The sequence below is a fragment of the Cherax quadricarinatus genome, chromosome 45 (assembly GCF_038502225.1).
Source record: "Cherax quadricarinatus isolate ZL_2023a chromosome 45, ASM3850222v1, whole genome shotgun sequence".
Classification (NCBI taxonomy): domain Eukaryota; kingdom Metazoa; phylum Arthropoda; class Malacostraca; order Decapoda; family Parastacidae; genus Cherax; species Cherax quadricarinatus.
In genome coordinates, this window is record NC_091336.1 from 11071600 (window position 1) to 11143688 (window position 72089).

Here is a 72089-nt window from a genome sequence, read left to right on the forward strand (position 1 = left end):
GACTACATTGTAGGTACAATTCAGTCCGGAGAACATAAAGTAGTCATTGGAGTGATGTATAACCCACCACAGAACTGCAGGAGGCCAAGAGAGGAGTACGAAGAAAACAACAGGGTGATGGTGGACACACTGGCTGAGGTGGCAAGAAGAGCTCACTCGAGCAGAGCAAAGTTACTGGTAATGGGCGATTTCAACCACAGGGAGATCGACTGGGAAAACCTGGAGCCACATGGGGGTCCCGAAACATGGAGAGCCAAGATGATGGATGTGGTACTTGAAAACCTCATGCATCAACATGTCAGGGACACAACCAGAGAGAGAGGGGAGGATGAGCCAGCAAGACTGGATCTTGTGTTCACCCTGAGCAGTTCGGACATTGAGGACATCACTTACGAGAGGCCCCTTGGAGCTAGCGATCATGTGGTGCTGAGTTTTGACTATATAGTAGAGTTACAAGTGGAGAAGGTAACAGGAACTGAAGGGGACAGGCCAAACTATAAAAGGGGGGACTACACAGGTATGAGAAACTTCCTGCAGGAGGTTCAGTGGGACAGAGAAATGGTAGGAAAATCAGTAAACGAGATGATGGAATATGTGGCAACAAAGTGCAAGGAGGCAGAGGAAAGCTTTGTTCCCAAGGGAAACAGAAATAATAGGAAGACCAAAACGAGTCCTTGGTTTACCCGAAGGTGTAGGGAGGCAAAAACTAAGTGCAACAGAGAATGGAAAAGGTACAGGAGGCATAGGACCCAGGAAAACAAGGAGATTAGTAGAAGAGCCAGAAACGAGTATGCACAGATAAGGAGGGAGGCCCAGCGACAGTATGAAAACGACATAGCATCGAAAGTCAAATCTGACCCGAAACTGTTGTATAGCCACATTAGGAGGAAGACAACAGTCAAGGACCAGGTGATAAGGCTGAGGAAAGAAGGTGGAGAACTCACAAGAAACGATCAAGAGGTATGTGAGGAGCTCAACACGAGATTTAAGGAAGTATTTACAGTAGAGACAGGAAGGACTCTGGGGGGACAGACCAGATGGGGACACCAGCAAGGAATACACCAACAAGTGTTGGACGACATACATACAGATGAGGAGGAGGTGAAGAAACTGCTAAGGGACATCGATACCTCAAAGGCAATGGGACCGGACAACATCTCCCCGTGGCTCCTTAGAGAGGGAGCAGATATGTTGTGCGTGCCACTTGCCACAATCTTCAACACATCCCTGGAAACTGGGCAACTACCTGAGGTATGGAAGACGGCAAATGTAGTTCCCATTTTTAAAAAAGGAGACAGAAAAGAGGCACTAAACTATAGACCTGTGTCATTGACGTGTATAGTATGCAAAATTATGGAGAAGATTGTCAGGAGGAGAGTGGTGGAGCACCTGGAACGGAACAGGAGTATAAATGCCAACCAGCACGGATTCACGGAAGGCAAATCCTGTGTCACAAACCTTCTGCAGTTTTATGATAAAATAACAGAAGTAAGACAAGAGAGAGAGGGGTGGGTTGATTGCATCTTCTTGGACTGCAAGAAGGCCTTTGACACAGTTCCTCACAAGAGATTAGTGCAGAAGCTAGAGCATCAGGCGCATATAACAGGAAGGGCACTGCAATGGATCAGAGAATACCTGACAGGGAGGCAACAACGAGTCATGGTATGTAATGATGTATCACAGTGGGCACCTGTGACGAGCGGGGTCCCACAGGGGTCGGTCCTAGGACCAGTGCTATTTTTGGTATATGTGAACGACATGACGGAAGGGTTGGATTCAGAAGTGTCCCTGTTTGCAGATGATGTGAAGTTAATGAGGAGAATTAAATCTGATGAAGACCAGGCAGGACTTCAAAGAGACCTGGACAGACTGGACACCTGGTCCAGCAAATGGCTTCTCGAATTTAATCCTGCCAATGCAAAGTCATGAAGATAGGGGAAGGGCACAGAAGACCACAGACAGAGTATAGGCTAGGTGGCCAAAGACTGCAAACCTCACTCAAGGAGAAAGATCTTGGGGTGAGTATAACACCGAGCATGTCTCCGGAAGCACACATCAATCAGATAACTGCTGCAGCATATGGGCGCCTGGCAAACCTGAGAACAGCATTCCGATACGTTAGTAAGGAATCATTCAAGACACTGTACACCGTGTATGTCAGGCCCATACTGGAGTATGCAGCACCTGTTTGGAACCCGCACTTGATAAAGCACGTCAAGAAACTAGAGAAAGTACAAAGGTTTGCGACAAGGTTAGTTCCAGAGCTAAGGGGAATGTCCTATGAAGAAAGATTAAGGGAAATCGGCCTGACGACACTGGAGGACAGGAGGGTCAGGGGAGACATGATAACGACATATAAAATACTGCGTGGAATAGACAAGGTGGACAAAGACAGGATGTTCCAGGGAGGGGACACAGAAACAAGAGGCCACAATTGGAAGTTGAAGACACAAATGAGTCAGAGAGATAGTAGGAAGTATTTCTTCAGTCATAGAGTTGTAAGGCAGTGGAATAGCCTAGAAAATGACGTAGTGGAGGCAGGAACCATACACAGTTTTAAGACGAGGTTTGATAAAGCTCATGGAGCGGGGAGAGGGAGGGCCCAGTAGCAACCGGTGAAGAGGCGGGGCCAGGAGCTAGGACTCGACCCCTGCAACCACAAATAGGTGAGTACAAATAGGTGAGTACATGTGGTAATGCTTTATTTACAGCTAGCAAAGTCAGGGTATTTCTCCAGAATGGTCTGTAATATACCACTGTGGATAAAATACTTAGCCATTTCTTGAACACTTCTGAGTGAGTTGTTTCTAAATTCATTAATTTTATCGCACTCCAGTACATAATGACGCAGGGTGTGACAATAATCCATCTGGCAAAGTTTACATTTCGTTTGGTCTACATCTGGTTGTGGTGATTTAACCTGCCAAAGATACTTGTAACCCAGCCGGAGCCGGGCGGTAGTGACATCCAAGAGTCTGCTTATTTTGTTGGATGCACCATAGACATGTGGCTCCTCCTGCATGATAGAATGATGATAGATGGACTCACTGGTGTCAATCTCCCTGAGCCTTAAGTCCATAAAATTCAGTTGAAGTTCTTTTCGTATTATTGTTCTCAAGCTACTACCTGACAAGCCAAGATTGTAATCTACTCCCTCTTTGAAAGCATACAGCTTAGCCAATTTATCAGTTCTATCATGCATCTGAAGACCAATGTGAGATGGAATCCACAGCATGTGCACTCTGACTCCACTGTCCACAATCCTACCATACCTGTGTCTGGCTTCTGACACAAGCATGCCACAATTTATGCTTAATGAATTGAGAGCATTTATGGATGACAGAGAATCAGTTACAATTAAACTGTCAATCTTTGATACATAGATGCATTTCAGTGCAAGGAGTATGGCAAACAGTTCTGTCTGAAGGGTAGAGGCCCAATTATTGATGCGTGCTCCAATTTCTTTAAGAGAGCCATCACTCTGTACGACAACAGCAGCACTACCAGCTCCACCAGTGGATTGGTGAACATTATTATTATTATTATAATCAAGGGGGAAGCGCTAAACCCGGAGGATTATACAGCGCCTGGGGGGGGATGTGGAAGGCATTCAGGCTTAATTCGGGGAACTGGAGCACAGATCCAATTCCCTAAATCAAGAGCCCCTCACCAACATCAAGGAACCTTCCTTGAGGGGGGATTGGTGGATTGAGGTTTCTAAACCTGTATTCCCTGGAACGCAGGAGGGAGAGATACATGATTATATACACCTGGAAAATCCTAGAGGGACTAGTACCGAACTTGCACACGAAAATCACTCATCCCCCCAATGAAAAGCAGGGGTACTAGCACGTTAAGAGACCATACAATAAGTGTCAGGGGACCGAGACTGTTCAACTGCCTCCCAGCACACATAAGGGGGATTACCAACAGACCCCTGGCAGTCTTCAAGCTGGCACTGGACAAGCACCTAAAGTCAGTTCCTGATCAGCCGGGCTGTGGCGCGTACGTTGGTTTGCACAGCCAGCAGCAACAGCCTGGTTGATCAGGCGCTGATCCACCAGGAGGCCTGGTCACAGACCGGGCCGCGGGGGCGTTGACCCCCGAAACTCTCTCCAGGTAAACTCCAGGTAAACTCTCCAGAACCATCAGCGTAAATAATTTGCGAGTGTGCTGTGTGACTAAGTTATCAGTACAGCTTAAGGCCTCATGTTTGGCTTCAAGGCGAAGTTTTGGTTGTGATTTAAGAAGTAGTTTGGGGGAAAATAGAGGAATGGTAGTTTGGAATGGGGTAATATTCCATGGAGCGGAGAAGTGCTGCTGTTGCCTTACTTGACATAGATCATGTATCTGATTCGTGCGGAGGTCGGTTCCAGTTTTTTCGATCCATCTAGAGGAGTGTTCACCAGTGCTGAGGAAAGTTTGGAGGGCTTCTGTGCAGGGGTTTGAATGAGCTTGCCTGAGCATATTAACCCCAATTAGGATATTTCATTCAGTAACACGATCTCTGATGCTTAGAATATCAAGTTCTTTTTGCATATTTAAAATTTTGGCAGTACGAGGGCATCCTAAAATGATCCTCATTGCTTCGTTCTGCAGTTTTTCCAGCCCTCCAAGCTTCCAGTCAGACACAAGAGCAAGTAGTGGCGCAGCATAATCAACCAATGATCTAATATAAGCAAGATACATCATTTTCACAATTTTAACATTAGCACCATACCTGGAGTTTACCTGGAGGTGAAGCCCTGCCACAACTCTAAGTGCTCTTAGTCTTTCTTTGTATTGGCGACAAAGTCTTGTTACAACAGGTCCAAGTAGTGGAACCTCAAAGCCTAGATACCTGTATCTGCTTACATATTCTAGAAGAGACCCATCATGCAATTGGATCTGACGAACTGTGCCTCTCTGTCGAGGAGGACGCCTATTGAGTATCTTTGTTTTATCAGTAGAGATTATCAACCCCAGGTCCTGACACGAGGCTAGTACATGATTAAGAATGTTTTGGGTGTTGGAGAATCCGGTGGTGTGAATCATTATATCATCAGCAAAACTAATCACATAATGATGGGGCTGACTAGGCATAGCATTAAGTAATGTATTAATTAGAATATTGAACAGTGTGGGACTAAGCACACCTCCCTGTGGGGTTCCTAATTCAAAGTCTTTAGTTACACTTCTGTCCCTGGAACAACACAGACGATTTTCTGTTGGACAGGTAGCCTTTAATCCAGCGGAGAAGCCGTCCTCCAATATCCATTCTGGCAAGTTCACTAATGATTACATGTCGGTTGGCTACATCGAAAGCGGATTTAAGGTCAAGGAAGGTAGTGTATGAGCTGTCAGTGTGCAGGGTGAGAAAGGTGGCTATGCAATGATGCACGCTCCTTCCATGCATGAAACCATGTAACCGGGGAGACAAAAATTGTTTGATTCTGTACATGAGACGATTAAGAATCATTCTCTCAAATGTTTTACACAGGCAGCTAGTAAGAGATATTGGGCGAAATGCATTTTGTTGATTGGGCTTAGGAATTGGAATGATGAGGCTGTTGCTCCAAGATTGAGGGAGCTCTCCAGTTACATAGCTCATGTTACATAATTCAAGTAATGGATTACCTGGTACTCGACACAGCAATCTGAGTATGTTGTAAGTAATACCATCCTCACCAGGCGACGTGGAGTTGCCCTTAGTTAGTGCTGCATCAAGTTCATAATTAGTGAAAGGAATGTTGCAATCATCTGCCTTGCTGAGCATAAAGCAAACAAGTCTCTCCCTTGCATCATATTTGTCATTTAATTTCGCCTGTGTGGTACTGGGAAGATTGTCATAGCTAGATATAGCAGCCCAAGCACTGACTAACTCATTCGCCCTATGCAAGGGATGAGGGTGCGCGATCTGCCCAGTTCTGTTACCCTTAATTCTATTTATGTCCCTCCGTGCCCGGCTAAGTGGGGTGTGAGCATTAAGACCGTTGACAAATTTTTCCCAGTCTGTTTGCCGCAGCTCTGTCATACGCTCTCTGGCAGCAGAAAGGGCAGTTTGGAAGAGGCTCAGCATTCCAGGGGTACGATGTTTTCTATAGGCTAGGCCTAGTCTGCGAGCAGTACGTTTCAGTGTACGAAGTTTAGAATCATTGTAATAAGTATAGTTTTTGAAGGAGGTATGATTATTATGGAAGTTTGTTGGGTTTAGAGTACCAAGAGGTTTCAGTGGCGGCTCTAAGTAGTTCTGAATACTGCTCACAAGATCGTTGTTAAAGGTCTCTACAGAGGAACACTCATAGGAATTATACCAGTCAGTCACATGTGCAACAAAGTCATCATGCTGATCAGTGGGAACATTAAAACGTTTCCGTTTGAATATCCCACCAGGAAGGATAGTATTACCAATATCTAGTGAGGTTAGCCTTGGGAAATGATCAGACGCTATATCTGTTACAATGGAAGACTCACAGCTGGCAGAAGTAATGTTGAAGCCAAGACACAGATCAAGGATGCCTCCATAGATGTGTGGGTTCAAGGTCACCTACAATTTGGACATTATCATGACTGTTTAAGAGTGACAACAGTTGATTGCCATTACGATTACCAAACTGTGAGTTTCCAATGCTTTTGTGTCTCGCATTGTAATCGCCAATAATAAGAGTAGGCTCAGAATGAGCACAAGTTGGGAGCTCCAAGTAATTAAACTTATCAGCAGGAGCATACAAGTTAAATATGTTGAGAGCAGAGTTCCCTATATAAATCCTAACACCGTGATATTGTAGCCCCTCTGTTTTCTTATGTACAAGAAGTTGGTGGGAAAGTGATTTTTTAATATATAGAACACAAGAATTAGTAGATTTGAGGTTATGTGCAACAAATGATGGTAATTTAGGGGGTTGGGATTTTTCAGGGACTCTGCAGTCTTGTAGACACACAACATCAATGGGTTCAGTGGTTACTTTTTGATGAAGGTCAGGAAATCTTTTTCTATGTGATGCAATATTCCAGCTTAATATAGAAAGTTTATTTATATTTATCTCCTGCAACTTATTTCTTATATAATTAGCTAATTTGACACCTACATAAATGGCTGTTAATTCCAACTGAGGTAAGGTACGTGATTTAATTGGAGACACTTTAGCCTTAGACATAACAAGAGAAATAACACTATTACACTGAAGATAAGCAACTGCTTCATATGCCAATTTTGAAGCATCGCAAAAAATGTGGAGTACATTTTTCCCATTTGGATTGGCCACCTGGCGTGGGAACTCCAACATTGGAATTTTTTCATAATCACCAATTAATTCATCCCACCTGTTAATGAATTCCTCAGGTAGAATTTCATCCCAAGCACATTTAAGTTTCCATGCTTCCTGTATTAATAATTTCCCTCTTATGGTAAGGGGTGACACAAAACCTAGTGGATCAAAACATTTGGAAACTTCAGCAAGCAAAACTCTCTTAGTTAATTTATTGGGCATACTGTAATTATTAGGTTTTAACATTAACAAATCTCTCCCAGTATCCCAAGTTAATCCCAATACATTACTACATTTTGGCACTTCATCTCCAGGGTAATCTTTACTTATTTTGTCCTTTAATTTGGACAAATTACTATTCCATTCCCTCAGAGGCATATTTGCACTTTGCATTATTTTATTAGCCTCTCCATAAGTCATTAACAGTTCCTCTTCAGTTGACGTCGCACCCAGGAAATTGTCCACATAAAATTGTTTGCTCATTACTTTACTCAATGGACTTTCCATACATTTAAGGTGTGCATTTATCGTCGCTTGAAGTAGGAACGGACTGGATGTAGCACCAAATAATATGCTCCTAAAGCGAAAGGTTTTCAGAGGGCTAAGTGGGTCAGTAGGATTCTCAGGTCATAAGAAGCGGGTACAATCCCGGTCAGCCTCTTGTAAACCCACTCTTAGGAAAGCTTTACTTATGTCAGCCATAAAGGCATGATGCTTCACTCTGAAATTTAATAAGATATCTCCTAATTTTTCCGTCAACGACGGACCTGTCATCAAACAGTCATTTAAACTAGGTACATTTTTGTTACTCCTGGCACTACAATTAAACACAATCCTCAAAGGAGTGGTCTTAGAATCCTTCTTCACTCCGTGATGGGGCAAATAGTGACCATAAATTTTGGCTTGCTCAGGAGGTACCTCTTCTATAAATTTATTAATTAATTGTTCAGCAATTATATTATAGGCAGTTAACAATTCTGGTGTCTTACTCAGTTCGCGGAGCTGAGCCTTTAATTGTCCATATGCCATTCTGTAATTAGTGGGCAATTCTGGATGGTTCAGTCTCCACGGAAGTCGTACCCAGTATTGTCCAGATTCAAATTTTACATCTCTAAGGTATTGCTCCTGAGTAAAAGAATCGTCTGGACTTTCTTCATTTACATTTATTCCAATGCTGTCTAATTCCCACAATTTATGCACTGGCTCAACACCATCCTCTATGGAAGAATTATACTGGGGTACGATTTCATGAGTAAGACACACAGTTATGGTATTTGTAGTTTCCTCTAGTCATGAATTATTATTACGAGGAATCCTACCATACATTACATGGATTCCAGCAGTCTTCAAAAGGGTGACACCACATTTCTTTACCATACCCTTTACAAAGGAGGCATAATAGTCACTACCTATCAAAATATTTATTGGGCCTACAGAATCATCACTTACCAGAAGGTGCTAAATTTACATTATGTGAAAGTCTTTCTGTAGCTTTACTAAGCCCTACTGTAGATATTTTCTCTGGAAGTCTATCTACAATTACTGCATTAACTCATTTTATCTCATTGCCCAACCTGAGAGTAACATAAACAGTGTCCCGGTGGCCTGGTGGCTAAAGCTCCCGCTTCACACACGGAGGGCCCGGGTTCGATTCCCGGCGGGTGGAAACATTCGACACGTTTCCTTACACCTGTTCACCTAGCAGCAAATAGGTACCTGGGTGTTAGTCGACTGGTGTGGGTCGCATCCTGGGGGACAAGATTAAGGACCCCAATGGAAATAAGTTAGACAGTCCTCGATGACGCACTGACTTTCTTGGGTTATCCTGGGTGGCTAACCCTCCGGGGTTAAAAATCCGAACGAAATCTTATCTTACAATTGAGCTCTTTTATCTGAGAGAAAACCAGATAATTTTAGAGTTGTAGGATCTCCCATCTGTACTTTCATACCATCAAGACATTTACGTTTAATGAAAGTACGCTGGGATCCCTGGTCCAATAATGCAGTTACATTTTTTGATTTATGCCTTTTATCATCAATTTTTACCTGTAACACAGGTAAGGCTACTTCAGCAAAACCATCATTATTAACATTAGCAGCAATTTTTACATTAGCCACTGTTGTGTCAGGATTGCCAACATTATTATTATTATCAACATTATCATATAGACCTTTACACATGACTATATGGTGTCTTCCTTTGTGACATTGATAACAGAAGTTTAATTTGGCATAACAATCCTTTACATTGTGATTACCCAAACACCTGATGCATCTGTCAAGTTCCTCCAATCTTTCAACTTTATCATTCCATGAATTGTATGCAATGCAATTCTTAGAAAAATGAGTACCCTTGCAGAAGAGACAATCTTTTCTTTGACTGGTTTCTTATTAACTGGACTACTCTTAGGAGGGTACTTATTCTTCTTACTTTGTGGGAATCATTATTTCTGATTCCTGCTACTTGATATGCACCTATCCAACTCTTTTTAGGAAATGAAATTTGATTATTACCATTGGGATAATTTTTCCCTTTGTGAAACTTGACAGATACCTCAGAGTTATTGTGTGTTGCATCTTTAAAATGAGTTAGTTGGCTGGTCTGCAACTGCACAATTAATTCTTGTAGACCTAGTCTTATTTCCTCCAAACCAAAATAACCCTTGTGATATTTGTTCGAGAGTCATTCAAGTGTTTTATAGTTTAATTTATTCTGTACCATGGCGCTCAATAACCAGTCTGATTCCTTCAGAGTATATTTATTACTTAAAGTTTTGAGAGTGCTCTCCAGTTTAACTCTAAACTGCTGTAAACCTTTGTAAGTGTGAGCTGGAGATTTTAAATTAACAATGATATTCATTAGATCCAACCTACTTTGTTCTATATTACAATAAGTGACCTTCAACAAGTCAACTGCTTCCTTGTAAGAGTCATCTACCTGTCCTTTTAGGTAAAATAATTTAGTTACACAGGCTAGATCACTCCTATCATGCACAGCTGCTTTAAAAATTGACCAAAATTCCTCCCAATTTTCTCCAGGATTAAACACAGGCAAACACAATTCTGGGAGTTTTGGCAAAGACATATTATTTGTTGGAGCAGACTGACCAACTGCCTGGTTTACACATTTTAATTTATTCAAGGCCTGACTTTTACAAGAAAGAATCTTTTCCTCTAATTCATAATACTGATTAATCATGAGATCTACTTCAGTCTCATCTACACAGTTTACTAACAAATCTCCTTCATATTTGTTGTAATATAATTTGTATGAATCATATCTATTACCTAAAGCATCTAAATACAATTTTAAATCATCAGTATTCACAGTTTCTTGATTCATTAATTCCAAGAACTTATTATATGCCTTGGTTACATGACCTTTTCTAGCCTGTATTGATGCTTTCTTTACTCTATATTCCATATGTTTGTCTTCTATATTAATTTCCTCATTTTCAGCCATGATTCAATGTATTAAATTCAACTTTATTAATAACACTGATTACAACTTACAACACTGATACAACTTACCTTTGATTAAATCCTAGCTACTTGAGCTTAGCAATTACATGTAAGAAATAATATAAACTTCAAATGTACATTAATACAAACCTTTAGCCAGACTTGGCTTATCAAAATTAATATTATACAAATTAATAAATCCTTGCCAGAATTTGGCAAAGCAAAATTATTATACACAATATAATCTTTAGACACTTGTCTTATCAATTACACATACACTGATATAAATCTTGGCCAGAATTGTCTTATAAAATTAATATTATACAAATTAATATAAACTTAGCCAGACTTGACTTATCAAAATTAATATTGTAATAATTATAATCCACTACACATTAAGTAAATTTGTGAACTTAACATCCACCTCCTGTCATTTCACATATAATTATTAAGTAATTAACTAATTAATGACCTCACTAATTACCTCCGGTTCAAGAAGGACCAATGGGCAAATTAATTGTGGAAAATTGCATTTATCTGAATGTAACTCATTATATACATAACAGAAAATGATAACAAAGATAATTATTATTTATCAGAGTTACATAGACAAGTAGGAATTTGGGACACCTAGGTCGCAAAAATGTCCCCCTTCGATACCTACCACTGTCATATCCACAAGTTGCTCTGGACCTGGAGTTTACCTGGAGTTTACCTGGAGAGAGTTCCGGGGGTCAACGCCCCCGCGGCCCGGTCTGAGACCAGGCCTCCTGGTGGATCAGAGCCTGATCAACCAGGCTGTTGCTGCTGGCTGCACGCAAACCAACATACGAGCCACAGCCCGGCTGATCCAGAACTGACTTTAGGTGCTTGTCCAGTGCCAGCTTGAAGACTGCCAGGGGTCTGTTGGTAATCCCCCTTATGTGTGCTGGGAGGCAGTTGAACAGTCTCGGGCCCCTGACACTTATTGTATGGTCTCTTAACGTGCTAGTGACACCCCTGCTTTTCATTGGGGGGATGGTGCATCGTCTGCCAAGTCTTTTGCTTTCGTAATGAGTGATTTTCGTGTGCAAGTTCGGTACTAGTCCCTCTAGGATTTTCCAGGTGTATATAATCATGTATCTCTCCCTCCTGCGTTCCAGGGAATACAGGTTTAGGAACCTCAAGCGCTCCCAATAATTGAGGTGTTTTATCTCCGTTATGCGCGCCGTGAAAGTTCTCTGTACATTTTCTAGGTCGGCCTATTAATTAAATGAAATATACATCACCAGGAATGCTGATAAATATATAAATTTGTGGACTGTATATTAAAATTTAAAAAGGATTATAGTATATAAACACATTTACATAACAGAAGGAGAATTAATATCACTCACCAATTTGACTGGAAATCAAGGTGTATCATACTCAGAAAACCTCTGTCTATACATGAAAATAACAACTGGCCAGAGTTGTGGAAAATTGCATTTATCTGTATGTATAATTATGTACATAACAATAAATGAACATAGATAATTATTATTTATCAGTTAGACAAGTAGGAATTTGGGACACGTAGGTCGCAAAAATGTCCCCCTTCGATACCTGCCACTGTCATATCCACAAGTTGCTCTGGACCTATTAATTAAATGAATTATACATCACCAGGAATTCTGGTAAATATATAAATTTGTGGACTGCATATTAAATTAAAAAATGATTATATATAAATACACATATACATAGCAGAAGGAAAATATATCTTAATATCACTCACCAATTTGACTGGATATTAAGTTGTATCATACTCAGAAAAACCTCACTACCTAAATTTATGAAAACACTGGCCAGAATTATACACAAATCTAGAGAGCTTATCTGAGGTTCCTGGAGCTGTCTTGTCCAGTCGTCTGATATCTCAAGTTATGCAGGAATGCACATCCACCAATTTCGCCTCCTATTTGAGAGGTGTCAACACAATTTTAACCTCTAGAGCACGAAAAATTCTTCCCATTACACCAACGTTGTATCCAAATTCAAAACCAAGATGGCGAGTCTCCTTCTGCTCAGACGCAGACTCTCCGTTTTCTATGACATAAATATTATTAAATACAGTATGGCCATCTATTTACATATAAATACTGAATTTCTGGAAAATATATACAGTATTTTCCACAACACCAACAACAGTAATAGCAACACCAACAACAATAACACCAACAACAATATCAGCAGCAGTAGCAACAACAATAACACCAACAACAGTAATAACAACACCAACAACAATAACACCAACAACAATATCAGCAGCAGTAGCAACAACAATAACACCAACAACAGTAATAGCAACACCAACAACAATAACACCAACAACAGTAATAGCAACACCAACAACAATAACACCAACAACAATATCAGCAGCAGTAGCAACAACAATAACACCAACAACAGTAATAGCAACAACAACAACAGTAATAGCAACACCAACAACAATAATACCAACAACAGTAATAGCAACACCAACAACAATATCAGCAGCAGTAGCAACAACAATAACACCAACAACAGTAATAGCAACACCAACAACAATATCAGCAGCAGTAGCAACAACAATAACACCAACAACAGTAATAGCAACACCAACAACAATATCAGCAGCAGTAGCAACAACAATAACACCAACAACAGTAATAGCAACAACAACAGTAATAGCAACACCAACAACAATAATACCAACAACAGTAATAGCAACACCAACAACAATAACACCAACAACAATATCAGCAGCAGTAGCAACAACAATAACACCAACAACAGTAATAACAACACCAACAACAATAACACCAACAACAATATCAGCAGCAGTAGCAACAACAATAACACCAACAACAGTAATAGCAACACCAACAACAGTAATAGCAACATCAACAACAGTAATAGCAACACCAACAACAATATCAGCAGCAGTAGCAACAACAATAACACCAACAACAGTAATAGCAACAACAACAACAGTAATAGCAACACCAACAACAATATCAGCAGCAGTAGCAACAACACCAACAACAGTAATAGCAACACCAACAACAGTAATAGCAACAACAACAACAGTAATAGCAACACCAACAACAATATCAGCAGCAGTAGCAACAACACCAACAACAGTAATAGCAACACCAACAACAGTAACACCAACAACAATAACACCAACAACAATAACACCAACAACAATAACACCAACAACAATATCAGCAGCAGTAGCAACAACAATAACACCAACAACAGTAATAGCAACAACAACAACAGTAATAGCAACACCAACAACAATATCAGCAGCAGTAGCAACAACACCAACAACAGTAATAGCAACACCAACAACAGTAATAGCAACAACAACAACAGTAATAGCAACACCAACAACAATATCAGCAGCAGTAGCAACAACACCAACAACAGTAATAGCAACACCAACAACAGTAACACCAACAACAATAACACCAACAACAATAACACCAACAACAATAACACCAACAACAATATCAGCAGCAGTAGCAACAACAATAACACCAACAACAATATCAGCAGCAGTAGCAACAACAATAACACCAACAACAATATCAGCAGCAGTAGCAACAACAATAACACCAACAACAGTAATAGCAACACCTGGAGTTTACCTGGAGAGAGTTCCGGGGGTCAACGCCCCCGCGGCCCGGTCTGTGACCAGGCCTCCTGGTGGATCAGAGCCTGATCAACCAGGCTGTTGCTGCTGGCTGCACACAAACCAACGTACGAGCCACAGCCCTGCTGATCCAGAACTGACTTTAGGTGCTTGTCCAGTGCCAGCTTGAAGACTGCCAGGGGTCTGTTGGTAATCCCCCTTATGTGTGCTGGGAGGCAGTTGAACAGTCTCGGGCCCCTGACACTTATTGTATGGTCTCTTAACGTGCTAGTGACACCCCTGCTTTTCATTGGGGGGATGGTGCATCGTCTGCCAAGTCTTTTGCTTTCGTAGTGAGTGATTTTCGTGTGCAAGTTCGGTACTAGTCCCTCTAGGATTTTCCAGGTGTATATAATCATGTATCTCTCCCACCTGCATTCCAGGGAATACAGGTTTAGGAACCTCAAGCCCTCCCAGTAATTGAGGTGTTTTATCTCCGTTATGCACCCCGTGAAGGTTCTCTGTACATTTTCTAGGTCAGCAATTTCACCTGCCTTGAAAGGTGCTGTTAGTGTGCAGCAATATTCCAGCCTAGATAGAACAAGTGACCTGAAGAGTGTCATCATGGGCTTGGCCTCCCTAGTTTTGAAGGTTCTCATTATCCATCCTGTCATTTTTCTAGCAGATGCGATTGATACAATGTTATGGTCCTTGAAGGTGAGATCCTCCGACATGATCACTCCCAGGTCTTTGACGTTGGTGTTTCGCTCTATTTTGTGGCCAGAATTTGTTTTGTACTCTGATGAAGATTTAATTTCCTCATGTTTACCATATCTGAGTAATTGAAATTTCTCATCGTTGAACTTCATATTGTTTTCTGCAGCCCACTGAAAGATTTGGTTGATGTCCGCCTTGAGCTTTGCACCAACAACAATAACACCAACAACAGTAATAGCAACAACAATAACACCAACAACAGTAATAGCAACACCAACAACAATAACACCTACAACAGTAATAGCAACACCAACAACAATATCAGCAGCAGTAGCAACAACAATAACACCAACAACAGTAATAGCAACAACAATAACACCAACAACAGTAATAACACCAACAACAGTAATAACACCAACAACAGTAAGCGACCAATAGGTGTTCCTGCAGCTCCTGCTGTTATATATGCGTCAATTAGATGAACATTTACCCCACAAGTGACAACAACGTTCCATTAATAATAATCATGGAGGAAAGGAACAGAAAATAACACTACACGAGAGGAATTTGCTGGAGGATCCCACAGTGAGTTAAATAATTGAGAAGTAACCACAGCAGCAGCTAATGTAATCAAAATAACTACAGATCATTAACTACATGTACACGAGTACATTACATTGTAAGTACCACCAGTTTTAATTCTTTAAAACTGTTGTTTGTTGGAATGTTATGTGAGAGTTGAGGTTCACAAGTGGTGGTATATCAGCCAGTCATGGTCAACTTGCTCCTTTCATTTACCGTGGCAGGCCAGGAGCTAGAGAACCTTAGTGTGTATTAAAATACTAGTGTCTTGACATCTATTAGGGTGGTGGGGACTCCAAACAGGGCTTCTTGGATGCTGCTTAGGGGGAAAATGGGGCTCTTGATCCAAGGACATTGGCCTGACTGCTTCCCATTCTCGAGGCACTGAATGACCCATGTGTTTATAAGTTTATTTAGGCACAGGTACACATAAGTACAATTATCATTCATAGTGTAAATTACCTAGGATAATTCCCAGAAAGTCGGTGACTTATTTCCTCTGGAGTCCTAGTATTTCTTTGTATTTCCATTATTTCTCCATACATAATAATAATCATAATACGGTAATGCTAATAATAACAAGATTGGTCATATGAGAAATTATATCGCCACCAGTGTCCTGCATGGCTGAGTTGACTGGACCAGAGATTTGAATTAATTTGGTTGACTGTGTTAAGTGTTGAGTCTTCACATTGGATAGATTACAGAACAAGATATTTTGGTCATTGTTAGTAAGTTTATTTAGGCACAGGTGCATATAAGTACAATTATCATACATAGTGTAAATTACCTAGGATAACTCCCCAGAAGTCACAGTGACTTATTTCCATTGGAGTCCTTGATTATTTTTTTTCTTGGACAGAAATGTACTGTTCTGTTGTTTCAAATAATATCCACATAGTCCATTCCACAAGAACAAAAATGTTTGTTCAAATTGTTTTTTTTAGATGGTAATAGTCAAAGAATATCATTTATGTAAATTCTTGTTTATTAACCAGGTTTTGCAATGAAAAGTTAAATTTAGACACAGGAAACAAGCTTTATTTTGATAAGTAAATTTAATAACCTAATCCAGCCAAACCTAACTTAACCTAGACCAGCCTGATGCTGGTTAGGTTAAGTTGGGTAACATTAGGTTAGGTTATGTGAAAAAAAAATCTTTTCCCATAGGCACTACAGAACATAGACATCTCTCAGTTGCACATTGCACAGGATGGGTATGACATGCATAATACAGCTATTAAACTATGTCATATGTGGTCCAATCAATGGGACTGATGCATTAGTATTTGTCCTAGTTTTAGACTGCCCTAAATACTATGAAAAAGAACATAAGAAAGAAGGAACACTGCAGCAGGCTTACTGGCCCATGCGAGGCAGGTCCAAGTCTCCCACTGTCTTAAGACAATGACCCAACCTAGTCAGGTCAGGTCACATCCACTTAAGGAAGGAGCACAGCATCAGACCTATTAGCACAAGATAGTCAGGTCCAATTCACACCCACTCACACCCACTCATGTATTTATCAACCTATTTTTAAAACTACACAACGTTTTAGTTTCTATGATGGTACTCGGGAGTTTGTTCCACTCATCCACAACTCTATTACCAAACCAGTGCTTTCCTATATCCTTCCTGAATCTGAATTTTTTCAACTTAAAACCATTCCTGCGAGTCCTGCTTTGGGTAGATAATTTAGTACACAGTTTACATTCCCTTTATTTATTCCTGTTTTCCTTAATCATATCCCCCCTAATTCTGTGTCTTTCTAGAGAGTGCAGATTCAGGCCTTCAGTTTATCCTCATAGGGAAGATTTCTGATTCACAGGATCAGCTTTGGGTGCTTCTTTAGCGTGCGGTCTACCAGCTCATTTACACTTTAGCGTGTGGTCTGATCTAACCTAACCAGGTTAGGTTAGGTTAATTATAACAGAAAAGGTTGACCGCACATTAAAAGTCAGTTTGCAGCATAGACTACGAATACTGCGGTACACTGCACGCTAAAGTAGCACCCAACTTTATCATCCTCCTTTGTATGTTTTCCAGTGCTTTTCCTTGTATGATTTCATTTCCATTTGTTAAACATATCTCTGAACTTTTGTGTTTTTTTCAGGTTTTAGTTTATAATACTGTATGCATTAATATATTGCATAAACCTGTTTTGTAATTTGGCTGTTACATTTCCCACCTCATAATAACTTTTTTTTGCATTTAGTATATTTTTTGTTCAGTTTATATAAATAAACCTTGCCTTAATTATTTACCCAAGTACTTTTATCTTTCTGAACATTTTCATTGAAACTGATATTACTGAGCTACAGGTCTTTAGAAGGTTCTCTTGGTTTTGAATAACAATATCAAAATGAATGCGGACTGTGAGTGTTCTAGTGTTCGGTTTTAAGATACATATTTGTTATAAGAGGGCACTCCCTCAACTACCTAAAGTCATACCTCAGCAACGGAAGCCAATATGTGTACACAAATGGGGCAAACTCTTCCGCACAGCCAATTACAGTTGGTGTCCCACAGGGAAGTGTCCTAGGCCCTCTTCTCTTTCTCATATACATAAATGACCTACCAAATGCATCGCAACTACTCAAACTCACACTATTTGCAGATGACACTACATACGTCTACTCCCACCCGAGCCCAGTCATGCTAGCCATTACTGTAAATACCAAATTACAGAAAATATCAACCTGGATGAAGACCAACAAACTTACTCTAAACATTGACAAAACCTACTACATTCAGTTTGGTAACAGAGCTGCAGATGTGTCTCTTAACATAATGATAAATGGATCACCTATCACAAAACTCAGAGGGAAAATTCCTAGGAATCCACCTTGATAATAGACTCAAATTTCAAACACATATACAACAAATTTCCAAAAAAAATTCCAAGACCGTAGGCATACTGTCGAAGATACGGTACTATGTTCCACAGTCAGCCCTCCTGGCCCTATATCACTCACTTATTTACCCCTATCTCACCTATGGAATTTGTGCATGGGGCTCAACAACAATAAACCATCTCAGACCACTAATCACCCAACAAAAGGCTGCAGTCAGAATGATAACAAATTCCCACTACAGACAGCACACTCCACCAATATTCAAAACTCTAAACCTACTCACAATACAAAACATCCATACTTATTACTGCACCTACTACATACATAGAACACTTAACTCTGACATAAACCCTCCCCTCAAACATCTCCTTACCAACCTCAACAGAACACATGACCATAACACAAGACACAGATCACTCTTAGATGTTCCTCGTGTCCATCGCACGCTATGCAAAAACTCAATGCACATAAAAGGCCCTAAAATCTGGAATACATTACCTGTGAATATAAAAGAAACACTGTCTGTTTATAAGTTCAAGTCTCTTCTCAAAAATCACTTACTCACCCACAACTAAATAAATACTGAATAATAGTATCTCATAAATTGTATCTCATATATGTATCTCATTATTGTATCTCATAAATGTTAACCTGTGACCCAATCAAACTTTGTTACTATTTAACTTCATTACCTAACAGAATACTCCATTCTACTGATTACACAGCAACACAGTAATTGACCATATAACCTGTCTTTGTAATACTCATTTGTACTAAATTGTTATCTGTTTTACAATAATTTTTGTACCACTAAATATATCATTGCTTTGTTAATCTTAAGTTAATTTTAAGCCTGCCCGTAATGCTATGCATTCAAGTGGCTTTGGCATGCTGCATTTAACTGTATTCTTTTGTACTTCACTGTATCATGTTCAAATAAATAAATAAATAAATAAATAAGGCATTTTTAATAACTAGTTAATTTCTGGGCAGTATTTTTTAAATTTTGTATTAAAGATTCATTTTCATTCAGCAGAATGCATAGTGGAGTTTTAAAATGGCAAACTTTGCAAAACAACCTAGATTACAAGTCCACCTGGATTACCTGCAACATCTTGGATTAGATTGCTGCTGATCTCTTATAAAGGTAATTATTTTCAGAAACAGTTCAATTAACATGTTTAGAAATTGGTATGCATCTTTATTTTATACTGTTTCCCACAATATACAGTATAGTGGAACCCTGGATATCAGCCAAATTGGATTTCGGCCACCTTTTTTGGCCAAAATTCTTCCCTAGATTTCAGCCAGCAACTCAGAAATCGGCCGTATTGGACGTGTCTGCCCGCCACTCTGCTGCGTTTGTGAGTCAGTCTACCTGTGTCTCTGGGTGAGTGAGCAACATTCTGCACATTCATCCAAACATCTCATTATAATCCATTGTTTTTTGTGGTTGTTTATTGAGTGTGACTGCAAAATAAGCCACCATGGGCCCAAAGAAAGTTCCTAGTGCCAGCCCTTTGGTAAAGAAAGTGATAAATGTGATAGAATTCAGTGACAAGACCCTGTCCCATTTCAGGCAAATCTTAAAGAGATGCCAGAAACAGACCTCTCTGGCCATTTTTTATTTTTGTGCAACAGGGGTGCAGTGACTCTCAAGATGGTCCTAGTGCCACTAAAAAACAAAGAAGGAAAGTAACCCCAGAGAGGGCTTTGATACCTGAAGTCCTTATGGAGGGGGATTCCCCTTCCAAACAATAACCCCAACTCCCTCTCCCCTCCTCGCCTTCTTCAATACGCCAACAAGTGTCTTCAATAAAGGTATATAATGTTCATTTATCATTAAAATTTGTGTTTTATATCTATTTCTCATTGTTTTCTGTATGTGAAACTATAGTTAATCTTTAAAAAATGTATTTTTTGCTAATATTTTTGGGTGTCTGGAACAGATTAATTGTATTTACGTTAATTCTTTTGGGAAATATTACTTCGGTTTTTGGATTTAGGGCGACCTTCTGGAATGGATTATAGTCGAAATCCAGGGTTCCATTGTACAGTGGACCCCCGGTTAACGATTTTAATCCGTGCAAGAGGGCTCATCGTTATGCGAAATAATCGTTATGCGAATTAATTTTCCCCATAAGAAATAATGGAAATAAAATTAATCCGTGCAAGACGCCCAAAAGTATGAAAAAAAATTTTTTTTACCACATGAAATGTTAATTTTAATACACACAAACTGAAAAAGGCATGCACAATTACATGACACTTACTTTTATTGAAGATCTGGTGATGATTGATGGGATGGGAGGAGGGGAGAGCATTATCTTCTTACTGTTTAGAAGGGGAATCCCCTTCCATTAGGACTTGAGGTAGCAAGTCCTTTTCTGGGGTTACTTCCCTTCTTCTTTTAATGCCACTAGGACCAGCTTCAGAGTCACTGGACCTCTGTCGCACAACAAATCTGTCCATAGAGCTCTGTACCTCCCGTTTCTTCAAGACTTTCCTAAAATGGGCCATAACATTGTCATTGAAATAGTCACAAGCACGGCTTGCAACAGCTGTGTCAGGGTGATTTTCATCTATAAAGGTTTGCAGTTCAAACCACTCTGCACACATTTCCTTAATCTTTGAAGTAGGCACAATGGATTCCACAACTGGCATAGGCTTCTCAGGGTTAGCCCCAAACCCTTCAAAATCTTTCTTAATTTCCATACTAATTCTCACCCTTTTTACCACAGGGTTGGCACTAGAAGCTTTCTTGGGGCCCATGGTCACTTATTTTCCAGAAACACCACCGAAAACACTGTAATAATACGAAATATTCCGAGTGTATGCTTGGATGTTACCGCGGAGGCTGGCTGGTAAACAATGGGACGGCCGGCACATGTGAGGGCACATTGGACGCGTCTCGGACGAAAATCGGTATGCGGGTTTTTAATCGGTATGCGGGGCAAAAATTTTGCGATAAAAGTAATCGTTATGCGGAAAAATCGCTATGCGATGCCATCGTTATGCGGGGGTCCACTGTATATGCTTTCTACCAGAATCCCACAGATAGTAAATTTTCAACTACTAAGCTTGTACAGTGTTTACATAAAAATGGGGAATGTGCATTCTGAGCCTCCGTGACTTTTTATACCTAAGTACAGCATAGTATTTAACCCTTAAACGGTCCAAACAGATCGACGTTCAAATTCGTAGTGCTACAAAAGTAGATCTACTTTTTTTTGCATATTTTCAAATATAACAAAAAAAAAATGTAGATAAAAGTTTTTTTTATACGTTTTCAAATGTAAAACAAAAAAGAAGATCTACATTTTTTTACATACTTTCAGATGTTGAAAAAACGTATATATACGTTTGGACCATTTAAGGGTTAAAGCAGAGCTAGAATAATTAGATTGTTTAACATAAATGCTGTATATGAAATATTCTTATGGCATATACTATACACTTAAAATAATTTAAACAAATAAATATAAAGTGAAAATGAGGAAAATATGAAAGTTGAAGGTCTAAGAGCATTTCTGTCAGACATTTCATAATGCTAATAGTGACAGAAGGTTCAGCCAGTATACGGCAAGGTTAGTTGGACTTCATATATAAATACTACTACCTCTTTATAGGAGTTTGTTGCACTTTAGTCAAGGCAGTGACATAGTGTACTATGCACAAGTTACAGATTCTTAAACCTGGCTTGAAGCCCACAGGGCAATAAGATAAAAATCAAAACTTGCATATTGGTAAATTTGCAGGCTTGGAATTTGTTGAGTATTTGGGGATTAGAGTACAGTACATTGTACTGTAATTAAGTTTTAAACATTAATATACAGTGGAACCTCTACTTACGAGTGCACCCACGTGTGAGTTTTTCCAGATACGAGCAGTCACTCGGTCGATTTTTTGCTTCCAGATGCAAGTGAAATTTCCAGATGCAAGCAGGACTCAAGGGAGGTTCCTTGACGCTGGTGAGGGGTTCTTGTTCTTGATCTAGGGAATTGGATCTCATTTGTTTGTTGGACTATCTTATTGAAACTTGGGCAATGTATGACGGAAAGATGCTTCTTAACGTACACCAAAATTGAAAGAAATCAGACCATAAATAATAGAGCTCACTCTTCAGCCATTAGCTGCCTCTTAGCAGTATATTTTTGTATGGTTTTTATGGTTGTATTCTCATTTTTTGGTCTCATTTGATAGAATGGAAGATATATTACAGAAATAGATATGATTTTGATTGATTTCTTAACAAAAAGTACATACCTTGAAATTGAGCTCTAAGTTGCAGAAATGTTCGATTTTTGCCGGTGTTCAAGAGTAAATAATACTTGTCTGAATGGCCATTCCAAATACGCAGTCATGAGTGGGTTGACATTATTAATACAATTATTACAATAATGCAGTAGTCTGCATAACAGTAAATCTTCTATTTTTTGTGTGAATAAAAATTCCAAATGGTAAGCAAGAGTATTGTAATAATAATAATAATAATAATAATACGTATAATATAATTACAGTGGACCCCCGGTTAACGAACTTTTTTCATTCCAGTAGTATGTTCAGGTGCCAGTACTGACCGAATTTTTTCCCATAAGGAATATTGTGAAGTAGATTAGTCAGTTTCAGACCCCCAAACATACACGTACAAACGCACTTACATAAATACACTTACATAATTGGTCGCATTTGGAGGTGATCGTTATGCGGGGGTCCACTGTATATAATAATATACATAATGTAATAAATTATAATAATAATAATATGTATAATATAATAATTATACAGTATAATAATATACATAATATAATATAAATTACAGTGGTCCCTCATTTATCGTTGTTAATCCGTTTCTGGAAGTGCGACGATTATCGAAATAGACGATTTTCGAATCAATTTTCCCCATAAGAAATAATGTAAATACAATTAATCCGTTCCTGACACCCAGAAGTATTAAAACAAAAAAATTTTTTTTACATGAAATGTAGATGTAGTACATAAACAATATAATGGGACATGATGAATGAAACATTAACAGCATAACACTTACCTTTATTGGCAATTCTTCTTAGTGTATGGAAGACTGGAGGAGGAGAGGGATTGGATTATTTACTGTTTGGAAGGGGAATCCCCTTCCATCAGCACCTCAGGTACCAAGTCCTTTTCTGGGCTACTTTTCTTCTCTGTTTCTTAATGCCACTAGGATCAGCTTGAGAGTCACTGGAGTCCTGTCTTGCAAAAAAAGTGTCCAGAGAGCTCTGTTTCTGGCGTCTCTTTAAAACTTCCTTAAAATGGGCCAAGACTCTGTCACTGTACAAGTTGCCGATATGGCTTGCAACATCCTTCTCAGGGTGATGTTTCTCCATAAATCTTTCCATCCTACCCCACATTTCAAAAATATCCTTAAATTCTGAAGAAAGCACCTTCTTCCACCTCTCTTCCTCCTCCTCTGCAGCAAGATATTGAGCTGCGATCTGTTGCTGTTCCTGCTGAAGCTCTTGCAGCTCCTCAGTAGTTAGCTCTTCGTTGTGGTCCTCCACCAACTTTTCCACATCCTCCAAACTCACATCCAACCCCATAGATGTGAACTCTATTGTGGCATTGGAACTCCCCAATGCCACAATAGAGTTCACAACTGACATAGGCTCATCAGGGTCAGCCACAAACCCTTCAAAATCCCTCTTGTGGACACAATCTGGCCACAATTTTCTCCAAGCAGAGTTCAAAGTCCTGGTAGTCACTCCCTCCCAAGCCTTACCTATAAGGCTTATGCAATGGAGGATACTGAAGTGTTCTTTCCAAAAATCTCTTAGGGTCAAGTGAGTGTCTGAGGTCACATTAAAGCACCTTTGAAACATTGCTTTGGTGTAGAGTTTTTTAAAGTTTGAAATAACCTGCTGGTCCATGGACTGGAGGAGAGGAGTGGTATTCGGGGGCAAGAACTTTACTGCGATGAATCCAAACTCCTGCAGAATTAGGTCATCCAAGTTTGGAGGATGAGCAGGTGCATTGAGATCCAATTTCTTTTCCAGGAGGTAATTCTTCATACTAGGGCCAAACACTTCATTGAACCACTCGACGAAAATGTCCCTCGTGACCCACGCCTTATTATTAGATCTCCAAAACACACACAATTTACTTTTCATAACATTGTTTTTCCTGAACACTCTGGGATTTTCAGAATGGTACACTAGTAACGGCTTCACTTTGAAATCCCCACTAACATTAGCACAGAACATGAGTGTCAGCCTGTCTTTCATAGGCTTGTGTCCTGGCAGTCCCTTTTCCTCCTGAGTAATGTTGGTCCTCTTTGGCATTTTCTTCCAAAAGAGGCCTGTTTCGTCACAATTGAACACTTGTTCAGGTTTCAGTCCTTCAGCCTCTATGTACTCCTTGAATTCACTTAGGAATTTTGTAGCTGTAATTTTGTCTGAACTGGCAGCCTCGCCATGCCTTATCACACTGTGTATGCCACTACGGTTCTTAAATCTCTCAAACCAACCTTTGCTGGCCTTAAATTCACAAATATCAGTACTCATTGCAGGCAATTTCTTTACCAGTTTCACAAATAATGGACGTCATAAGACTATCTCCTGCTAATTGTTTCTCGTTTATCCACGCCAATAATAACTTCTCAACATTTTCGAGTACTGGTGATCTCATTTTTGTCAGCATAGTATTTACCCCCCTTTGCAACAACAGCTTCCTTGATTTCCTTTTTCTTGGCCACAATGGAAGATATGGTTGTACGGGATTTGTTATACATCCTGGCCAGTTCGGCCACATGTACGCCACTTTCATATTGTTCAATGATGTTTTTCTTAAATTCAATCGTATTTCTCACCTTCTTTACCAAAGGCTTGGCACTAGGAGCTTTCTTTGGAGTCATGATAGCTTATTTAGCACTTGCAAGCACTAAAATGAATGGAATACGTATTATGAAATATTTCGTATGAACAAGTGGGGGGATCATCGCTCACTGGTAAACAATGGCACACTGGCTGGGAAGGGAGGCCGAGACGGCTCAGAGCCGCCGTGAGTACGCGTCCAGGACGAACGACGATTAGCGAGTCAACCAACCATTTGTGAGCCAATGTTTGGATGAAAATAACGCGACGATTTCCAAAAAGGAGAACTATCGAGCCCGACGATTATTGAGGACCACTGTATAATAATACGTATAATATAATAATTATATAATAATATACATAATATAAATTATAATAATACGTACGTACTACTAATAATAAATAATACTATAATAATTATAATAGTACTACGTATAAGTGAGTTTGAGAACACCACCACAAGGTGGCATTACGTGTATGAAAACAACACTAAGTCTGCTTGTGCTTCAACGGGTGGTGGAGATAATTCTCGTGATTTGCTTATGTTTCGTGCAGTTATTTTGCAGAATTTCTTGTTTCTAACCATGGCTCCTAAGAAAACAAGTGCAAAGACAGTGCTGAGAAGAAAAAGAGGATGATTTCCATGGAATTAAACCAGGAAATCATTGATAAACACAAACTAAGAGTGTAGCAATTAAGCGATAGAAAAAGGACGAAACGAAATAAACTCTTGACGGCATACGCCGCTGTGCCCAGCATCTCTTCTCCCTCATCAACCTTTGCCAGCATCTCTTCTCCAAGGTAAATGCTATAGTGTTATTATTACGTATTATCATCATTATTATTTTTATTATTATTATTATTATTACAGTACATATTATTATTATTATTGTTTTCCTTATGAAACTACATAGTGATCTAATGGAGTTTGCCTTACAAACACTCCATTTTCTGTTATAAAAGCATGGGAAGGTACATACCTTCCCATGCTTTTATAACAGTCAGGAGCAGGAACAATTGCTGCTGTGCCTCAGCCTCCACTACGACTACTCTAATATGTAATGACATATTTCATTCATTCTATTGTATATTTCATGTTTCTATGTTATTAATATTGTTTATGTCATATTAGATGAATTGTGATAGATAAATAAGCTATAGAGTTGATATTAGGGAAATATTCAAGTAATTTTGTTGTGTTTGGAATTCCACTGGGACGGATTAATTCCATTTCAGTTAATTTAAATGAGGAAAATTGACTCTACAAACGAGCAAATCCAGATGCAAGCAAGGTCACGGAATGGATTAAACTCGTAAGTAGAGGCTCCACTGTATATGTGAAATGTTCATTCAATACGTAAAATATTTGCTATAAAATGTATTCTGTTGCATTATTTCTAGTGTCATGTTGAATATTTAGATTTTACTAATACAGTATGCCAGAATTAATGCAAATTTTCTCATTATTTAGTATCACTATATAAGATAAAATTTTTCAAAAGAAGATAGTTATAATAGTAGGTGAACAATGTATATTTTTTACAAGGCAAAGCCCATAGTTTTGTGTAATATTTCACATGGTCTTAAGTTAGGACTAATACAGTACTAACAATAGAACAATTTACCAGATAGTCTGTGTATATAAATCTAGTATACACTAAAATTTTGCTCAGTAGTATTGTACCTGTTAATACAAATTGTAGTGAAAGACATTAAATTAAAATTTAATGCTAAATTGAAACTTAATTGCAAAAGTATTACAAAGTTAAGGAAGTAATGATATAATAATGGTTGGAGACTTGATTAAATTAGAAAAATAATGAACATAGGATAACGTTTGAAAATGTGGAGTGAATAATAGTAAGTTTGAATGACATTACTATAGTTAATATAATGATTTGAATAAGGGTATAGAATGTGGCTTAAATTTTTGGTTTGTGATGGTTTTAATAACTTCCTTTTTTGTGGTTGTGATAATTTGGTTTGAGGTAGACAGCTTAGATAGAACCCCAAAGTACAAATTCCGTAGGTGACATATGTATAATTGAGAGAAGCAGTGGTATTTATTTATTATTAATTTATTTATTTTATGTCTTTGCAAACAGTACATTGAGATTTTGTATTTACAATAGTGGGTTGCAATGCAAAGAGAACCTCTATTATGCCTAGGCATTATGGGCCAACTTAACATTATTGGCTTACAGACTACTTAACACTAAGGATTATATCATAGTTGTACAGTAGGATAGTAATTATTTCATAGTTGCACAATAGATTATTAATTATAAATGAATCAGAATTTGTATAAGACAAAAGATATATTCATATATTCGAAAATGCTTTTTGTGAAAACAATGATTCAATTATATTCCTGTCAACAATGGATAAAAGGTTCAAAGTGATTGTTGAAGTTATGATGTGGAAGTACATAAGTGAGTATGTGTGTACTGAGTATTAGTGTTTAGTTTATGGTGATTAAGTGGCTTTTGAGAAGAGTCTTAAATTGATTGGTTGAATTCCCCCAAAATTCTCTCAGCTCCCCTTTATCCCATATAAAACTATTGGAGCCACCACTGGAGAAAAGTAGTGTGTGTGTGTGTAGTATAGATTAGGGAACATAATAATAAATGTTGGAGAATATACTTTGTTTTTTGATACTTTTTTAAATGAGGTAAATCTGAGCATTAAATTTTAATTTATTATCTGAGCAGGCCTAGAAACTTAACTCTCATCGTCTTTTTCTCCACTTAAGATTCATTACAATGTGATTTTTCCCTTGTAGTTGACAAAGACCCATGTGTAGTAATTGGAAACTTTATTTAGGCAAAATTTTTTCCAGTACAGCAGACTTTATCAAGCCTGATGGATCATACCTGGTGTTATATCTGGAGTATACCACCAGATCAGGGTAAAACATTATGCAAGATCAAAGTCACTACTAACATCATTCTTAGATGGATAGATTGAGACACTTTGATCACTTATGCCTATCAGAGCATCTTCTAATTATATCTGCTCTTGTGGATTCTAATATTGTCCCCACTATTGATGTCAGGCTGATTGGGTAGTAATTGATGGTAGAGACTTATCTCTCATTTTGAAGAAAGGAGTCACATTAACTCCTTGACTGTCACAACCCCAAATCCTGAGGTGTCTTCTGGTGTCGCAACCCTCCCCCCCATCCCCCCCCAAAAAATTATTATGAAATTATAGAGAATCTTTTCCTGATTGTAATGACACCAAAAGAATGAAATTTGATGGAAAACTGACAGAATTACGCTCTCATGAAGTTAGCGACTTCAGCGATATTTACGAATTGGCGATTTTGCCCACTTTGAGCCCTATTTTCGGCTAATTCCATTGTTCCAGTTGACCAAACTCATAGCTATTTCTTTAGAGCTCCATTTTTTTTATTGATTGAGTACAAGAAACTACCCATTTACCAATTTCAATTACCCAATAACATGGTAAAGAAATTTGCAATTTGGCTAATTTCACAAAAATTAAAAAATATGACAATTTCAAAATAGTCCAGAATGAACAATGCAGACATTCCTGGCTCTAAAATAACTTTTTCTTTGTTCATCAGTCACGTCTCCAGGCCCTGGAGAACAGTTACTGTTATGCAGACTACTGCAATATTGTAATAATTGTATAAATAATGTCAACCCATTCATGACTGCATATTAGAATGGCTACTTGGACATTTATTGGAAAAATGACATCATTTGTTTACTTTTGAACATCGGCAAAAATCAAACATTTTCCCTACTTTGAGCTCCATTTCAAGGTTCTTTTCATAGTAAAACCAGTCAAAATCACCTCTATTTCTATAATATGTTTTCCATTCTATCAAATGAGACCAAGAAAATGAGAATACAACCATAAATACTATACGCAAAATTGACCACAAAGTCGGCATTTTAATTAAAAAAAGCGGTCGGAGTTTTTTTTTTTTCTCATTATGCACTGTGTGCTGCAGGATTTTTTTTATATGGTGCACACTGGCCACACAGACCCATTCTCTCACATGTGGGCCTACCAGCTTTCTCCTGCTTGATTTGAAGCTGCTAGAATTTATGAGTATATATACGTCAAACACGGTGGCTCATAAAACATATATATACGACCGAAACAGTCAAAGGGTTAATGATCATTCACGTATATAGTACAATACCCTACTTCAATAGAGATATTAAACCATATATACTACCGAGCAGTACCAACTGGTATCAGCACTACTCAACATGCCAACATGTTTCATGATCTACCTAATTCAGGCCAGCAGGCCTACTGCAGTGGTTCATTTATATTTTCTTGTTGTCTTGTGTTAACACCTGATTGTGTTCCTCTCTCCTGCCTTGAAATTGTTCTACCACCTGGTATGATCTCTGATTTGATAAAGCCTGCTGTGCAAGTGAAATGTTGTCTAAACAGTTTTCAATTGCTGATTGTGTGTCTTTCTATAATATGTTATTATACTCTGGTTTTGCTTTGTTGATTTTTGTGTCAGGGTGTTATTTTGAGAATCTTCTTTAAGAAACAGCTAAGAAAAACATTCTGTATAAATCCCCACTAGATGACAGGAAGGATCATGCACTAACTTCCTATGATTCAGAACCTCTCCCATTAAATCAAGAGATGCTAGATAGTTTTGGAAATACTAAATATTTTTTTACCCTGGATGCAAAGTTGGCATACTGGGCCATTCCTGTAGAGAAACAGGATCATCCCAGAATAGTTCTTTTTTTCTTTTTTGTGGGGTGTACTTATTTCGGTTTAAACATGCTATTCAGGCTCAGTGCACCAAATAAATTTCAATCTCAGTCCTGTGTTGGGTAGATTTTGGCTTATCTGAAAGATGTAGTCATATACAGTATTCAGTCAATTGTGCAAAAAATGTACTCTGGCATACAGAAATTCAAGATATCAAATACAACATATTTATTTAATTTGATCACTATTTTTTCAGATTTGATGGAGCAGCTTACGTCCAATAGACAAGTTAAAAATCTTCCATTTGTAATACAAAGAAACATTTCCTGAACAGTGGTAACTTTGAAATGTTTTTGTTAATAGATGAGTGATCAAGGACTCTTTGGGATAGAGGTGAAATGAGAACTGATGTAAACTCTTTACATTTTGGGATAAGTTTAAAAGAGCAAAGGCTTAGTCAGGCAGATACACCATACTGTATTAGCAAACACCTTGCAATGCTGTAGTGCAGAAACATTATTAGTTTGTGTAAAAATACTGTAAAAGAAATCTTTAATTACTTGATCAGTTGCCCCAAATGAATCTTGAACTATAGCCAAATTTTACCCCTCAGAACACATGGTGAGCCATACAGAGGACAAACCATCCCAAAAAAATATGGCTAAGAGAGCAAAAAAAAAACTGAACTGTAGTGACTGCAATGAAGTTTTCAGCAAAAAGAGAGATCTTCTACAACATAGAAGAGAGGAACATATTAAACCCAAAAAAAATGTTTGTACTCTATGTAAAAAAATATTTGAATCAGAAAAGCAGCTTAAGATGCACTCTCATTTCCATAATGTAGGAGGGCAATATGAATGTTTTTATTGTTACAAACAGTTCAATAAGGCTTGGAAAATGAAAATTCATTTGGTCAGTCACAGTGGTCGTCCATCATTCATATGTCAGTTTTGTGGTGATGATTTTCTATATCCTGGAAAAATAGTAAATCATTTAAAACGAATTCATGATATCTGGAGTCCGTGTAAGGAATGTGGTGATGCTATGATTGAACGGGGCCCCCATAAGTGTAAAATATATGGATGTAAGGACTGCTCACTGTCGTTTGCAAGCTGTAGTGAGCTGGCTGCACATGTACAAAGTCATATTCATAGTGATAAGCAACCAATGGCTGTTTTGTCTGGAGTATCCATTACATTGCCACTTACAGATAATTCACAGTTAGACAAAATGAAAGATTTGGAGTCTGCTAGTTCTGATAGGAAAGTAGTTAAATTTTACGATTTTGGTTCATTTGAATACCCTTTGAGATTAACAAAGAAAAAGAGTTGTGATGAAAATAATTCTCATGAATTAAATGCCATCAGAAACACTCATGAATCAGTAGCCAACAAGAACACTCATGAATCAGATGCCACCAAGAACACTCATGGATCAGATGTCAACAAAGACACTCATGAATTAGACACCAACAAAAACACTTGTGAAACAGATGCCAACAAAAGTGGTGAAAACAATACATCAGAAGATCTTGCAATGGATGAGACTTCTTTATGCAATAGCTCTGATGAAAATGAAATTAAAAATGTAACTGACGATGTGATTGTCATAAGAGAGTGCAAGATACCATTAAGAGAGAACTCGCCTCCAGTCATTACTGTACAAGACAGTGGCAAAGAGATCAATTTATCTACTACTTTTTCATCAGTTGTATTGAAATCAAAAAGTAAGAGTGTGTGGGATAACTTTAAAGTTCCAGAAATGACTGTAAACAAATGGAAGAAGTATGAAAATCCTATTAAAAAGTCTTTGTGGATGAGGCAAGAAGAAATAGATAAGTCATTGAGGAAAAGAAAAGAATTGTTAAATGAATTCCAGTTACGTGTTGATAATGATGTAAAGTTCTCACCAAGAAATCAAGTCTCATTTGAATCCTGGTTGACAAATGATAATTTTACAAGTCCTGATCGTGATTTCGTGTTTGGCTTTGAGGCAAATGTAAGTGTAAATGATCGTCAGAAAGACTACCAATATCATTATTTTAATAATAAAATTCTTAAGAAAGAAAAATTTGATATGACATTTGAGGACCTCTGTCTGTTTTAATGAAATTAAATGCAATTGTGGCAACATTTGTATATATCTTGAAGTAATGCAACTATAGTAATTGCATGCAAATTACAGTTAAATATATCAGAATATGCATGCATGCTTTGCTTAGAATGGTGAAGTATTTAAGCATATGTAACAAATTCTTATTAACTTGGTCACTTTTCTGAAAGTGATAAGACAAATGATTTTTGTGTAATATCAGTTTTTTTCTATTGAAAGTTACAACAGCAAAGCCATGCCTGTGGTGTCCCATCATTAGTGTTAATTTGTCATAATTTTGTAAAAATTATTACCTCCTGTTTGATGTCATTCCAGCAGTCTATTACTATATAGGAATACAGCAGTACTATCAAGTATCCTTTTACCACTGTTTTACATTATTAATTTATAGTTGGGGTCTCTTGTTCTCCCTGTTATGGTTTCAATATGTTTTTTCTCTATTTTATCTTTCTGTCTTGTGCAGTATGCAGTTATTATGATTCCATATTTTCTCCTGTTAACCATCAAGAATATTCTTTAGTGATTCAATCTTTTATCATAGCTTATATTTCTCAACTCAGTTACTGATCTTATAGTACTGCTTCATATTTTGGTTTTGGGCAGACGTAAACTAAACAATATACAGGAGTCCTTGCATATACAACACCTTCTTTTTGGTGTTTCATGTTTTCGTTGGCTTTCAAATTGAATCATTGTTCATTATGTTCCATCCATTGGTTGTGTTCACCGGCGGGTGGAACAGTGGCTCAGTTGAAAGCCAACAGAAATGTGGAACACTGAAAATAGTTGCTGCATATGCAGGGCCCTCGTGTACATCACTTACCTTTCACCATGCATTTATCTGTAGATTATACATATATAGAAGTTTAACAGTGTAACATGCGGGTATCAGTCTACAGACAAGTTTTATCTAACAGTGTGGGTTAATGACTTATTATAAATATGTCATCGTTCTATGCAAAACTTTTTTTGGTCAAAAAAATGTTAATGCTGTAACTTGCACAATATATGCACTGTACAGTATAATACTCTTAAAGATGTATGGTCCAGCAATACTTTTCTAGAATAGATTAGAATAATGCACGTCAGTGCGATATGATTTTTTTTTTTTTTTTTGAGGGTACGTGTAACTATGTTTATGTACAATATGCATTATTATTATATTCGTGAGGGGAAGTGCTCATTCCACTCGGGGGAATAAAAGGCGTTCAGGCTCAATTCAAGGAATTGAAGCACAGGTCTAATTTTGTAGATCAAAAAGCCCTCACCAGTATCAAAGAACTGTCCTTGAGGGGTGGACAATATACGGTATAGAGGTGTGAAAATTTTTGTCTTCAGGTAAAAGAGACAACTTATAACAGGGATATAATTTAATGGAGATTTGTCTGTACTGCATTTGTATGATCTGTTGATAATCTTTAATTTGCTTGCTTCTAGATCCCTCTGTTCTATGCTTTTAACCCTTTGACTGTTTCGGTCGTATATACTATATGTCTTACGAGCCAGTGTTCTTGACATACAGTGGACCCCCGGTATACGATATTAAACCGTTCCTGAGAGCTCATCGTATGCCAGAATTATCGGAAGGCGAATTAATTTTCCCCATAAGAAATAATGGAAATCAAATTAATCCGTGCAAGACACCCAAAAGTACTATGAAAAAAAAAGTTTTACCACATGAAATATTAAGTTTAATGCACACAAACTGAAGAAGACATGCACAGTTAGTAGCACTCTACTAACAATAGAATACATGACACTTACCTTTAATGAAGATCTGGTGATGATTGATGGGATGGGAGGAGGGGAGAGTGTCAAAGTTGTTAATGTTTAGAAGGGGAATCTCTTTCCATTAGGACTTGAGGTAGCAAGTCCTTTTCCGGGGTTACTTCCCTTCTTTTAATGCCACTAGGACCAGCTTGAGAGTCACTGGACCCCTGTCGCACAACAAATCTGTCCATAGAGCTCTGTACCTCCCGTTCCTTTAAGATTTGTCTAAAATGGGCCACAACATTGTCATTGCAATAGTCACCAGCATGGCTTGCAATAGCTGTGTTAGGGTGATTTTCATCCATAAAGATTTGCAGTTCAACCCACTTTGCACACATTTCCTTAATTTTTGAAGTAGGCACAATGGATTCCACAACTGGCATAGGCTTCTCAGGGTTTGCCCCAAACCCTTCAAAATCTTTCTTAATTTCCATACTAATTCTCACCCTTTTTACCACAGGGTTGGCACTAGAAGCTTTCTTGGGGCCCATGGTGACTTATTTTGCATTAACAAGCACCAAAAACACTGTGATAATATGGAATGTACCGAATGTATGCTTAGATGCGAGCACACTGGCTGGCTTGTAAACACTGGCACTCACGTGGACGCGTCCCGGACGAATTGCGCATGGCGGGTTTTTTAACGAGTGGCGAGGCAAAATTTTTGCGTTAAAATGTATCGAATACCGGATTTAACGTATACCGATGCCATCGAATGCCAGGGGTCCACTGTATTTATACTCCAAAATTCTAGCGGTTTCAGATCAAACGGGAGAAAGCTGGTAGGCCCACATGTGAGAGAATGGGTCTGTGTGGTCAGTGTGCGCAGTATAAAAAAATCTGCAGCACGCACTGCTTAATGAGAAAAAAACTCCGACCGTGTTTTTGGATTAAAACGCTGACTTTGAGGTGTATTTTCATATAGTATTTATGGTTGTATTCTAGTTTTCTTGGTCTCATGTGATAGAATGGAGGACATATTACAGAAATAGAGATGATTTTGATTGGTTTCATGTTGAAAAGGACCTGAAATTGAGCGCAAAGTAACAGAAATGTTCAATTTTTGCCGATGTTCAAGAGTAAACAGATGACACCATTGTCCAATAAGTGCCATTCTAATATGCAGTCACGAATAGGTTCACATTATTTATACAATTATTACAATAATGCAGTAGTGTGCATAACAGTAAATCTTTTTTTTTGTGTGTGAATAAAAATTCAAAATAGAAAGCAAGAGTAATATAAAAGGGGGGCCTGGAGGCATGACTGATGAACAGAGAAAATGTTATTTTAGTGCCAGGATTGTCTGCATTATCCATTCTGGACCCTGTTTTAAAATTGGTATCTTTTTTAATTTGTGTGAAATTAGCCAAATTGCCAATTAGTAGTTGAAACTGGTAAATGGGTGGTTTCTTGTACTCAGTCGATAGAACAAATGGAGTTCTAAAGAAATAGCTATGAGTTTGGTTGACTGGAACAATGGAATTGGCCGAAAGTAGGGCTCAAATTGGGCTAAATCGCCGATGCGTGAATATCACCGAGATTGTTAACTTTGCGAGAGCTTAATTCCATGGGTTTTCAGTCAAATTTCGTTCTTTTGGTGTCATTACCATCAGGAAAAGATTCTCTTATCATTTCATAAGAAATTTTTTTTTTTTTTTTTTAAATTCTTCAACACTGAGAGCAAGTTTGTGAGCAAGAGTCTCGACAGTCAAAGGGTTGAACTTTATTGCACAATCTTTACTCTTAAATGTGGCTTGTATGTATTTGCTGTTTCACATGCCCATATCTAAAATGTTTGGTTAGTTCCTTAGCTACTGGTAACTTCATTTGTATTTAAATTTTTCCCCATTGCTTCATCAAACTGGTATGGCTATCTTGCATCTTTTTTTTTATTGTAGATCAAAGTACATGCATGTTCTGATTATGTAATTTCTGCTACATTTACACTAATTTTTTGCCAACTCCTGGTTTATCATCTCCCTATTTATGGCATAAATTTCTGTTTTCTCTGAATCTTCTCAGTAATTTTTCATTTTCAATTATTTCTTCGAATTTACATGTGTATCTCTATTTAGGTTATCAGTAATCTTTCTAACTTCATTGCTGTACAGTCTTGTACTTTTAAGTTTTGCCTCTTAAATAACCTATTTTTGTATCCTTGTTGCTGAAACAGTGATACTTTTACCATCCAGGCTGTCTCCGCCTGTCTTCCGTCACATTCCTGATGCCATATCAACATTGGATTTAGTGCTCTCTGTTGTATTTTTCCTAAATTTTTAACTTTTATAGCTCTTGGGACACCACTCACGCATTACTTTGATGTTTCCCTATTAGTTTGGTAAGAAAATGTTATGGCTTCTGTAAAAGGATATTTTCAAATTGTTTGGATAGAAAAATGAGTGTGTGTGCACATTCATGCATGCATGTGCAGGTGTGTATATGTGAACATATGTACATGCGCTTGTGTGTGTGTGTGCATCCATGCATGCATGCATATGTACTCACCTTTATGTAGTTTCAGGGGTCGAGTCTCAGCTCCTGGCCCTGTGTGCACGTATTGTATGTGTATGCACGTGTATGTGTGCATGCGTGTGTTGTATGTGTGTATATATATAAAGAAATGTGTATTGTATATAAAATTAATGAATGAATGATAGTGAATGTGTTCTTTTACCTCTAGCAGCCATCCTCTGCCAAGGCAGAGTGACATAAAGAAGAAAACACATTCCCCATCATTCATTTAATTTGTCTTGACCAGAAATATGCAGACATTACAAATCAGATGACCCTCTGACTGCAACATCCCCACTCATCTTTGGAGTTCAGGGACTGTCATTTTTATCTCCAGGACTTGACTCCAGCTTCATAAAAGTTACCTTATTCACACACCTTATTCACGCATATCCATTAACAACCTCTTCTATCTGACATGGTCACACAAGCCTGCTGGATGCTCAACCACCTAAAACTCAAAGCCTTTTACTTCCTCCAATTGTTCCTATGTTCCACCCCAGATTTATACATCTTCATTATCTCATCCATTGCCCATTATCTTTATGCTCTAATCATCTCAACAACCCCTGACCCCTTTGAATTATACCCTTGGTCACCCCAAGGGTATTATAATTCTTAGCATGATATTCACCCCACACATTGCTCTCAAGCATGACATCTCTGTTGCTTCTAGCTGCCTCCTCCCAGAAACATTCAAAACCCATGCCTCACATCCATATGAAATTGTTGGTACCACTATGGTATATGTATTCCTCTATTTTTTGGCTAGTCGCAGTATTGTTATAAATACATATATACACATACATATATACATAGGTACATAAATGCATATATACATAAATACATATATATATATATATATATATATATATATATATATATATATATATATATATATATATATATGTATACTGTACATATATACATATATGCATACATACATATATTTTCTTTCTTCTTCTTTCAACACACCGGCTGTATCCCACCAAGGCGGGGTGGCCCAAAAGGAAAAACAAAAGTTTCTCCTTTTGCATTTAGTAATATATACAGGAGAAGAGGTTACTAGCCCCTTGCTCCCGGCATTTTAGTCGCCTCTTACAACACGCATGGCTTACGGAGGAAGAATTCTGTTCCACTTCCCCATGGAGGTAAGAGGAAATAAACAAGAACAAGAACTAGAAAGAAAATAGAAGAAAACCCAAAGGGGTGTGTATATATATGCTTGTACATGTATGTGTAGTGTGACCTAAGTGTAAGTAGAAGTAGCAAGACATACCTGAAATCTTGCATGTGTATGAGACAGAAAAAAAAAGACACCAGCAATCCTACCATCGTGTAAAACAGTTACAGGCTTCAGTTTTACATTCACTTGGCAGGACATACATATATATGTATACATATATACATGTATACATATATTCTAGGTAGTAGGCTGGTAGACAGCAACCACCCAGGGAGGTACTACCGTCCTGCCAAGTGAGTGTAAAATGAAAGCCTGTAATTGTTTTACATGATGGTAGGATTGCTGGTGTCCATTTTTCTGTCTCATGAACATGCAAGGTTTCAGGTACGTCTTGCTACTTGTACTTACACTTAGGTCACACTACACATACATGTACAAGCATATATATACACACCCCTCTGGGTTTTCTTCTATTTTCTTACTAGTTCTTGTTTATTTCCTTTATCTCCATGGGGAAGTGGAACAGAATTCTTCCTCCGTAAGCTATGCGTGTTGTAAGAGGCGACTAAAATGCCAGGAGCAAAGGGCTAGTAACCCCTTCTCCTGTATATATTACTAAATTTAAAAAGAGAAGCTTTCATTTTTCTTTTTGGGCCACCCCACCTCACGGTGGGGTATGTTGAAAGAAAGAAAGATATGCATACATACATATACAGTGGACCCCCGGTTAACGATATTTTTTCATTCCAGAAGTATGTTCAGGTGCCAGTACTGACCGAATTTGTTCCCATAAGGAATATTGTGAAGTATATTAGTCCATATCAGACCCCCAAACATACACGTACAAACGCACTTACATAAATACACTTACATAATTGGTCGCATTGGGAGGTGATCGTTATGCGGGGGTCCACTGTATATGTATATACATATATTCTAGGTAGTAGGTTGGTAAACAGCAACCGCCCAGGGAGGTACTACTGTTGTGCCAAGTGAGTGTAAAACGGAAGGAAGCCTGTACAGTGGTACCTCGAGTTATGAACTTAATTCGTTCCAGAAGGCTGTTCGAGTGCAGATACTGAACGAATTTGTTCCCATAAGGAATTGTGTAAATTAGACAAGTCCGTCTCATCCCCCTAAAAATACACTTGCAAAAGCACTTACAAAAATACACTTACGTAATTGTTCGAGTTGGGAGCTGTTTGAAACTCGAGGTACCGGTGTCTTTTCTCTGTCTCATAAACATGCACGATTTCAGGTACATCTTGCTACCTCTACTTACACTTAGGTCACACTACACATACATGTACAAGCATATATATATACACACCCCTCTGGGTTTTCTTCTATTTTCTTACTAATTCTTGTTCTTGTTTATTTCCTCTTATCTCCATGGGGAAGTGGAACAGAATTCTTCTTCCATATGCCATGCATGTTGTAAGAGGTGACTAAAATGCCAGAAGCAAGGGACTGGTAACCCCTTCTTCTGTATAAGTTACTAATCTTAAAAAGAGAACCTTTTGTTTTTCTTTTTGGGCCACCCTGCCTCGGTGGGATACGGCCGGTTTGTTGAAAGAAAGAAAGAATATACATGTATATACACATACATATATTTTTTTTTTTTTTTTATTATTATCACACTGGCCGATTCCCACCAAGGCAGGGTGGCCCGAAAAAGAAAAACTTTCACCATCATTCACTCCATCACTGTCTTGCCAGAAGGGTGCTTTACACTACAGTTTTTAAACTGCAACATTAACACCCCTCCTTCAGAGTGCAGGCACTGTACTTCCCATCTCCAGGACTCAAGTCCGGCCTGCCGGTTTCCCTGAATCCCTTCATAAATGTTACTTTGCTCACACTCCAACAGCACGTCAAGTATTAAAAACCATTTGTCTCCATTCACTCCTATCAAACACGCTCACGCATGCCTGCTGGAAGTCCAAGCCCCTCGCACACAAAACCTCCTTTACCCCCTCCCTCCAACCCTTCCTAGGCCGACCCCTACCCCGCCTTCCTTCCACTACAGACTGATACACTCTTGAAGTTATTCTGTTTCGCTCCATTCTCTCTACATGTCCGAACCACCTCAACAACCCTTCCTCAGCCCTCTGGACAACAGTTTTGGTAATCCCGCACCTCCTCCTAACTTCCAAACTACGAATTCTCTGCATTATATTCACACCACACATTGCCCTCAGACATGACATCTCCACTGCCTCCAGCCTTCTCCTCGCTGCAACATTCATCACCCATGCTTCACACCCATATAAGAGCGTTGGTAAAACTATACTCTCATACATTCCCCTCTTTGCCTCCAAGGACAAAGTTCTCTGTCTCCACAGACTCCTAAGTGCACCACTCACTCTTTTTCCCTCATCAATTCTATGATTCACCTCATCTTTCATAGACCCATCCGCTGACACGTCCACTCCCAAATATCTGAATACGTTCACCTCCTCCATACTCTCTCCCTCCAATCTGATATTCAATCTTTCATCACCTAATCTTTTTGTTATCCTCATAACCTTACTCTTTCCTGTATTCACCTTTAATTTTCTTCTTTTGCACACCCTACCAAATTCATCCACCAATCTCTGCAGCTTCTCTTCAGAATCTCCCAAGAGCACAGTGTCATCAGCAAAGAGCAGCTGTGACAACTCCCACCCTGTGTGTGATTCTTTATCTTTTAACTCCACGCCTCTTGCCAAGACCCTCGCATTTACTTCTCTTACAACCCCATCTATAAATATATTAAACAACCACGGTGACATCACACATCCTTGTCTAAGGCCTACTTTTACTGGGAAAAAATTTCCCTCTTTTCTACATACTCTAACTTGAGCCTCACTATCCTCGTAAAAACTCTTCACTGCTTTCAGTAACCTACCTCCTACACCATACACTTGCAACATCTGCCACATTGCCCCCCTATCCACCCTGTCATACGCCTTTTCCAAATCCATAAATGCCACAAAGACCTCTTTAGCCTTATCTAAATACTGTTCACTTATATGTTTCACTGTAAACACCTGGTCCACACACCCCCTACCTTTCCTAAAGCCTCCTTGTTCATCTGCTATCCTATTCTCCGTCTTACTCTTAATTCTTTCAATTATAACTCTACCATACACTTTACCAGGTACACTCAACAGACTTATCCCAGTATAATTTTTGCACTCTCTTTTATCCCCTTTGCCTTTATACAAAGGAACTATGCATGCTCTCTGCCAATCCCTAGGTACCTTACCCTCTTCCATACATTTATTAAATAATTGCACCAACCACTCCAAAACTATATCCCCACCTGCTTTTAACATTTCTATCTTTATCCCATCAATCCCGGCTGCCTTACCCCCTTTCATTTTACCTACTGCCTCACGAACTTCCCCCACACTCACAACTGGCTCTTCCTCACTCCTACAAGATGTTATTCCTCCTTGCCCTATACACGAAATCACAGCTTCCCTATCTTCATCAACATTTAACAATTCCTCAAAATATTCCCTCCATCTTCCCAATACCTCTAACTCTCCATTTAATAACTCTCCTCTCCTATTTTTAACTGACAAATCCATTTGTTCTCTAGGCTTCCTTAACTTGTTAATCTCACTCCAAAACTTTTTCTTATTTTCAACAAAATTTGTTGATAACAGCTCACCCACTCTCTCATTTGCTCTCTTTTTACATTGCTTCACCACTCTCTTAACCTCTCTCTTTTTCTCCATATACTCTTCCCTCCTTGCATCACTTCTACTTTGTAAAAACTTCTCATATGCTAACTTTTTCTCCCTTACTACTCTCTTTACATCATCATTCCACCAATCGCTCCTCTTCCCTCCTGCACCCACTTTCCTGTAACCACAAACTTCTGCTGAACACTCTAACACTACATTTTTAAACCTACCCCATTCCTCTTCGACCCCATTGCCTATGCTCTCATTAGCCCATCTATCCTCCAATAGCTGTTTATATCTTACCCTAACTGCCTCCTCTTTTAGTTTATAAACCTTCACCTCTCTCTTCCCTGATGCTTCTATTCTCCTTGTATCCCATCTACCTTTTACTCTCAGTGTAGCTACAACTAGAAAGTGATCTGATATATCTGTGGCCCCTCGATAAACATGTACATCCTGAAGTCTACTCAACAGTCTTTTATCTACTAATACATAATCCAACAAACTACTGTCATTTCGCCCTACATCATATCGTGTATACTTATTTATCCTCTTTTTCTTAAAATATGTATTACCTATAACTAAACCCCTTTCTATACAAAGTTCAATCAAAGGGCTCCCATTATCATTTACACCTGGCACCCCAAACTTACCTACCACACCCTCTCTAAAAGTTTCTCCTACTTTAGCATTCAGGTCCCCTACCACAATTACTCTCTCACTTGGTTCAAAGGCTCCTATACATTCACTTAACATCTCCCAAAATCTCTCTCTCTCCTCTGCATTCCTCTCTTCTCCAGGTGCATACACGCTTATTATGACCCACTTCTCGCATCCAACCTTTACTTTAATCCACATAATTCTCGAATTTACACATTCATATTCTCTTTTCTCCTTCCATAACTGATCATTTAACATTACTGCTACCCCTTCCTTTGCTCTAACTCTCTCAGATACTCCAGATTTAATCCCATTTATTTCCCCCCACTGAAACTCTCCTACCCCCTTCAGCTTTGTTTCACTTAGAGCCAGGACATCCAACTTCTTTTCATTCATAACATCAGCAATCATCTGTTTCTTGTCATCCGCACTACATCCACGCACATTTAAACAACCCAGTTTTATAAAGTTTTTCTTCTTCTCTTTTTTAGTAAATGTATACAGGAGAAGGGGTTACTAGCCCATTGCTCCCGGCATTTTAGTCGCCTCATACGACACGCATGGTTTACGGAGGAAAGATTCTTTTCCACTTCCCCATGGACAATAGAAGAAATAAAAAAGAACAAGAGCTATTTAGAATAAGGAGAAAAACCTAGATGTATGTATATATATATATGCATGTGCGTGTCTGTGAAGTGTGACCAAAGTGTAAGTAGGAGTAGCAAGATATCCCTGTTATCTAGCGTGTTTATGAGACAGAAAAAGAAAACCAGCAATCCTACATATATACGTTCATATAATGCATATAGTATATATCTTTCTTGCAAAACATCGGCCATATCCCACTGAGGCAGGGTGACCCAAAAGAAAAAAATGAAAGTTTCTCCTTTTACATTTAGTAATATATATCGGAGATGGGGTTATACTAGCCCCTTGCTCCCGGCATTTTAGTTGCCTCTTACGACATGCATGGCTTACGGAGGAAGAATTCTGTTCCACTTCCCCATGGAGATAAGAGGAAATAAACAAGAACAAGAACTAGAAAGAAAATAGAAGAAAACCCAGAGGGGTGTGTATACATATGCTTGTACATGTATGCGTAGTGTGACCTAAGTGTAAGTAGAAATAGCAAGACGTACCTGAAAACTTGCATGTTTATGAGATATTAATCCATTCCTGAGAGCTCATCGTTAGTCGAAATTATCATTAGTCGAGTTAATTTTCCCCATAAGAAATAATGAAAATCAAATTAATCCCTTCCTGACACCCCAAAGTATTGAAAAAAAAATTTTACCACATGAAATATTAATTTTAATACACACAAACTGAAGAAGACATGTACAATTACATGACACTTACCTTTATTAAAGATCTGGTGATGATTGATGGGAGGGGAGAGTGTGGATGGTGTTAGTGTTTAGAAGGGGAATCCCCTTCCATAAGGACTTGAGGTGTCAAGTCCTTTTCCGGGTTTACTTCCCTTCTTCTTTTAATGCCACTTGGACCATCTTGAGAGTCACTGGACCTCTGTCGCACAACATATGTCCATAGAGCTCTGTACCTCCCGTTCCTTTACGATTTGTCTAAAATGGGCCACAACATTGTCATTAAACCCCTTCAGGGTCCAAGGCCAAAATCTGAAGTGGTGTTCCAGTGTCCAAGAAATTTTGAAAAACAAAAAAAAAAAAGTTATTTTTTCTTACAGAATTAAAGAGCATATTTTTGTGAAGGTAATAAGACAAAAAAAAAATTTCTGATCAGTACTTACCGAGATACAGTGCCAAGAAGTTTGTCCAAAATGATGTGGTGGCGGCAACATCGACGAATTCCACATACGCGCATTACATTATTTAGCAGTTTTTATAGTTTTTTCTTTTCTTTTCCAATTTTTTTCTTTTCCTACTAACATTTGGGGCCTGAGAGACCAATACTGTATATAATGTATATATATAAACTCACTGTATTGAACACAATAACCGCACTAAAGTTATTATCATATTATTGTTTACCACTGTTGTTTATTACAATAAACATGCACAAATCTTGTATAATACTAATGTTCTATCATATATTTACATATTTACAATCACTGGACATGGTTTTAGAACTGCTGGAGCTTGTGGAACTCCTTGAAACAAGGCACCATGCACAGAGGCACCTTACATTCTTCACACATAAACCGAGTGTCTTTGCGTCTTTGTTGCCGTCGTTTTGTTTGTGCACAGACGATGCATCTCTTCTGAGCAAATTTCTTCTGAGTTGAAGGAAGCTGTATTATGAAATGATCACCTTCCCTCCTCAAACGCTTGGGTATATCCTGAGTAATTCGAGGACCTTGTTGTATAGCAGGTGTTCTTACCTGGTACTTCATTATGAGTTGTCTGACAACAGACAAACAAAATTCACCATACGGTGGTCTGTTGCCAGTCTTTATTTGGTACATATTATATGCATTGAGCATTGAAATGTCCATGAGATGGAAGAAAAGTTTCATGTACCACTTGTAACTCTTACGAACACAGTCAACAAAACCAATCTGCATGTCACATTTGTCAACCAAGCGCATGTTTTGTGTATAATCAATCACTGTCACTGGTTTTCGAATACGTTCATTAGTCACTCGATCAACTTTGCCACTGTCTTGCATTTCATTACGGTGAATGGTTGTCAACAATGTGACATCTCATTTGTCATGCCACCGTAATGCCATGATGTCATTGGCAGTAAACACCTGCACGTCATCACCACGAGCACCTGTGTTGAGCCTGGGCATATGTTTACGATTAGAACGCACTGTGCCACACACATCTGTCTTGTTCACTCGCATGAAATCACTGAGTAATGGGCTTGTGTACCAGTTATCGGTATATAATGTATGCCCCTTACCAAGATAAGGTGCCATCATGTTTCTCACTACGTCACCTGAGATACCCAATAACATCTTGGTATCTTTCAATGTTTTACTTCCCGTGTATACAACAATATCCAACACCAGGCCACTGTCACAGTCACAGAGTACAAACAGTTTTATACCAAAGTGTTTCCTCTTGCTCGGTATATACTGCTTGAATGACAGTCTACCTTTGAACAAAATCAAAGACTCGTCAATTACAACATTCTTGAATGGATAAAAGTATATGCTGAACTTTTGTTTGAGATACATGAAAACATTTCTAATCTTATATAACCTGTCACTTCTGTCAGGCCTGGTTTTGTCAGAGAAGTGCAACATACGTAAGAGTAAGATAAACCTGTTCACTGGGATGATTTCACTGAAGACCGGGGTAGAAATTAGCCGATCTGTGGACCAGTATGCTTTTATATTATGCTTATAGACATGAGGCATAAGCATTATTGTTGCAAAAAGCAAATACATTTCTGCAACAGTCGTCTCTTTCCACCTGTGTAGTCTTGACTGTGGTGATATGATCGTATTTGCCATGGTGTACTCAAAATACTTATTACTTTCCCTGACAATAGTTTCCATCAATGGCTGGTCAAAGAATAATTCAAAGAATTCCAGTTCATTGGCCGTGGTTCCAAGGGGACAAGTAGGTAGAATTCCACTTTGAGAGTCATCAAAGTGGTGAGGCTTGGGAACAAAATTGGGATTTTGCTGCCAATCCCACATACGGTTTGCTGGTGGATACTGGACATCATAGGCTGGTTGTGCAGGTGGTTGTGGTTGTGGTGGGCTGGTGGCTGACGCTCCGCTTTGTCCTTGAACTGACGAGTCAGCAGCGTGGGTCCCAGCGTGGGCTGGTGAGTCACGCATGGCGGTGCCACTACCATCACCACTACCACCATCCACTGATGCCTGTGGTCTATCCATGCCAAGTGTAGCCACATCATCCTCACTATCACTACCTAAAACTGGTGTAGGGCCACGGGATGTACTCCGGGATGTACTCCGTCCCCTGGGCACAGCATAGGGTACACTACCCGAGCGCATGCGGCTGTGAACATACCGACGCTTCACTGGTAAATATGATTCCTCACTATCACTACTCGAATGATCGTCGAGCGCAATAAAATCACAATCCACGTCACTATCATCATCATTACTGAAGTCAGAGGCCTGGCCACACGAAAATATTAGTTTTCTCTTGCGTTGAGGTACAACTGACCGTGAGTCACAAGTGCCCACACCAGAGGTAGAAGGTTGAGCATCGTCAGGGTTTTCTGCACTATTATCGATATCCTGGTCATTCCTGTCGGTCACTAACTGATCAAAGCTGTAGAATTCGTCTTCATTTCCACTTCCATCAGTGTCAGAACTATCAGATAGGAAGAGGAGAGTCCCAATTTTCCAGGGAGTGAGAGCTGACTTGCAACGAGGCATGGTGAACAAGGGTAACTGAGCTGGCGTTCCCACAATGCTATGCGGGCGCCTAGATTTTTTGTTTATGGCGCACACCCACCACGCAGACCCGTTCTCTCACATGTAGGCCTATGAGCGCTTTCGCGCTAAATTTGATGGCGCTAGAATTTTGGCGTAGATCTACGGTTTGGGCACTCAATGTGAAGCCACAATGTAGATCTACCCCAAACCCTTCAAAATCTTTCTTAATTTCCATACTAATTCTCACCCTTTTTATCACAGGGACGGACCCAGGTGAAAGGGTTAAACGTTATACGATGCCATCGTTGGTCGAGGGTCCACTGTATATATAATTTTTTTTTTTTTTAACAAGTCGGCTGTCTCCCACCGAGGCAGGGTGACCCAAAAAAGAAAGAAAATCCCCAAAAAGAAAATACTTTCATCATCATTCGACACTTTCACATCACTCACACATAATCACTCAGAATACAGCAGTTTAGAAGCATATACGTATAAAGATACACAACATATCCTTCCAAACTGCCAATATCCCAAACCCCTCTTTTAAAGTGCAGGCATTGTACTTCCCATTTCCAGGACTCAAGTCCGGCTATATAAAAATAACCGGTTTCCATGAATCCCTTCACTAAATATTACCCTGCTCACACTCCAACAGCTCGTCATGTCTCGAATACCATTCGTCTCCATTCACTCCTATCTAACACGCTCACGCATGCATATACATGCATATAAACATACATCTATACATGCATATACATGTATACATACATATATATATTTTTTTTTTCAACAAACCGGCCGTATCCCACCGAGGCAGAGTGGCCCAAAAAGAAAAACAAAAGTTTCTCTTTTCAAATTTAGTAATTTATACAGGAGAAGGGGTTACTAGCCCCTTGTTCCCGGCATTTCAGTCGCCTCTTACAACACGCATGGCTTACGGAGGAAGAATTCTGTTCCACTTCCCCATGAAGGTAAGAGGAAATAAACAAGAATAAGAACTAGAAAGAAAATAGAAGAAAATCCAGAGGGGTGTGTATATATGTGCTTGTACATGTATGTGTAGTGTGACCTAAGAGTAAGTAGAAGTAGCAAGACATACCTGAAATCTTGCATGCTCATGAGACAGAAAAAAGGACACCAGCAATCCTACCATTGTGTAAAACATTTACAGGCTTTCGTTTTACACTCATTTGGCAGAATGATAGTACCTCCCTGTACATATATGTACACACACACTAACTATATTACTTGTAAGTACATGTAAATATGTGAATAAGTGAGTGATTTAATATCAACATTGTTGGCATTTATCACTGTAATAGTGAAATTTTTCAAAAACTATTTATACGGGAGTACAAGGATAAAAGTGAGTAATTTTGCATGGAAGGTATGTAAAAATAGCAACTCTTAGTTAAACCTAATATGAATATGCAGAGTGCTTCTTGTAGAGGAGACTTCAGTTTTGATCCTTGCAGCATCAAAATATTTTGCCATCTTTTTCCAGTTATCTTATTTAATTACCTGGATTAAAGTGGCAGATGTACTGATGTCTTGAGTTCCAAAGTTTCTTACTGGTAGAAACTATACACAGCCTCTCCTCACTTAGCGACGTACTCGTTTACCAACACCTCGGACTTACAATGGGCTCTCTGACCCATATGCATGCCTATATAATGTATACTAGAGCCAATTTCCTCTATTCTGTTTATTACAATACAGTGGACCCCCGCTTAACGATCACCTCCCAATGTGACCAATTATGTAAGTGTATTTATGTAAGTGCGTTTGTACGTGTATGTTTGGGGGTCTGAAATGGACTAATCTACTTCACAATATTCCTTATGGGAACAAATTCGGTCAGTACTGGCACCTGAACATACTTCTGGAATTAAAAAATATCGTTAACCGGGGGTCCACTGTATATAGTACACTACTGTATAAACATTTAAAAATGTACCAGAAATGTTATAAATGGTGCAGAGGTGACATTAAAATAATATCAAAGATATTTGACACAAACCCATTGTAGTATGCTCCTCACTTAGCAACGAATTTGTTTACTGACATGGTCTTAGGAATGGAACTCTGTCGTTAAGTGAGGAGAGGCTGTATATACGTAAATTGAAATCTGCACACTGTCATTTAAAGCTTTCATGCCTTCACATGCTTAACATTGTTTTTCTTAGGCATACCTAGAACTCAGCAATAGATTTAGTTAAAATTGTCTCTGGTAGCTTCATTGCTGTTGAATACCACATGTGCTTTGGCGGTATTTTTTCATTATCTCCCGGTTGTGTGTGTGTAATAACTTGAAATTTTCAGTTTGTATTATTCCATCTTAAGAAGGGTCTATCCTACATAGTAATAAGCAAAGTCTTTCATATCTGTTAATGTTTGTTACTGATGCAAGATTTTAAGGCTTGCAGTTGAAAAGGTTACAGACCATGTGCTTTTATTTTGTGTGTTACATATGTATGGAGGCATTTAACCAATATTCTAGTCCAGTGTTGAAGGTACTCTAGTAGTACCATCATCACTTAACATCTCTTGATGTGCGTGTGATACTGTAAAAAGGTATGTTGGTTTTCCGCTTATTGATAGTGACAGTGTTTTGGGGCAGATTAATGTTATTTCACTGGTATATTGAGGGAAAATTTCTGAGAGTCTACAACAGGAATTTGTTTTTTATTGGAAAGTTGTATCACTTATGGAGCCAACTGCATATCATTCACTATTTCTTAGTGTCCATACTCTTGGTATGTGTCTTCCTGGAAGAACAATATCTTATGGGGATTACCACTTTTTGTTATCACCTTCTTTTAACAACTTTATATGTTTGTAAAACAAAACAAATGGGCTGTGTTGCTCTTAGTTTGCTAATTTTTAGAGCCAATTTTTGATGGTGTCATGTTCAACCCTCTGGAGTAATAGCCATTTGGAAGCTGTACCAAGCTACACCTATTTATTCCTTTCCTGCAATCATGTTTTAATTGCAGTACAATAAGTTTGAATTGAAATTGGCAGTAAATATAGATTTGCAGCACTCTAGCCATTTATTTTTTTCATTAATTATAATGGGGTAATGAGAGCTGTGAATATGTCACCATGATCAAAATATATCTGATAGTTGAAATTAATATGGCAAGCCCTCCAAGAAAAAAGTAGTTGTATTCTTGGGTGTAACAAAGTCCATTAAAACAAAACAAACATAGAAATAGACTATCATCACTGAAGCATATTAACCCTTAAACAGTCCAAACGTATATATACGTTCTCTTGCGTAGCACCCCAAACGTATATATACGTTTTCTTGGTCATTCATTCAATATTGCCACGATAAGCCTGAGTCGCCTAGACATGAGAGAATGGGTGTGCTCACTCACTGTGCGCCATATTAAAATAATTGGGGACACCTGGGTACCATATGCTCTTTTTTCCTATTAAAAAAAAAAAATTTTTTTTTTTCCTCCAAAAATTTGGGGCACTACGCGAGAGAACGTATATATACATTTGGACCGTTTAAGGGTTAAAGTTGATACAACTCTTAGAATGACCAAACTTGCCATTTTGCTTTTTAGTAACTTCTTTAAGTACTGATTATTTAGTAATATTGTGATGTTAATGTTGCAGAGTTTTATGTTATAAATTTTTTTCTCATAGATTTGTCATCTGTATTTATGTAATTTAAGGTTTGATATACATTGGTGCACAGCAGTCTGACATATGCTGTGTATCTGATGGCAGTACACTTACAATAAGTAAATTTTCATTTAATATTGGAGGCAGTTAACAGGTACAAACCCTCAAATTTCACACGTGATTGGAAGTAATTTCTGGATTCAAGAGTCCTCCAAAATCTGGGATGTAAGGGACTTGTATTTGAGATGTACAGTACTTTCAAATATGTAACCCTGCCATGCATCCATTCATGATTACTGTATGTATCTGGCAAAAACTTTCATGCCTCTACTCAGTAGTATGATCAAAAGCTGCTGCCATGCATTCATTATTAATGCAAAGTACCTGGTGAGACTAGTTCCACAAGTAAATCCCCATGAAGACTGTATACATACGATACTTATTTTGTCAAGGCTTTTAATGCACCTCTGCTTCCTCTTCCATGTTGCTATTACATGGGTCTTGGATTTCACATGATTCATTCATTTTCTCTCTCTCTCTCTCTCTTGTCTCATCTCTCTCATCTCATCTGTCTCATTTCTCTCACACATACCTCCATTTTTCTCTATCCGAACATACTTATTTTAATCAGGGGAAAGCAGTATGCCCATATGGGTCACTAACAGCAATAACATCTTCCATGTTTTTATTTCATGGAGGGAAGCACTGAACCCGTAAGAGTCATCAGTGTTTTGGGGAATGGGAGACAGTAAGCTTCAGTCAAGGAGTAGTGGTACCAATTCTTTGGATCAAGAACCCTTCACTGGTATCTACTTCCCTGGAAGGGTTTCCATGCTATCCTATCATGGTTCAGCCGTATTTCAATTATGATAATTTACCTCATTCAACATAAACTAAACTATGGTAAAATTTTGCATTTCACACCACTCTTATTTTCATTAGCAGTTACAAGAGCACTTCCATTACACCCTGATAAATTATAAAAATACAATCCATTTCTTTTCTAACCATTTCACCCCCACCTCAAGGAAGGGAGGTACTTTGATAACATGAGGGGCTTGTGATCTATGTAACTGGACTTGTCCTTCCCTTCCTTTGATCAAACTTGAATGCCTTCCATTAACCAGGCACTGCCCAAGAGTTGTTTCTTTGTTACTGGCGAGGCTCTTGCTCCAGGGAACCAGACTTATCGATCCTTTCCTTGAATTGAACCTAAATGTTTCCCATCATCATTATTATTATAATCAAGGGGGAGTGCTAAACCCATATTATTATGCAGCACCTGGGGGGGGGATGTAGAAGGTATTCAGGCTTAATTCAGGGAACGGGAGCACAGATCCAATTCCCTAGTTCAAGAGCCCCTCACCAGTGTCAAGGAAACCTTCCTTGAGGGGTAATGTCTCCCATTCCCCAGGTGGTACATGACCCCTGCAGGTTCAGCACATTACTCTGATTTAATGATAATAGCTCCCTAGGCACCATATATGACCCTTACAGCCTTAGCACTCTCTTCTAATTAAAATAGAAATCAAACCATTAAATGTTGGTAATATTGTATTCATGGTACATTTTAACATGTTATTCAAGGAGTCGATATGCCTGTATATTAAAAATAATTCTCAAATTTGACCAGTGAGCTAAATAATTTGTATAATTTTATTTTTTGGGCTTTGTATGATATATAGTAGTACTTCCAGGTGGAAATGTCTACAGACATGAACAGTGTGGGCTCAAAACTTGAATAAAAGTTGGAAGAATGAAAATAATGACTAATATGTTGCTGTAATAAAAACTAACTTTTCAATTTTAAAAATATATATGTATATTAATATCTTTCTTTCTTTCAACACATCAGCCATATCCCACTGTGGCAGGGTGGCCCAAAAGGAAAAACGAAAGTTTCTCCTTTTACATTTAGTAATATATATAGGAGAAAGGGTTACTATCCCCTTGCTCCTGGCATTTTAGTCGCCTCTTACAACACGCATGGCTTACGGAGGAAGAATTCTGTTCCACTTCCCCATGGAGGTAAGAGGAAATAAACAAGAAGAAGAACTAGTAAGAAAATAGAAGAAAACCTAGCATATATTAATATACAAGATTAATATACCTTGACTGACCATAGTGGGTTTAGCACTTTTCTTTTTTGTTATAATAATAATGTACCTTGACTTAAAATATTGAACAAAGTTTAAATTTTCTCTAGTGAATAAGGCAGTACAATAGTAGTATTTTTTAAAGTATTTGTGCAAAATGGAGGTTATAATAATTTATCCAAGGAACTCATTGTATCAAACCTGAATGCCTCTCATTCCCAAGGCAATGTACTTTTCCCTAATTAAAAATCTAATAGGAAGTGTTAATGCCAGGGCAAGATCATTGTAGCCTTAATAATGATTCAGTAAGACCTAAGAGACCAAATGTCTATTGAATGAATGATAAAATTTGTTGCTATTGCATTTTGAAGTGGCTAGGCAAACTTATTTTTCTTTAGATTCCCTCTTGATTGTATGATGGGAAAAAAACTTTTGTATTAGACTGGTACAGATACATCTCAGAGTCTCCATGTATAAATGAAACTAATATATTTACAATTGTACAAGCCACGAGGGGTTGTTATCCCCGATTTTTAGGGGCATTACGTATACTTTAACATGTTCTAATTTTAGTGGAAAATAACCTTTATGGTAAATGTTAAAGACAGGTACCTGTAATAGCATTAGTTTTTTTATTTACAGTAGTTAAGATTACACTGTCTTCTTGAAAGTTGGCTATATTAAAAGAAATTGTCACACAGATGTTTCATGGTAGCTCTGACTATATGTATTGTGAAAATGTAGGGTGTGCCATTGTAACAAATGAGTTTCAGAAATAGGCTTATTGTATGTTTTCACAGGTTGAACAAAATGATGAAACAACCTTAATTTTAAGATGGATAAAATTTAGATACCTAGAGGCTCTTCTTACTGATGTCAGAAGAAGGCTCATAAGAATTTTTCACATTTACTTTTCTGCAAACTGCAGCTGTATGTAAATTGTACAAAACACTGTGTTGATGAAACATGCAAAATCAATAAAATTATTAAAATAGTTTGATAAAGCTAGTTTTTTTATCCTTTGCATTTGCTTTTCTTTACCAGACTGCATTTTTTCTTCATTGGGCAAATTTCCTATAACCACAGTTTGGCTGGTTAAGTACTTATTAAATTCAAAACATCTGCTAAACCCATAAGTCAGTTTATCCAGGTATACACAAATACAGTTACATAGATTATCATACATAGCAGCATGTGTGTAGAGAACCTAGGATAACCCAAAAAAGTCAATGACTTATTTCCATTATACAATGTAGGAGATATTATTATACTATAAAGGATATATGCTAGAAATAAGGTAAAAAGAGTTATTTATATTTATATGTGTGTTAGCTAAAAAAATAAAAAATCATTCTCCTCTCTGTTGCTACATTCATTAGGTACCTTTTGGCTCTCTTCTTAAACTGGCTTATGCTATGACTGGCTTCGATATGTGCGTGCAATCTGTTCCATTCCTTTATTGCTGTACAATAAAAGGTGTCTGAAGCTTGGCCACTGACTGTGGGCACTACAAAGTTGTGCTCGCTCCCTCTAGTACATACTATAATTGCTTCGGTTCCCAGCCTTGGCAAAATTAGCAGCAAGATATTCTGGACACTGTGAGCAATTTTATAAACTTTATTTAACTTAAGTTGTTTTACTCTGTCTTCAATATTCTTTTTTTTTTTTTTTTCTCCAACAAGTCGGCCGTCTCCCACCGAGGCAGGGTGACCCAAAAAAGAAAGAAAATCCCCAAAAAGAAAATACTTTCATCATTCAACACTTTCACCACACTCACACATTATCACTGTTTTTGCAGAGGTGCTCAGAATACAACAGTTGAGAAGCATATACGTACATATATTATTATTATAATCAAGGAGGAAGCGCTAAACCCGGAGGATTATATAGCGCCTGGGGGGGATGTGGAAGGCATTCAGGCTTAATTCGGGGAACTGGAGCACAGATCCAATTCCCTAAATCAAGAGCCCCTCACCAACATCAGGGAACCTTCCTTGAGGGGTATACGTACATATAAAGATACACAACATATCCCTCCAAACTGCCAATATTCATCATATCCAATTGTTGTAATTCATCCTGGCTTACATGTTCTCTTGGACCCAGGTCCAGTATGAATCTTACCATTTTGTTCTGGGTGATTTGCAGTTTATCTTTCAGTTTTTTGTCAAGGCAGAGTACCATGAAGAGCAAGCATAGTCCATATGACATTGTATAAGGGCTAAGGCATAGGGTCCTATGAGCCTCAGTAGGTAGACACTGTGCTTGTCTGTAGAGAAATTTCAGTCTGGCATTCGCTTTCCTTACTACACTGTTCCCAATCAGTTCTCCTGACATGCATGGGTCAAAGAGGATTCCCAAATATTTTACTGACGAAACTGAAGTGATTGGTTCCCCATTACACCAGACATTAAAATTATTTACCTCTCTCAGTTTTTGTTTCGTTCCAAAGAGTATGGCTTCCGTTTTCCCGAGGTGTAATGATAGTTTGTTGTCTACTAATCATTTGCTGCAGGACTCCAGTTCCAGTGTTATTACATTAGCTATATCTTGTGGGTCTTTACCTGACATTAACAGAGCACTGTCAGCCGCATACAGCAAGAGTTTGCATTTGACACTGATGGGCATGTCATTTACATAACATAAGAATAATAAAGGACCCAGGATACTACCTTGGGAAACTCCACATGCTGTCGGCAGGGGTTCTGATTCTGTTTTGTTGATTTTGATAAGATAGGACTTAAACCAGTCTATGGAACCTATGCCGGTAGCTTGAAGTTTCTTACATAGTATATTGTGGTTGACAGTGTCAAAGGCCTTTTGCAAGTCTAAGGTTACCATTCCTATGAGGTTCCCTATCAACATTTCAGTTCTCATGTAATCCATCAGATTAATTAGGGAGGTGTCAGTTGAGTAAGAGCTCCTAAAGCCTTATTGGTAACTATGAAGAATGTTGTCATCATTAAGATATTTGACAGTACACTGCCTTCTAGAATTTTGGATATTACACTGAGTATACTAACAGGCCTATAGTTGCTGACATCAGACCTACTATTTTTCTTGAAGATAGGAGTAACTCTGACATCCTTGGACCCTTCTGGTATGGTATTAGTGGTGATGGACAAATTTATTATGTGAGCAATGGGGACTGGCAATTCAGAGGCACCATTTTTTAGGAACTTAGACTGGATGTTATCTGGGCCGGTGCTCTTAGTTGGGTTTAACCTTAGTTCTTTTTGCACGAAGTAATGAGATACTCTTACTAGTTGACAACTGTTTGGGGTTACCCCTTTACTGGTATAGTATGTTTTAAACTTGTCAGAGTCTGTGTTAAAGGTACAAGCATTGTACAAGCGAGCAGCCCATTTCCTTTCGCATGCTATTTCATTACTTTTTAACAAGTCACTAGAAACTAGCACTTTCCCGACACTACTCAAGACAGCAAGGGTTGCACCAATGCACAAAGGAAGTGACCCCACAGATGTAAACAACTATAGGCCAATGCCAAGCTTACCATTGCTATCCAAAATCTTCGAGAAACTTGTGCACAAGAGATTATATTCATTTATAACAGCACAAAGCATACTCAACCCCTGCCAATTTGGCTTCAGAAAAAAAGCACAAAAGATGTAACTGTAAAAATGCTAGACCTGCTTTACACAGCATTGGAAAATAAGGAATATCCATTAGAACTTTTTATTGACCTAAGGAAAGCTTTTGACACAGTAGACCATGGCATCCTACTCCAAAAACTTGACCATTATGGTATAAGAGGCCATGTACTTGCATATTTCAAATCCTACCTTACTAATATGTATCAGTACGTCACCATTAGAGAGACAACCTCATCAACACAGCCACTTGATACTGGAGTGCCACAGGGAAGTGTCCTTTGTCCCCTGCTCTTCCTCTTATACATCAATGATCTTCCCAATGTATCACAATAGATGAAACCCATTCTCTTTGCTGATGACACGACTTATGTCATCTCCCACCCAAATCTTGCCACATTCAACACCATTGTTAACAAGGAGCTACTAAAAATGTCTACTTGGATGACAGCCAATAAACTTACAATGAACAACAACACTCTTATTGCCAAACATAATGAGGGCAAATTCCTAGGCCTACACCTCGACAGCAACCTGAATTTCAGCACCCATATCCAACGCATAACAAAAAAAGTATCCAAAATGGTTGGGATCCTCTCCAAGATACGTTACTACGTGCCACAATCAGCCCTACTCACACTATACTATTCACTCATCTATCCCTACCTCACCTATGCTATTTGTGCCTGGGGATCAACAGCAGCAGCAACACACCTAAAGCCAATAATAACCCAACAAAAAGCCACAGTAAGAATAATCATGCAATCCAACCCCAGGCATCCTACTCCCCCACTCTTCAAAGATCTAAATTTACATACTGTACAGAACATCCACACTACTATGTAATCTACATTTACAGAACCTTAAATTCCAATATTAACCCAGAACTAAAACACTTTCTTCATAGTTGTGACAGAACCCACAGGCAAAACACCAGGCACAAAAATCTCTATGACATTCCCTGTGTCCAGCTAAACCTTTACAAAAATTCAATGTACATAAAAGGACCTAAAATCTGGAACACCCAACCTGAATACTCTAGAACTGCAGATGCAACCATCACTTTCAAAACTACCATTAGAAAACATCTCATCTCCCTGACACACCCCACCGTCAGCTAACTACATGATACCCACCAATATAGTTCGAACTAATCTTCGTCTGCCCGAAATGCCAAGTCATGCTAGGTGTGATAGTGGCCCTCTCTGTAATTAGTATTTTATAATATGTAAACCACACATTGTAACCAATATCCTATAATATGTAAACCCCGTATTGTAATCTCTATGGAGAATAAACTTGATTGATTTCTTTACTTGCAGCTGGTAGTTTACTTACTAGTGTTGATGTGACAGTTGTGTAGTATGAATTAAAACAATTTGCCACTTTAGCTGTTTCGTGGCATACCTCGTTATCGACATTTAGTACCATGTTAGATCTATCGACGGGTTTATGACTATACCCCAACTGTTTTAGTTGTTGCCAGAGCTTTCTAGGGTTATTCTTGTACTCTTTGATTTTTGAGCAATAGTGCCTTGCCTTGCCTTTGCACCTTTTATAAGCCTCTGCATTCTGTTCCTCACCCTTTGGAATTCATTTATTGCTGCAATATCCTGTCTGCCTGCCTTAAATCTTTTTAGCAACTGGTCTCTGAATTTCATATTATCTAATATCTCAGCAGTCATCCAGGGTTCAGTTCTTTATTTAATCCTAACCTCTTTAACTGGTGCAATATTATCAAGGATGGCAGTGAACACTGTTTTGAATTTTTTTCCAGGTATCATTTACGTCCGTGCAACTTATCACTGTCCAGTCACAATTGTGTAGCCTATTTACCAGTGTTTCTTTAATGTAGTTTCTAGTTGACCTAATTTTTATTGTCCTGTGTTGGCCTATCCGTTCCCTAGTGATTTTCCTGGTACAGTAAATGATGAAATGATCACTAAGGCCTGTGGTAATGATGCCTGACTGACTAATGTTCTCAGAGCGATTGCAAAGTATGTGGTCAGTTAGGGCAGCTGAGAACTGTGTGATTTGGGTTGGTATATTAATTAGCCAAGTGTAACTATTTAAATCCAGAATTTGCTTATACCTTTTACATAGGCCGTTATTTTGCTGTTGAAAACAGATATTAATGTCTCCCAGTATTACTGTCTTGCAATTGTTATCAAGTCCAGACAAGACTCTTGAAGAGTCCTCTAAGAACTAGTCATGGGTGGGAGGGTGGTAACTAGTTCCTACTAAGATGGGTTTGATCTTAGGAAGCAACACTTCAAACCATAGAATCTCCAGTTTATTGTCATTTAAATCAGGCCTTGGATTATAGGCTAAGTCATTCCTTATGTAGGCACATACCCCACCACCTTTTCTATTCCTATCTAAGCAATTTATATTGTAACCTTTATTCTGACCTCTTCGTCAGTCACCGTATCATCCAACCAGGGTTCAGAGATGGATATAACTGTCACCCTAGTTCTGTTAGCTAGAATCCTAATCTCTGCCAATTTTGGAAAAAGTGATCTTGCACTGACATGAATAAAGTGAAGGCCTGTTTTCATAAAACAATCATAATCATCAATATGTGGCAAGGGGTTATTTGTATTAAAAATAGGTAAATCAATGTCATCATTGCTAAAGGGTAACTGTGCCAAAGTGTATTTGTTACAAACAAAATGAAATCTGGCACCATTACCATAACAGAACACACATCCATTATGCACCCACCCCTTACACAATTTACATACAGTAAATTTACTGTTCTTTTTCGTACCTTAGTACATATGTCTGGTGGTGTCTGAGATAATAAGAGTGGTACTGTTTGTCTCACATTGGCCTATCAAGGAAAATTAATTTCCCCTGGGACTTTTCATAGACTTACAAAAGCTTTTGATACAGTTGACCATGACCTTTTGCACCAAAAACTTGAACATTACGGGGTCAGGCCACATTCTCGATTACTTAAAATCTTATCTTAACAATAGATAGAACCCAGTATGTATACATAAATGGAGCCAGCTCCACGACTCAACCTGTTCTTGTTGGAGTCCCACAGGGAATTTGTGCATGGGGCTCAACCACAGCAAATCACCTTAAGCCTTTAATAACCCAGCAAAAAGCTGCAGTGCAATTGATTACTAACTCCTGCATTAGACAACACACTCCACCTCTTTTCAAGAGTCTTAACTTGCTAAATATACAAAACATCCACACTTATTATTGTGCTTACTACATACACAGAACACTATACTCTAATGTAAACCCTCCTTGATAACTATAACAGAACACACAACCATAATACGAGACACAAATCACTCTTCGATATCCCTCATGTTCATCTCTCCCTATGTAAAAATGCTATGCACGTAAAAGGCCTGAAGATCTGGAATTCATTGCCAGAACACACTAAAGGACCCCTGTCTGCAAATCACTTTAAGGCTAGGCCTAATAAGAAATCACCTCATCACCTAAAATTAACCAGACAAACTGTACCTTATCACTACCAGTTTCTCAAAAGCTGCTCATATTGTGCTGATGAATGCTCAACCACTTACTACTTCGAAATTAGGATGTCTATTTTTTCACTGTTTTAAACAGTAGTAGATTGTAATATAGTACATCATAAAGTAAATTATTCCATTGTAATACCATATTTCATTGTTTTAAATAGTACTAAACTGTAATACATCATACTGTATATTGTTTTAAATTGTTACATGGTAATACTTTAATCTTTACTAACTAATTCAACAGTGTAGTAAGTCTCTACTAGACTTATCAAAACCATGTAGCATTACCTGATAGAATATACAATTCTACTGTACTCACTAACTCATCTAATGACCATATGAACAATGTATTATTGCTGTACTAAACTTAAGTTAATCTTTAAGTTTGCCCAAAATGCTCTGCATACAAAGGGGCTTTTGGCATGTACACCCAACTATTATATTCCTCTGTACAACCATGTAATTTGTAAAAAAGAAAATCTTTATCTTTATCTTTATCTGTGCATTACATATAGTGTTAAGGTTATCACCATAGTTTGAGGTCCTGGATTAGTATGGATATCACTACTTAATAGCACCACTATAAAAGCTGTGCCACTGCTTTTGTTTGGATATGTGGTGTTGCCATACCTTGCAGTGATAGTGACATTTAAATTTCTGGTATGATGGCAATTGTTGGGCTTTCACTGACCAGGGTGCTATCACCTCATTTGCCTTTTCCAGTCCCCATGACTGATTTCCTTCTTCAGAGAACTGCAGGAGAAGAATAAAAATAATTATAGAAGCTTGTACCCCTCTAACACCAGCTATGTTCACTCTTCACTCTTTATCACTTTACAACATTTTTTTTTTTTTAAAAACCACTGATCATTATCAGTCACCAGCAATGGCCTAGTAGCTACTAGTAATTTCCTATTATCTTACTCCACAAACTCCCTTCACTTATTCCCTTTACTTCACAAACCCCCTTCACTCCTCACTTATCCCCTTACTTCACTTCAATTCAGTTCAAATATTTATTTCCTTGTAAAGCTTACAATGTGTGGTTTACATGTTATAAGATTTTAATTACAAAGATGGCCACTGTCATGCCTAGGCACTTCAGGCAGACTAATACTAATTCTTACACTATATTAAGGTTATATTTGAGCAGTACATTTGAACATATTAGATACATTCCCAGTTAGGTACAGTGGACACTCAGTTAACGATATTAATCCGTTCCAGAGAGCTTGTCCTTAACCGATTTTATCGTTAACTGAATTAATTTTCCCCATAAGAAATAATGGAAATCCAATTAATCTGTTCCAGACACCCAAAAGCATTAAAAAAAATAATTTCTTTACATGAAATATACATTTCCCTACACAGAAAACAATGAGACATGCAGAATAAATGCATATATAAATACTAAAATGACACTTACCTTTATTGAAGAGTATTGAGTGATGAGACACTGTTTTTCTTGAACACTCTGGGGTTTTCAGAGTGATACACGAGTAAAGGCTTCACTTTGCAATCCCCACTAGCATTACAACAAAACATGAGAGTTCACCTGTCTTTCATAGGCTTGTGTCCTGGGAGTGCCTTTTTCACCTGAGTAATGTAGGTCCTGTTTGGCATTTTCTTCCAGAACAGGCCTCTTTCGTCACAATTGAACACTTGTTGGGGGTTGGAATTTTTCAGCTTCGCCATGCCGTATCACACTGTGTATGCCACTACAATTCTTAAATCTCTCAAACCAACCTTTGCTGGCCTTAAATTCACCAATATGAGCACTAGTTCCAGGTAATTTTTCCTGTTCACCTGGGTGTTAGTCGACTGGTAATAAGTTAGACGGTCCTTGATGACACACTGACTTTCTTGGGTTATCCTGGGTGGCTAACCCTCTGGGGTTAATTGTTTCTCGGATAATTCTCGTTAAGCCACACCAACAACAATCTCTCCACATCTTCGAGTAGTATTTGTGATCTCTGTTTTGTAAGCATTTTTGCACCATTTGCAACAACAGCTTCCTTGACTGCCTTTTCCTTGGCCAAGATAGTAGCGATGGTTCAATGGAGTTTGTTATATAACCTGGTCAACTCGGAGACGCACACTCCACTTTCGTATTTTGCAATGATCTCTTTCTTCAATTCAATTTCTTACCCTCTTTACCACAGGGCTAGCACTAAATTTAAAATTTTCAAATTCATTTATTTCTTTGCAAGTAGTACATTGAGATTATATTTTTACAATAATGGGTTTCAGTACAAAGAGAGCCTCTGTTATGCCTAGGCATTGTGGGCTGACTTAATTTAATGCCTTACTGACTACTTATCACTGAAGAAATTATCATAGTTGTACAGTAGCTCTATTAATTATAAGTGAATCTAATTTATACATACCAAAGGTTATATTCATGTATTCAAAAATGCTTTTTATGAAACATGACTCAGGAGTAGTTTTCAGTAGTTTACATGTAAGAGATTGCTACAATTTGGTGAAGGGCAATACTGGTTTTGGTAGGTATGTATACTTCTATGTGGTAATTTGTCAATATATGAGCTTGGTTGTCTAGTCATGAAGTTTTAAGATTTAGGTAATTGGTAGATTTATAGGTAATGGTAAAATGTTGAGTATTGAGTATTTAGTCTAGGGTGATTAAGTGGCTTTTGAGTAGAGTCTTAAGTTGATTTTCAGACCGGGTTACTTTGGTATTTTCTGGTAATGAATTCCAAATTTTGGGGACTTTTATGTGCATAGAATTTTTACACAGTGTGATATGGACACGGGGTACATCAAAAAGAGATCTGTGTCTTGTGTTATGGTTGTGCGTCCTGTTAAGATTGAAGAAAAGTTTGCGTGTATTGTTCTATGTATGTAGTAGGCACATGAATAAGTATAGATGTTCTTAATGGTGAGCAGATTTAGACCTTTGAATATTGGTGGAGTATGCTGTCGGGAGTGGGAATTTGTTATCATTCTGACTGCTGCCTTTTGCTGGGTTATTAGTGGTCTTATGTGATTTAATGTTGTTGATCCCTATGCACAAATTCCGTATGTGAGATAAGGGTAGATGAGTGAATGATACAATACAAGGAGAGCTGATTGTGGAACATAGTATCGTATCTTTGATAGTATGCTACAGTCTTGGAGATTTTCTTGGCTACTTGTTGTATATGTCTGGAACTTGAGGCTACTGTCAAGGTGGATTCCTAGGAATTTTCCCTCTGTGAGTCTTGTGATGGGTGATCCATTTAGCGTTATGTTAAGTGGAACATTTGCAGCTTTGTTTCCAAACTGAATGAAGTAGGTTTTGTCAGTATTCAGTGTAAATTTCTTTGGGCCCACAGTAGCTTATTTAGCAGTTACAAGCACTAAAAACAATGGAATAATACAAAAATGAATCACATGTACGCATGGAATCATCTGCACTGGCTTTGTATTATTATTATAATAAAAAAGAAGCGCCAAGCCAACTGGCTTTGTAAACAATGGCACACTGGAGTGGCCAGGCAGTTCAAACCGCGCGGACACGTTCTGGATGAATGTCCTTAACTAAGTTTTTTATCGTTAGCCGAGCCAGTATTTTGATGCAAAAATGTATCAGTATCCGATTTTATCGCTATCTGATGGCATCGTTAACTGAGGGTCCACTGTACATACATAATTAGATTTATAGTATTTACTACAAATCATGTAACAATATTACAAATGGTAGATTTAGTACTGTCTTGGCATGATACATTGTTTCTATTAAAGCCATACTGGAAGAGTATCTTAGACAAACTTAGGATTAACTTAAGATTTAATAGGTAATAGCTATACATATTAGGAACTTTATGTTTACAGTCATTTGGGTGGGTGTAGGTGTAAATTATAGGGGAATTACAGATAACAAAAGTCTATATTGTTGTGGATGTGTGTTCGTGATACAAAAGAGAACTGGGTGGTTTTCAGTCCGGCTTCACCTATCACACTAACTCATTTCCATCCTGGCAGGATAAAAAAAGTTTTAAACAATGACATTATCCATCTAAAGCCTTGTCAATCCCATTCAGTGGGACTGCGTCGTGTTGTTGACTGGTCCTCATAGAGTTGATGTTTCAGCCATTTTTAAAAGCCATATAGTGCTGCAAGTACATATTACTAATTTCAGGGGGGAGGGGAGTGCTAAGCCCAGGGTTATGCAGCACCCAAGGAAATGGGAGGCATTCAAGTTCAATCCAAGGAAGGGTAGCACAGGTCTAATTCTTTAGATGAAGAGTCCCTCAAGCATCAAGGAACCTCACTTAAGGAGTGCTGTAAGAGTATGAGGGTATGGGTTAGTGAGATGAGGGTTAATGTGTGTACAAAATAGGTGTCAAAATTGGTGCAATACATTAGTTTCTGACAAGGCAAGTCAGGTCAAAGTGGCATGAAGTGACGTGTGCACCTACGGCAAACTGACAATGCTCCATGACAGTCTCGAAAGAGAAGTGCCAAAAGTTTCTCCATGCAGCATCCACTCAAGTTGCATGTCTGATTAGTAATTTTATCCATCTTCCCAACAAGTGGGGTTATTATTATAATCAAAAAGAAGTGCTAAACCTACAAGGGTCATACAACGCAGCAGAGCAGGGAAGGGTGCAGGGGTATTGGGTAGCAAGATGGAGAGGGATTAGTATTCAGTCATGGAGTGCAGTGGATAGTGCAGGGGTAGAGGGTAGCAAGAGATTGAGTTAGAAAGGGCTCTGGGGAGTGCTAGAGGCATCATCATCAGAGTTTGTGCAGTAAATCAGTTGCTGTCAAAAAGTCAACAAGAGAGTCTGAGTTAAAGGAGGGTCCATCAGCAAGAAGGGAAGGTAAAGTAAGGGCAGTAGAGCGGTGACGACGTTGGAGGTAAATTCTGCGTGCTCACTGATAGAGTGGGCAGTCCAACAGAATGTAGCCAACAGAGACTGGAACCTGACAAGTCTCACAGAGTGGAACAGGGCACCTCTCCATGAAATACCCATGTGTAAGACAAGTGTGGCCGATGTGAAGACGGGAGAGAGTAGTCTCCCAACCTCGATGCTGATGACAAGAAGACGGCCAGAAACCAATACAGTGGACCCCCGGTTAACGATATTTTTTCAATCCAGAAGTATGTTCAGGTGCCAGTACTGACCAAATTTGTTCCCATAAGGAATATTGTGAAGTAGATTAGTCCATTTCATACCCCCAAACATACACGTACAAACGGACTTACATAAATACACTTACATAATTGGTCGCATTCGGAGGTGATCGTTATGCGGGGGTCCACTGTACTTGGTTTAACAGAACATAATGTGTTATGCAACAGATCAGACCAACGTTGTTGCCAACGAGTGCGAAGGTGGGTAGCAATTACAGCAAAAAAGTCTGTGAACGGGACACCTCTATATGAAACCGGGAGATCATGTACTGCTGACCATGCAACACTGTCTGCCTGTTCATTGCACTCTGTCAACATGACCAGGGACCCAACAAAAAACAATATCTTTGTGCTTGCTAGAGATACGGCATTACCAAAGTTGGATACGAAGAACCAGGGGATGAGGTGTATCAATTTCCTTATAGCCTGTAAAGCACTACGGGAGTCTGAAATGACCACAAATGGTGACACAGGCATAGATGCAATACAGATATGTGCTGTGAGAATGGTATATAATTCAGCCATAAAAATGCTAGCTGAGGATAATAAATGCCCTCACATGATGCTGTCCAGAAACACTGCTGCGAATCCGACACCGTCAGAAGACTTGGACCCATCGGTGTACATTGCATTGGCATAAGAATGAGATTGAATGTGGTTAAGAAAAAGAGAGCAAGAAGCCACCATAGGCAGCTGGGCTTTCGCGCGTGGCAGTGAGAAAGAACAGACATGAACCGATGGAACTTCCCAAGGGAGTAGGGAAAAGTGAGAAGCTGTATGAACATAGAAAGGTGGTAACTGAAGAGAAAACAAGAGCAAATGTAGGCGAAAAGGGGTGGAGTAAACAGGGGCGACAAACAAATAAAGAATGTCTACTAACATCAGTGACTATCCTATACAGTGGTCCCTCGCTTTTCGTAGTTCTCGGGATTATTATTATTATAATCAAGGGGGAAGCGCTAAACCCGGAGGATTATACAGCGCCTGGGGGGGGGGATGTGGAAGGCATTCAGGCTTAATTCGGGGAACTGGAGCACAGATCCAATTCCCTAAATCAAGAGCCCCTCACCAACATCAAGGAACCTTCCTTGAGGGGCATAGTTCTCGGGAATCATAGATTTCGGAAATCATAGGGATATTTTCGTATAAACATTGGCTTGCTAATCACAGGTTGACTCGCGAATAGTAGTTCATCCGGGACGCGTACGCATGGTGTGAGCCGGAGCGGTCTCCCTACCCAGCCAGTCTGGCATTGTTTACCAGTGAGCGAAGGTCCCCTCACGTGCTCCTACGAAATATTTCATGATATTCCACTCATTTTAGTGCTTGCAAGTACTAAATAAGCTACCATGGCTCCAAAGAAAGCTCCTAGTGCCAAGCCTGTGGTAAAGAAGGTGAGAAATACGATTGAATTTAAGAACAGCAACAGATCGCAGCTCAGAATCTTGCTGCAGAGCAGGAGGAAGAGAGATGGAAGAAGGTGCCTTCTTCAGAAATTAAAGAGATTTTTGCTATGTGGGGTAAGATGGAAAGCTTTATGGAGAAACATCACCTTGACAAGGTTGTTGCAAGCCATGTTGGCAACATGTACAGTGACAAAGTCTTGGGCCATTTTAGGGAAGTATTAAAGAGACGCCAGAAACAGAGCTCTCCACAGTTATTTTGCGATACATGACTCCAGTGACTCTCAAGGTGGTCCTAGTGGCATTAAGACACAGAGAAGAGAAGCAACCCCAGAAAAGCAATTGGTACCTGAGGTGTTGATGGAAGGGGATTCCCCTTCCAAACTGTAAACAATCCAATCTCTCTCCTCCTCCAGTCTCCCATACACTAAGAAGAATCTCCAATAAAGGTAAGTGTTATGCTGTTAATGTTTCATTCATCATTTCCCATTGTATTGTTTATGTACTACATCTATATTTCATGTAAAAAAATTTTTTGTTTTAATACTTCTGGGTGTCAGGAACAGATTAATTGTAAGCCATGCGTGTTGTAAAAGTCAACTTAAATGCCGGGAACAATGGGCTAGTAACCCCTTTTCCTGTAAAGATTACTAAAAAGAATAAGAAGAAAATTATCAAAGTGGGAAGTCTGAATGTGCGTGGATGTTGTGCAAATGATAAGAAAGAGATGATTGTGGATGTTATGAATGAGAAGAAGCTGGATGTCCTGGCTTTAACCCTTTGAGGGTTTCGGATGTACTAGTACGGCTTACGACCCAGGGTTTTTGACGTACTAGTACGCCTAAATTCTAGCGCCCTCAAATCTAGTGGGAGAAAGCTGGTAGGCCTCCATATGAAAGAATGGGTCTATGTGGTCAGTGTGCACAGTATAAAAAAAATCCTGCAGCACACAGTGCATAATGAGAAAAAAAAAACTTTGACCATTTTTTTGGAATAAAACAGCGACTTTGCACTGTATTTTCGTATGGTATTTATTGTTGTATTCTAGTTTTCTTGGTCTCATTTTATAGAATGGAAGGCATATCATAGAAATTGAGATGATTTTGACTGGTTTTACAATGAAAAGTACCTGGAAATTGAGCTCAAAGTAGCAGAAATGTTCGATTTTTACCGAAGTTCAAAAGTAAACAAATCATGCCAAGCGTCCAATACACGTCAACTGGTGAGTCTAATATTCTTTTGCAAGTGCGCCAATATGATTCATACCATTTTTTACACTAATGCAGTAGTCTGCATAACAGTAAATCTTCTATTTTTTGTGAGAATAAAAATTCAAAGTGGAAAGCAAAAGAATGTAAGAGGGGCCTTGAGACGTGACTAATGAACAGAGGAAATGTCATTTTAGTGCCAGGAATGTATTTCTTGTTTGTTCTGGACCCTATTCGTAAATTGGCATCTTTTGAAATTTGTGTGAAATTGGCAAAATTGCTAAATTCTGACCACTGAACTGGATAATTGAAATTGGTAAATGGGTGGTTTCTTGCACTCATTCAATAGAAAATATGGAGTTCTAGCGAAATATTCATGTTTTTTGTCGACTAGTACAGTGGAACTGGCTGAAAATGGGGCTCAAACTGGGCAAAATCGCCGATCCATAAACATCGCCGAGACCGCTAACTTCGCGAGAGCATAATTCCGTAAGTTTTCCATCAAATTTCATATTTTTGGTGTCATTATGATCGGGAAAAGATTCTCTATCTTTTCATAAGAAAAAATTATTTATTTTTTTTTTTTAAATTTGGCTGACCCTGAGAACGAGTCTCGGAGAGGGCCTGTCGACCCTCAAAGGGTTAAGTGAAACAAAGCTGAAGGGGGTGGGAGAGTTTCAATGGAGAGGAATAAATGGGATTAGGTCAGGGGTTTCAAATAGAGTTAGAGCTAAAGAAGGAGTAGCAATAATGTTGAAGGATAAGCTATGGCAGGAAAAGAGGGACTATAAATGTATTAATTCAAGGATTATGTGGAGTAAAATAAAGATTGGATGTGAAAAGTGGGTTATAATAAGCGTGTATGCACCTGGAGAAGAGAGAAGTGTAGAGGAGAGAGAGAGACTTTGGGAAATGTTGAGTGAATGCGTGGGGAGTTTTGAATCAAGTGTGAGAGTAATGGTGGTTGGGGATTTCAATGCTAAAGTGGGTAAAAATGTTATGGAGGGAGTAGTAGGTAAATTTGGGGTGCCAGGGGTAAATGTAAATGGGGAGCCTTTAATTGAGCTATGTGTAGAAAGATATTTGGTAATAAGTAATACATATTTTATGAAAAAGAGGATAAATAAATATACAAGGTATGATGTAGCAAGTAATGAAAGTAGTTTATTAGATTATGTATTGGTGGATAAAAGGTTGATGGGTAGGCTCCAGGATGTACATGTTTATAGAGGGGCAACTGATATATCGGATCATTATTTAGTTGTAGCTACAGTTAGAGTAAGAGGTAGATGGGAAAAGAGGAAGGTGGCAACAACAAGTAAGAGGGAGGTAAAAGTGTATAAACTAAGGGAGGAGGAAGTTCGGGCGAGATATAAGCGACTCTTGGCAGAAAGGTGGGCTAGTGCAAAGATGAGTAGTGGCGGGGGGGTTGAAGAGGGTTGGAATAGTTTTAAAAATGCAGTATTAGAATGTGGGGCAGAAGTTTGTGGTTATAGGAGGGTGGGGGCAGGAGGAAAGAGGAGTGATTGGTGGAATGATGAAGTAAAGGGTGTGATAAAAGAGAAAAAGGTAGCTTATGAGAGGTTTTTACAAAGCAGAAGTGTTATAAGAAGAGCAGAGTATATGGAGAGTAAAAGAAAGGTAAAGAGTGGTGAGAGAGTGCAAAAGGAGAGCAGATGATAGAATGGGAGAGGCACTGTCAAGAAATTTTAATGAAAATAAGAAAAATTTTTGGAGTTAAACAAGTTAAGAAAGCCTAGGGAAAGTATGGATTTGTCAGTTAAAAACAGAGTAGGGGAGTTAGTAGATGGGGAGATGGAGGTATTAGGTAGATGGCGAGAATATTTTGAGGAACTTTTAAATGTTAAGGAAGAAAGAGAGGCAGTAATTTCATGCACTGGCCAGGGAGGTATACCATCTTTTAGGAGTGAAGAAGAGCAGAATGTAAGTGTGGGGGAGGTACGTGAGGCATTACGTAGAATGAAAGGGGGTAAAGCAGCTGGAACTGATGGGATCATGACAGAAATGTTAAAAGCAGGGGGGGATATAGTGTTGGAGTGGTTGGTACTTTTGTTTAATAAATGTATGAAAGAGGGGAAGGTACCTAGGGATTGACGGAGAGCATGTATAGTCCCTTTATATAAAGGGAAAGGGGACAAAAGAGACTGTAAAAATTATAGAGGAATAAGTTTACGGAGTATACCAGGAAAAGTGTACGGTAGGGTTATAATTGAAAGAATTAGAGGTAAGACAAAATGTAGGATTGCTGATGAGCAAGGAGGTTTCAGAGTGGGTAGGAGATGTGTAGATCAAGTGTTTACATTGAAGCATATATGTGAACAGTATTTAGATAAAGGTAGGGAAGTTTTTATTGCATTTATGGATTTAGAAAAGGCATATGATAGAGTGGATAGAGGAGCAATGTGGCAGATGTTGCAAGTATATGGAATAGGTGGTAAGTTATTAAATGCTGTAAAGAGTTTTTATGAGGATAGCGAGGCTCAGGTTAGGGTGTGTAGAAGAGAGGGAGACTACTTCCCAGTAAAAGTAGGTCTTAGACAGGGATGTGTAATGTCACCATGGTTGTTTAATATATTTATAGATGGGGTTGTAAAGGAAGTAAATGCTAGCGTGTTCAGGAGAGGGGTGGGATTAAATTTTGGGGAATCAAATTCAAAATGGGAATTGACACAGTTACTTTTTGCTGATGATACTGTGCTTATGGGAGATTCTAAAGAAAAATTGCAAAGGTTAGTGGATGAGTTTGGGAATGTGTGTAAAGGTAGAAAGTTGAAAGTGAACATAGAAAAGAGTAAGGTGATGAGGGTATCAAATGATTTAGATAAAGAAAAATTGGATATCAAATTGGGGAGGAGTAGTATGGAAGAAGTGAATGTTTTCAGACACTTGGGTGTTGACGTGTCGGCGGATGGATTTATGAAGGATGAGGTTAATCATAGAATTGATGAGGGAAAAAAGGTGAGTGGTGCGTTGAGGTATATGTGGAGTCAAAAAAACGTTATCTATGAAGGCAAAGAAGGGAATGTATGAAAGTATTGTAATACCAACACTCTTATATGGGTGTGAAGCTTGGGTGGTAAATGCAGCAGCGAGGAGATGGTTGGAGACAGTGGAGATGTTCTGTTTAACCCCTTCAGGGTCCAAGGCCCAAATCTGAAGTGGTGCCCCAGTGTCCAAGAATTTTCAAAAAAAAAATTTGTTATTTTTTCTTATGAAATGGTAGAGAATCTTTTTGCGAAGGTAATAAAACAAAAAGTACGAAATTTGATGGAAAATTGATGAAATTATGCTCTCGCGAATTTTGATGTGTCAGCGATATTTACGAATCGGTGATTTTGCCGACTTTGACTCCCATTTTAGGCCAATTACATTATTCCAGTCAACCAAATTTTTAGCTATTTCACTAGTATTACTTCTATTCTATCGATTGAGCACAAGAAATCGCCAAGTCAACTGTTTCAACTACAAATTAAAGTGATCGGAAATTGTTAATTTGGCCAATTTAACACAAAGTTCAAAATATTCCAATTTCAAAATAGGGTCCAGAATAAACAATGTAGGTATTCCTGGAATTAAACTAACATTTCCTCTGTTCATTAGTTACGTTTTGAGGCTTTACAAATAAATTCCATTTTGATTTTTTATTCACATAATGAATTTTTATTCACACCAAAAAATATAAGATTTACTGTTATGCAATACTGTAATAATTGTCAGCCACAGCACCGTGTCTTCCTTTGCAGATGACACCCGAATCTGCATGACAGTGTCTTCCATTGCAGACACTGCAAAGCTCCAGGCAGACATCAACCAAATCTTTCAGTGGGCTGCAGAAAACAATATGAAGTTCAACGATGAGAAATTTCAATTACTCAGATATGGTAAACATGAGGAAATTAAATCTTCATCAGAGTACAAAACAAATTCTGGCCACAAAATAGAGCGAAACACCAACGTCAAAGACCTGGGAGTGATCATGTCGGAGGATCTCACCTTCAAGGACCATAACATTGTATCAATCGCATCTGCTAGAAAAATGACAGGATGGATAATGAGAACCTTCAAAACTAGGGAGGCCAAGCCCATGATGACACTCTTCAGGTCACTTGTTCTATCTAGGCTGGAATATTGCTGCACACTAACAGCACCTTTCAAGGCAGGTGAAATTGCCGACCTAGAAAATGTACAGAGAACTTTCACGGCGCGCATAACGGAGATAAAACACCTCAATTATTGGGAGCGCTTGAGGTTCCTAAACCTGTATTCCCTGGAACGCAGGAGGGAGAGATACATGATTATATACACCTGGAAAATCCTAGAGGGACTAGTACCGAACTTGCACACGAAAATCACCCACTACGAAAGCAAAAGACTTGGCAGACGATGCACCATCCCCCCAATGAAAAGCAGGGGTGTCACTAGCACGTTAAGAGACCATACAATAAGTGTCAGGGGCCTGAGACTGTTCAACTGCCTCCCAGCACACATAAGGGGAATTACCAACAGACCCCTGGCAGTCTTCAAGCTGGCACTGGACAAGCACCTAAAGTCAGTTCCGGATCAGCCGGGCTGTGGCTCATATGTTGGTTTGCGTGCAGCCAGCAGCAACAGCCTGGTTGATCAGGCTCTGATCCACCAGGAGGCCTGGTCACAGACCGGGCCGCGGGGGCGTTGACCCCCGGAACTCTCTCCAGGTAAACTCCAGGTATACATGTATATCATCACCATATTTGTGAATGCATAATAGACCCACCAGCTGGCGTGTATTAGACGTGTGAGGTCGTTTGTTTACTCTTGAGTATCGGCAAAAATTTAACATTTCCGCTACTTTGAGCTCAGTTTCAAGCCATTTCCAGTGCTAAAACCAATCAAAATCATCTCTATTTCTGTAATATGTCTTCCATTCTATCAAATGAAACCAAGAAATCACAAATAGAACTATATAAAACATACGAAAAAACACTGCAAAGTCGCTGTTTTAATCGAAAAATCATGATTTCAGTTTTTTTCTCTCATTATACACAGCGTGCTGCAGGATGTTTTATGTGGTGCACACATACCACATAGATGTATTCTCTCATATCTAGGCCCAAATGTACCACTCACAGTTTATCAGAGTGAGCTGAGCTGATGACGT

At 38.6% G+C, this 72089-nt stretch overlaps 1 protein-coding gene across 3 annotated transcripts; it reads left to right on the top strand.

Annotated features, from left to right (window-relative positions):
- The first annotated feature begins 15010 nt into the window (after positions 1 to 15010).
- On the top strand, positions 15011 to 37295 carry LOC128694857 (uncharacterized). Of its 3 annotated transcripts, XM_070094285.1 has the most exons (4): positions 15011 to 15745; positions 19540 to 19650; positions 26588 to 26664; positions 30324 to 37295. In XM_070094285.1, the coding sequence occupies exon 4, from the start codon at positions 30686 to 30688 to the stop codon at positions 32171 to 32173; it is 1488 nt and encodes a 495-aa protein (XP_069950386.1). In that variant the 5' UTR covers positions 15011 to 15745; positions 19540 to 19650; positions 26588 to 26664; positions 30324 to 30685; the 3' UTR covers positions 32174 to 37295. The 3 variants fall into 3 exon arrangements, with proteins under 3 accessions (XP_069950386.1, XP_069950387.1, XP_069950385.1); XM_070094286.1 differs by lacking the exon at positions 26588 to 26664 and having other exon boundaries at positions 19537 to 19650; XM_070094284.1 differs by lacking the exon at positions 26588 to 26664.
- Positions 37296 to 72089: the final 34794 nt, after the last annotated feature.

What these genes read in the sequence shown, in the direction of transcription:
- LOC128694857 (XM_070094286.1), top strand. Translation starts at nt 30,686, where the DNA reads ATGGTGAGCCATACAGAGGACAAACCATCCCAAAAAAATATGGCTAAG.